General features: G+C 34.9%; 4 protein-coding genes across 8 annotated transcripts in view; 2 read left to right on the top strand and 2 right to left on the bottom strand.

The window, feature by feature from the left end:
• Window positions 1-20306: 20306 nt before the first annotated feature.
• Window positions 20307-25706, bottom strand: LOC125655589 (thyrotropin-releasing hormone receptor-like). Its single transcript, XM_048885915.2, has 2 exons — window positions 25482-25706; window positions 20307-21423 (listed from the first exon to the last, which is right to left on the bottom strand). The coding sequence occupies exon 2, from the start codon at window positions 21408-21410 to the stop codon at window positions 20397-20399; it is 1014 nt and encodes a 337-aa protein (XP_048741872.2). The 5' UTR covers window positions 21411-21423; window positions 25482-25706; the 3' UTR covers window positions 20307-20396.
• Window positions 25707-29161: 3455 nt separating this feature from the next.
• On the bottom strand, window positions 29162-31469 carry LOC125655389 (uncharacterized). Its single transcript, XM_048885658.2, has 3 exons — window positions 30842-31469; window positions 30403-30643; window positions 29162-30237 (listed from the first exon to the last, which is right to left on the bottom strand). The coding sequence occupies exons 1-3, from the start codon at window positions 31406-31408 to the stop codon at window positions 29750-29752; spliced, it is 1296 nt and encodes a 431-aa protein (XP_048741615.2). The 5' UTR covers window positions 31409-31469; the 3' UTR covers window positions 29162-29749.
• Window positions 31470-33679: 2210 nt separating this feature from the next.
• On the top strand, window positions 33680-60577 carry LOC125655578 (uncharacterized). Of its 5 annotated transcripts, XM_048885904.2 has the most exons (8): window positions 41458-41572; window positions 42194-42339; window positions 56364-56555; window positions 56777-56894; window positions 57708-57927; window positions 58224-58341; window positions 58683-58833; window positions 59080-60577. In XM_048885904.2, exons 3-8 carry the CDS (start codon window positions 56368-56370, stop codon window positions 59617-59619), a joined length of 1335 nt encoding a protein of 444 aa, XP_048741861.2. In that variant the 5' UTR covers window positions 41458-41572; window positions 42194-42339; window positions 56364-56367; the 3' UTR covers window positions 59620-60577. The 5 variants fall into 5 exon arrangements, with proteins under 5 accessions (XP_048741866.2, XP_048741862.2, XP_048741861.2 ...); XM_048885909.2 differs by lacking the exons at window positions 41458-41572; window positions 42194-42339 and adding an exon at window positions 33680-33769; XM_048885905.2 differs by lacking the exon at window positions 42194-42339 and having other exon boundaries at window positions 41417-41572.
• A 9669-nt stretch (window positions 60578-70246) lies between these two features.
• Window positions 70247-72089, top strand: part of LOC125655966 (N-fatty-acyl-amino acid synthase/hydrolase PM20D1-like) — an 11121-nt gene continuing 9278 nt past the window's right edge. Inside the window, exons 1-4 of the mRNA XM_048886516.2 lie at window positions 70247-70902; window positions 71405-71637; window positions 71891-71977; window positions 72069-72089. The exon at window positions 72069-72089 is cut by the window's right edge and continues 116 nt beyond it. Coding sequence (XP_048742473.2) covers window positions 70647-70902; window positions 71405-71637; window positions 71891-71977; window positions 72069-72089 — 597 coding nt within the window. The 5' untranslated portion in view covers window positions 70247-70646. The remainder of the gene's footprint in view (window positions 70903-71404; window positions 71638-71890; window positions 71978-72068) is intronic.

The raw sequence follows: 72089 nt of genomic DNA, 5'->3' as shown, positions 1-72089 counted from the left end.
ATTTGACAAATAATGTCTCTTCAGTGATGCTCAACCACAATGTTTGAAATCCGAAATAACGATAAACTTGCTAGAGCTATTTTAGGGAAAAACAGAGTGCCAAAAAGTCTTCTTTAGGTCAACCTCTGTTGCGCTTTCCTTCAGGAGTCCATGTGAATGCTATACTAGCGTGCTTGGTACTGTTCATTCTCAAAACGTGTCCTATCCATTTTCACCTCCTTTTCTTTGCACTGCTACTGATGAGATCCATTCCTGCTCTTTCCCCCACTGTCTCGTTTCGTACCTTATGAGGTCAGTATATCCACATGATACCCCTTAGGCTCCTGTGTAGGACTTGCTCGTTACCCTTTGTGTTTTGTTCAATCATGCATAACATTCTTCAACATAGTCATAATAATTTTCATTTATACCCGTTGAATAGGTTTCACTGAGTCTGATACGTTCTTTTCATCTCTCACTACAGCTACAGATACAGCTAGGCCTTAAGTAAGTTATAATGCAATATCGTCGTGTTTTTTAAGTCTTCCGTTGAAATTGACCAATGAAAGCTTATCAAATGTTCATGAACAAAATTGTACTCCATACACCCCAAAGTGATATATGTGTATTTCAATGTTATGACGATAAAAAAAAATTGTGGTTATGTGCATGATACTACTACTACTACTACACGAAGTGTTGGTGAACAACGAGAAACCGGAAGTAACTCTGCTGAACATCTATGAAGCTGCGTGACTTAACACAATAAAAACTGTGTTCCGGGGGAACTCGAAACACGGCTGATATAGATTAGGATGACGTACACATGTTCATAACAATTTCAGAAAATGTCAGTAAGGATGACCAGACACGGCGATGCCATTTAAGATGATGTTGGTAACAATCGTTTGATCTTAGTTGGTATATAGCTTTTTGAGATGGAAATAGAACACTTTCAGCTAAACGCATGCATAATGATATGATTTTGTCAAGGCATTGTGTCATTTTCTGCAAGTTGAAAATACACTGTACTGTTTGCGTAAAGTGTAGCCCGCTTCGTTAAGTTGTCACTGAACTGCTACATAAGTGCCTGACTTAGAAACGTTTGTTGATTTTTATCCAATAAGATTAATATTAAAGGGGCATGGACACGATTTGAGCTGAGCATTCTCAATTTCTTTTTGCATTTTTAATGTTTTAGAATGCTTAACTAAAGCATTTCTTATAGTCAGCAAAAAAATTGATAGTCAGTTGTCGAGGTACATGGGAGATGCGGAGCTCACAATTCTTTGTTATGTAAACAAGGCTCGTGTCATGTTTTGCTTACATAGGTTAAATATAGTTTCGATTAAAGCAGTCACACACATACTTAAAACCGCGCTAGTGGATATGAATTAGTATATGATATTTTGAGGGATTTCTTCATTTCCATTGATCGTTATATAGATAAGTAACAGTGATCAATCTCATGTATGTCATAAAGGATTCTAAATAAGGACAAGAGCTGATAGATTATTTACAATGTTGAAATTAACCTTTTGTCCTTATCCCTAAGATTTGTTTTGATATTTTGTAATCTTAAGAACAATTTGTAATAGTATTTTAGGGACACTCCTGTCTTAAAGTCGATATTAACAAAAAAAAAAAAAACACACATAAAAGATTAGGGGAAATGGTTTTGAAAATCAAGTGCATATTTAGATATTGGATGCTTAGAATATCTCACTTACACCACTGTCACTGTATGAAGAGGTTCCATTTTGTCATGACTCGAATCAACCTCGCGCAATAATTCTACATCTTTCTGTTAATTTTGCCTTTTTACCACTTTTATATTTTCTATAAAAATGTGTATATTTTCCTTCAATAATCTAGTTTAGATGCATGTTATTTCTTTGTATGCAAGTGAAAGTAAATTCCCTGTACACAAAATCAATCAAGTGGAGCTATATCTGGAGGACTTTGTTTCAAGGACAATGATATCCAGGGATCGTATTTGCCCAGCTATCTATTTTGTATTGCTTATAGGAGTTGTGAGATTGATCACTGTTCGTTATCTTCATCTTTCATTCTCTGTTACTCAACTCAAGTAAATGTGCTACATATAAAAGCAAGTTCAGTTGTGGTAAGGTTTCTAAACTGCACGATTACACAACAGTAGCTACACTCCCCAAGATTTCATCTCATGATTTTAATGAAAGGTGAAGATAGCGAAGAGTGGTCAATTTCATAACTCCTATAAGGAATACAAAATAGAGAGTTAGGCAAACATGGACCCCTGGATATACCAGGGGTGGGATAATGTGCCTAGGAGGAGTAAGCATCCTTTGTTAAACGACACACCAACCGTGAGACCTATATCTTGGTCAGGTAAATGGAGTAATCTGTAGTTAAAATAAGTGTGCCAAGAACGGCCTAACACTCGGTGTTAAACCCGTCATCAGCATTTGACCCAGTCATAGGTTGGATATCATGCATCTGTTACATTTTTTGCTTTTGAAAATAAGAAAAGTAAGCAATTTGGCATAAAAATTAAGACCCGATATTTTTTCTCGTCATTTAAAATGAATGACAATAATTTACACCTGAACTTGTTTTTCTACTATGTTTTATATGAAAATAAAATAAAGCTGCAATGTTGCCTTGTATGTATGGTGAGGTTTCAACTAAAACACTTAAACATCTCTCTTTTCCAAATGACAGTCTATTACATGTATTTGACGACTATATCACCCTGTTCGTACTCCATTTGTTAAGCAACAGATATATTCACAAACGACAAGAAAACTAAGAATCTATCATGAAATAGAAGAAAATTGGCAAATTACCGAAACATAACAAATTAGATATCTTTGATAAAACAAATTCTTAGTGTGTAGAAGATATTTCAATACCTCGTCCTTCCTTAACGATTAACGTAAGTCTAAATGATCTATGGTGTAGTTAAACGATGCCATGATTTTCCCTTAAGCTGCATAGTTAACCTTTTCAGGACACAACAGGTGACTGCACTTACATCGGAACCGTGTTCCATAAATCAAAAACCCACTCAGCTGGCCTTCACTAAACCAAATGGGTTGATAAACCTTTTTAGTGCACTGTCTTTGTTTCCAAGAAAGATTGATATTGTATTTCATCGCGTTTGTGTTTTGCAATATTATTGAGGCTGGGAGAACGTTGTTGTGTAATAATTTAATTCTTATTGTATCCTTGTCTCTGATTGGTCAAATTCCAATTGAGGAACACAGGTTATTTTTGTATAACCTGGTTTGGTATGGGGACACACCCCCTTGACAACCAGAAGCCGGAACTATTTTTTCCCTCTCTAAATTTACATCGCATCACTGTTTTCAGCCTTCTATGGAATAGAAAGTCAACGTGTACAATAAGACACTTCGGATTGATACACATACTGTTTTCTCGTTCTCACTTAACATCTACTTGTACGCTAATCACTGAACATTGTAAATCATCTTTCTCTGTGTGATGATCGAATTATTCTAAAATAGATTAAAACAAAAATATTATATTCGAATTAATGATTTACCAAGTAAGAATTGTCCTGTTCATTTTCAAATACATTTCTCACTGGGAAAAAAAAGGGGGGGGGGTGTTTCATTGCTAATCCGCCTTTCAACAAAGCAACAACAAAAAAAACATACGTCACATTTTACCACATGACGTCAATCACATTGACATGTGGATCGCGATTTGTCACTTGCTTACACATTTTCTTGTGTTGGATTTACTATTAGTGACAACTTTGCATGCAAGGGTATGTTTTCATGTAGTAAAATTTTCCACAGAGTTAAAAGCCGCAAATTATTGCATTTTCTGATATTTGAAGACTTACTTTGGGTAGATCTAGGCCTAAACAATGCGACAGTTTCCCGTATTTTCTCAATCTGTCGGAGATGAGCGACTTCAAAGTCAATCTCTAAAGGGCAGCTAAATACGCATTGCATGCATAGTCTACACATATTTTCTGTCATGACAAACTTCACCTTCGATACAATAATTTAATAAATAGGCTAGGCTCTGTTGAACTAAGAAAAATTGACAACGAGTTAAGATGGCGACCTTCTATAGCTACGTGTAGACACTTCGTCGTTGTTGCTAAGTGAATCATTGCGCGGCTCACTGACTTGTATTTTTCCGAGTTTATGTACATTTTGATAAACGAAGGTTAGTATATTTGTCTCCTGCATTAAATTATAGGGATTGACTTTAATTCTGGGGCAAGTTATACGAGTATAACCTGGTTTGGGTCAGTTTACGCTTTTCTATAATCCGCTTTGCGGATTATAAAGCGTAAACTGACCCAAACCAGGTTATACTCGTATAACTTGCCCCAGAATTAAAGTCATTCCTTAAATACTTTAATATCTAGCATTTCTAGTCAAGAAAGAATTCATATGTCAAAAAATTATCTTGATACTGCTTTCTCTCTAAGCCATTTTTTCTGTGTTTCCCTTTATGATTTGTATTTTTCTCGTCATTTAAAATGAATGATAAGATTTTACACCATAACTTGCTTTTCTCTTGTTTTATATGAAAAAAAAGTTACAATGTTGTCTTGGATTAAGGGTGAGTATTCAATATAAACAGTGATTTGCGAGAACTTTATTTACCAAACTTGTCAGGATGTGGGACCTCGATTAAATGAAGGGATGAGAGTAACCCTTGGTAATCCTGATCCACAATAATCGATTTTTTGCCCCGTGACGGTAAGACAATTTCCCTATACATTGTGCTACAGGGTGTATAATGATAAGGTGAAAATTACGAACAGTGATCAATTTCATTACTCCTATATGGAATATAAAATAGAGAATTGGGCAAACACAGACCCCTGGATATACCTGAGTTGGGATCAGGGGCGTAGGAGGAGTAAGCATCCCCTGTCGACTGGTCACACTAGTCGTGATCAGGTAAACGGAGTTATCCGTAGTCAAAATCAGTGTGCAAAAAATGGCCTAGCAAATAGTATGAAACACGTCAAACAGCATTTTACCCACTAACAGATTGTACTGGCGAACTAGAACGTTATAACGACCATAGAATTTGCGAAATGCTTAATTTAAAGGAGACTGTTGAACCTTCTGTAACATCAACTTGTTTGTCATTAGCCTGCCTCGATTTGTAAATTAATCATACCCAGAACAAACTCATGCTTATCTAATTAATTGAGAGATATAAACAATATACACAGATGACAATGGGATATTTATATATAAATATGGGAGGTTGACGATGGAGAAGCTGAAATCATTCCATATGTCATAAATTTAAGTTGTTAGTTTGCCGTTATTATCTATTTTCAATAAAATATCTAAGTACGAAGCGGATGTGGAGGACTATGTGTTGTCTTTTATTTCGAGTTATATCGAATCGGCATATGTTTTGAACAGATAAAGTGTGAATATATCTAAGTGTCGAGTTGAAGATCACAGCAAGATACTTTCCTTCTCATATAGAAGTTTTAAATAAATGTTACTTAACTCTCTCAATGCAAGGTGATGGAATTTACAGAACAGTCTCTATCATTTAATTTTAACGATAATTAACAGAAATTCCAAAACATGTGCCCATTGTTATGTTAGAAAGCTAAAATATACTTTGCAAAATCTTTCTAATAAAATCGTATTTCGAAGTGACCGACCTTTGCAATAATATTTTTATGTGATGTACATTTGATGTTGTTGTACTTTGCATCGTAAAATATTGTTTAGTTGAGATCGACCCGTCTAGAGGTATTTTCTGAAGTGTTCCACGTGTAATGAATATAGGTAAGTGAAGGCAAATAGTGTGGGTGGGGGTTGGACTTTATATATGTATGATATATCATGACTGTAGTTGTATGGTGTTTTATGGTTGAACCACTAGGTAATCACATGTGGATAATTTGAGATCCATTTCATCTATTTATTATTCATTCAAAATAGTCATATAGAAAGGAAAGCGTCTTTTAGAGCTTCAATAATTCATATCGTCCTGTTTTGTTGATTTGTATATATCTATGTATATATTTACGATATTGTAATAAGCCGAGATGGAATTCTTTAGCCTTTACCGTATTTCACTGTTCACATGGTCGTGACAATCTATGAAGACCGCCATTATTTGGACGAAGATGTTTCGTTGCTGTTTTCGCACGTACGACAATTTATGTCGTTAAGGATGTCACTTCAACTCCCATCGTTTAAGCGAGAGATCTCATTTTCGACAGATCCGAGACAGACGTGTTTTAGCTGTCGGTAAGCTATCCCCCATATAGATTACTCCCAATTTCAGGGAGATGTGCCAATCCATAGTGACTTGTCTACAAATCGTGTTTAGTTTCATTTTCACTTTCGTATTAACCATTTCCGTTTTGGGCTACATAATTCCCCATATTGTCTTACAATAGCACATTGTTTTTCATGGTAAATATAATTTTTATGCTACTGAAATCGTAATGATATTTGATTAAAACTTATCCACCTTGTCTTATTTACTTTTTAAAAATTCACTCGTTACAAGAGTTTTATAACTTGATTCAGTATCAGAGTCTGAGATTTGTTCACCCTGGCGACCCCATTGCACTCGTGTATCAGTGACATCTTCAGAATTGATATAGAGCATCTGTTGATATCTTACAGTTTATGTGCACTTGTACATGTTTTATTTATCAATTTGACTCTATGTTCTTACCGACTCTAAGTAAAGTTTACATAACTAGACTGTGGGTAAAGTGAAAAAGATACACAATCCATGGATTAAAGCACAGGATAATTTCCTTTTCGATTACAGCATGAAATAGCACCTTTATTTTCATCGCTTACTTTTTATGAAATGGTAAGAGAAATTTGCGATATCGAGTTGACGACGAATATTGATTGGAATATCCAGTAAAACGTAAAAATGTTTCGATGTTGCAGTTTATAATAGAATAGCACGATGTGAACACTTGGGTTTCATAAAAGCCTAAATCTATGAACGCTGATAGATGGATTATGTTAGAAATCCTATAAGAATATTCCATGACAAGAATTTGGAATACTATAACATTCCTTTTTTCATAATTAATTGCAGCAACTGGACGATAGCCAGTTGGATCTTCGGTAAGGAAAATGAAGTTAGTTTTTACCGCACATGTACAAAGCAGAATGGCAATCTGATATACTAGCCTCAACTGTCCATCTATTCACCATTACAAAAAAAAAAATTATATTTTGTAATTCACATAACAAAGGACAACAAATGACAAATGATTAAAGATATTAAGTTGGTTATGGAAGTAAAAATATGTATCCTAACGATTTACAATAGATTGAGATAATCCAACCATACCCATAACGTGCCTCAGGTTGTTCGTGACGATTACAGGGTTTTATTTGATATAGAGATTTATCAGATTTGATGGAACACTTTGATCAGAACTCATGTTTGCTAATGTGATGTGTTAAAGATGTAGAACATTATTCAATTTTTTTATAGCTGTAATTAGGAAATTCCGCAACCACTAAACTCTGACCGTGACAACAAATCAACACATAGAACGCACATGTGACCAGGATCCAATTAGTGAATTCGATTTCAACTTTAGACATGCATTCCCAGTCATCGACCTTGGCTTTAAGAATTGGCCTAAAGCATTATGCATCAAACTGGTGAAAATGGTGTGTGGTATCGTCCTTAAGAATTATTGTCAAAATGACTGCATACGGAATTTTTGAAAAAATGTTAAATGCTAAATTACCTACTTGCATATATTGTTATAACCAAAAGTCGAAATACTAGATACAAGCTCAGAGAGTGTAAATCGTCAATGTAAGTAAAACAGTATGTATGAATATAAAATGTTTTATCATCATGGTGTCGTAGAAATATGATTTTGTAAAACAGCCATGATCACTCTTTACTTGACTCTCCGTTACTACCGTGGTACATCAGCATCTCATCAGTCATAAAAGGTCAAATCAAGGGGAGTGAACTGTGAAAACAAGATATAATTGTTTCTCTCTGATTAATAAAGGCACTTAGAGTTACACATGTATTCCTCACATAAACATGGAATAAGGAACCCTTTAAATGCCGTAGAGTTATGTGTCAAGAGTAAGAAGCTAAGTCTTGTTTAGCACATCGACTGATAAGCTATAATGGGGACCCATTTTTTGCTATATGTGGGTACTATTGTACAGATCATTTTTGCCCGTCAAAGTACTATGATGAAATAATTTTCAGGATGAATTATTGTCTGGAATTAGTAGTTTGTCAAAGGAAGTTAACAATACAATTGAACATTATTCCTATGTACATGCAAAAATAAAGATGCAAAAATTAAAAATTAAAAAACCAAAGCAAACCCCCCCCAAAAAAAAAAACAACAAAAAAACCTAACTGAATCACTAGAATTACATCATCTGACTTTGTCGAGAGATATTGAGTTTTCGTAAAATACGTGTCTATCTGATTTCCATGTCACGAAATAAATATGCTTATTAGCATGATTAATGAAATTTCGTCACGATACCCGAAAACCTTCTTTGGAATTATTGCCGGTCTATTTCCGTTTTGAAGGATTGCCAATGCCGCTTCAAATTGATCACGCCAATGACAGACCAAACATCGTTAGAAACCACGTCTGTGGTCTCTGTTTACACTACGTATTGGAGGTAGGGTAGGTGCTTCTGGAGTCAGTGAGAATGCATCCTAGCAATGATGAGGCAAACCCAGCTCAGAGGAATATCGGTACTAATTTGATCTCCTTATGTCAAATGTACTTTTAAACGGTTCCCGAAGTTTAGCGATTTCTTCATATTTGTGAAATATTCTTGACCATATTGTGTATAGAATATGGAATACCTAATAGAGATAATGCGTTTCGTGTGGTGTTCCAATCATTTTCAGAAGATAGTGATAGCATGCACGTGTGTGTGTGTGTAAGTTTCAAACCTTGATAATTCCTATAGATCTACAGAATCAAATATGATAGTATTCTCTCATGTGTCAGGATCTATCATTTCGTATACGTTTTTAAAGCTGAGTTTGTTTTTGTTTGTAATCACACAAGATTTGGAGCATTAAACATAATCAATTACCCAGCAAGTGCTTGATAAAAATCGAAGTTTCACTCAGGTGATCTATTGCTATCTGTTTTGCCCATCGGCCGTAAACTTTTTCAGCTCCTCCGGAACGCCTAGAAAAATGAAAGGTGAAGATAATGAACAGTGATGAATCTCATAACTCCTCAAAGCAATACAAAAGAGAGAGTTGGGTAAACACAGACCACAAAATCATCAAAATTAATGTAATCTTAAACAATCTTTACTCGTGGACATCTTAGAAGTCAAGCTATTTGCATGATTATGACTGAATTTCATGATTCCTGGATATGGGGTCATGCCCCAGGACGGGGCTAAGTTGATAAGATATCAAAAATGTATTATTCTTTAGAACATCTTTTCTTCTGGATATGAAGCGGTCAGATTATTGGCATGATTTATGATCCTTGTAACAAAACTATGAAATTCATACCCCCATGTATTCATTGCGCTAGGGAAGCTAATCATTTATCAAAATGCATCATACCTTAGGAGTTTTTTCTTTTTACTTCTGGACAGCAAGCAGACAAAATGTTTGCTTGATTATAATGAATATTGAGACCTTTACCAAACACTGTGAAAGTCACAACCTCTAGGTTCAGGCCCTAGACAGGAGCTAAATTATTCACATATTAAAAACCCATGCTTTATAAATATTTCTTTACTTATGGACATCATGCAGTCAAACTGTTGACATGATTCTAATGGACAATGGTCTTTTTACCAAAACTGTGAAAAGCATGACACTTCGGTTCAGGTTCATGCCCCAGGGTAGGATTAAATTGGTAATACACTGAAAATTCATTGTATGAAAGGTGTTGGAATTCCCATGGGCACAAATTGTGCTCCTTTGTTAGTTGACCTGTTTTTATATTCATATGAAGAAGAATTTATTCAAAAACTTCTACGTGAGAAGAAAAAATCTCTCGCTGTGACCTTCAATTTGACTTTTAGATATATCGATGACGTTTTTTCCATTAACAATGATAGCTTTCATTCAAATGTCGATTTGATATATCCCTGTGAGCTCGAAATAAAGGACACCACAGAGTCGTCCACTTCTGCTTCATACTTAAATATTTTATTGAAAGTAGACATTATCGGCAAACTGACAACTCAACTGTATGACAAACGGGATGATTTCAGCTTCTCCATCGTCAACTTCCCACATTTATGTAGCAATATTCCATTATCACCTGCATATGGTGTTTATATATCTCAACTGATTCGATATGCAAGAGCTTGTTCTGGGTATAGTCAGTTTATAAATCGAGGTAAGCTACTGACAAACAAGTTGATGGTACAGGGATTTCAACAGTCTCGATTGAAGTCAGCATTTCGCAAATTCTATGGTCATTATAACGATCTAGTTCGTCAATACAACCTCGCATTGGGTCAAATGCTGTCTGACGTGTTTCATACCGATTGTTAAGGCGTTCTTGGCACACTGATTTTGACTGCGGATAACTCCGTTTACCTGATCAGGATATGGGGCTCACGGCGGGTGTGACCGGTCAACAGGGGATGCTTACTCCTCCTAGGCACCTGATCCCACCTCTGGTGTGTCCAGGGGTCCGTGTTTACCCAACTATCTATTTTGTATTGCTTGTAGGAGTTATGAGATTGATCACCGTTCGTTATCTTCACATTATATAAAAAACAGGGATCGATCTAATAACTCATATAAGCAATACAAAATAAATAGTTGGGCAAAAACGAACCCCCTAGACACACCTGAGGTGGGATGAGGTGTTTAGGAGGAGCAACCATCCCTTGTCGACCGGAATATGAATATGAATGAGAATGGAATTTGACATTTATTGAATAAATTAAAGATTACACACCATCAAGGAGAAATCAAAATATTTTACACATTGTCACAAGCTTTGAACATATAACTATCGACTTCCCTAACCTGATACAGAGCACTCTAATTCAACGCACAAGTACTCTGAAGTTGAAATAAAAATAGGCTGGGGTTCCTCATTGAGAATGTTTTCGTGCTCGTTGGTGATCAGGTCTTCCAACAGTCAGTTGGAATCCCCATTAGCACGATTTTTGCTCCTTTGTTATTTGACCTGCTTTTATATTCATATGAAGCAGACTTTATTCAAAAGGCTGTGGCCTTAAATTCTACATTTAGATATACTGACGATGTATTATCTATTAACAATAATATTTGTCATTCATATGTCGATTCAATATATCCCAGTAAACTCGAAATGCAAGACACCACAGAGTCGTCCACTTCTCTTTCATACTTTGATATTTTATTGAAAGTAGATATGATTGATTGATTGATGTTGTCCGCCACACTCGACAATTTTCGGCAAACTAACAACTCAACTTTATGACAAACGGGAGAATTTCAGCTTCTCCATTGTATACTTCCCATATTCATGTACATGTAACAATATTCCATTATCACCAGCATATTGTGTTTATATCTCTCAACTGATTCGATTCGCAATAGTTTGTTCTGCATATGATCAGTTTTTAAATCGCAGCAAGCTACTGACAAACAAGTTGATGCTAGAGAGTTTAAACAGTCTTGTTTAAAGTCAGCATTTCGCAAATTCTATGGACATTATAGTGATCTAGTTTGCCAATACAACTTATCCTTTGGTCAAGTACCGGTACTATCTGAGTGTTTCATACCTATTGTTAGGCCGTTTCCAGCACATCGATTTTGATTACGGATAACTCCATGTAACTGATCAAGATGTAGCGTAAATGGTCGACAGGGAATGCGTACTCCTCCTAGGTATGCGATGCATAAAATTGCTGCTGAAATGATAAAATATGTTTCTAAAAATTATGTTCTAGTTCTTGTAACATAATTAAATGTATTAGAGCTTTGTCGTGTATTTGTTTTTGTTTACCTCATTCACAAGTCTAAAACATTCAAATACTCTAGCGTCATACGATATAACACTTTATGCACAAAAATGATTTTTCTAGGAATGAAATAATTAAACAAAGACATCCATATCAAATTTGATAGTATACAAAAAGTTGACACTGAATGAGGTACATGTACGTTGACATGTGAAATGATCCTTTCTGGTCTCTTAACTACACGGATTTGGAATTTAAAAATAGGTTTCAAAATCTGTTTTCGTAAACGTACAAAATCGATATATGTATAGATAACGATCTTTACTACAGATTTACGATGGGCATTTTGTTTCAAGTTAGATTTGGCTGATATATTGGATAAGTTTCCACCCAGGAATCTATTCTACCACTTATTGACTCTTCCAAAATCGAAGCTTGTGTCCAGCGTTGATCTTAAGAAATACGCCGGTTTCGAGATACACCCGAGTTATTACCCTTTGGAGAACTCTCGTATATAGTGAGGCGCGAAACAATTTGTTTACAGGCGGGAGTGGGACTAATATTCATCACTGCGTATGTGAATGTACTCAGTAATATTCTCATACACTCTTAGATCACCCGAATTCGACTGATACACAAACTAAGTAAGTTATAAGTGTTTAGGGAGTAATTAAATACATTGAATTCGTATCATATCACGTTATTTCGTTGGTCATAAGTACCATATCTAAGACATTACTTGCAAATATGACATTGTTTTTATGTTTCCACTTTAGTAAAACATTTCTTTCGATAGTATATTGTATTTCCCACATTTACATATTAAAAGAGAAGTGCTTTTAATACATTTCGTCATCTTCCTCGCTAACTGTAGGTCCACTCTGTCCCACTTCGTCATTCAAAGTTTCACTAAATGCACCTCCTAAACAGAAGAATTCGTATCTCGAAACTGGCGTATTGATAGCAATGTTTTCACTTAACTTTGGAATGCATCGCAACTAGAGATAATCAGCATATTTACGGGGAGTAAGGTCATTATGCATCATCAAGTAATTTTGAGTAGTGCTTCCAACGGCGAAATATACTATAAATAGTAGGATCACACATCTTACATGCATTAAAGATGTTAAACACAATGCCGAGGCTGAAGATAACAAATGTTCAATGGAGTCAAGTCATCATGATGATGGGGTCATATGCGAAATACGTTTGATCCTTAAAACTATTATTTTCCCAGTCCTGTTTTCTCTTCGAATTCAGATAATTGAAGAAAAAACTCACCGATACAAGAATAAGTGGTCTTTAAATTGAATACAAGTACATTTTCATTCATATATTTATTGGATATACCAGATATTTTAGTGAACTCTAAATAAATGACACCATGGTACATTTTCCATATCTTTTTAATGTTGGAATGGATTAACTAAACACCGAGACCTTGATACCTCGATAACTTATAGGTGGGGGTTAATTAGCAACCGCAAGTTTTATCAGGTTTGAATTGCCTCGGGGAGAATGTGTGAATTAATGAGACCAGATTTGTTCACCGACCATGTAAATTAAATCTTGGGACCTTGAAGATATTTTCACACAAGCGGGGTATTCGAGGTATCACCTCTGGTGTGTCCAGGGGTCCGTGTTTGCCCAACTATCTATTTTGTATTGCTTGTAGGAGTTATGAGATTGATCACTGTTCGTTATCTTCACCTTGCATTAGCAATATAAGGAATAAGGCCATGACTGGCGATCGACTTCAATATATACTGAAAAAATTTAAAAACGCAACAAAGGAATTTTTTGTCTTATTTCTTATTTCATTCAATCAAGATATAGGGCTCACGATATGTGTGACCGGTCGACAGGGGATACTTACTCCTCCTAGGCACCCGATCCTACCGTTGGTGTGTCCAGGGGTCCGTGTTTGCCCAACTCTCTATTTTGTATTGCTTTAGGAGTTGTGATATTGATTACTGTTCGTTATCTTCACCTTTCATTCATTTCACACAGATACAATCTTTGATGAATAAAGTCTTATATCTTCAATTGAAAGCGTTATTGATATTCCCTTAATGGCTATAAATGAGGCCAATGGTGGTAGAGGTGGGCAAAAATTCTGGATTGGTTCGCGAATACCGGGTATGTCTACTATTAGAGTTTATGACGGAGCTTAAGCGTCGTTCCATGGCTGAAAAATGGTCGGAATATTTTGTCACTCTTCCAACAACACCCGTCCTAGTTGTTGTGGATTCTGCGGTGAGACTGGCGATTGTGCACATATTTACCAAGCTCTTCCAAAACATATTGAATTGGATTAAGCTCTGGGAAGTTCGCGGGCCAATCCAGGAAATTGATGGAATTTCCTTGATGAAAACTCAATGTCAATCTCGCAGTGTTGTCTTGCGCGTTTTCCTGCTGAAAAAAAACTTATCTGCAGCCTTGTCCTTGCTGAAAAACGTCGTCTACATACCCCTGAACAATTAAATTTTCATGCAATATGACCAATTGGAGGCAGATATGTGTGTTAATCGCGCCCCAAACCCTGAAGCTACCACCACCAAATCTGTAGATTCCAAGGACGCAGTTGTCTAGGTATTGTTCATGAACACGTCGGTAAGCTTGTACTCTGCTGTCCACAGTACTAAAGTTGAATTTTGATTCGTCGCAAAACAAGACAAATTTTTGCGTCGCTATTACACTCTGTAACGTTCCTAGTTGTAAGTTCTTCCTCAGAGAATCCCACGACGTTTTGATATTCAAGAAACTGTTCTACGGTAAATTCCCCTACCATGGTATCCAATTATTTGCCCCAACGTCGTCGCAGAAGCCGTAAATTTTCTCTGTCGTTTGTACGCCTGTTGAAGTTGTGTTGTCATTAATGGCTGTCCAGACATTAGGCGATCATTTATGGACCTTGTTTGGCTGCTCGTGCAAAGGAACCGCAGCGGTGATGTGGAGGTACAGCGTTCGCCTAACATGCGGAAGGTCAGGGTTCGAATCCCGGTCGCGTCAGACCTACGTCGTTAAAACAGGTAGTGACAGTTCCATCGCCAAATGCTCGGCACCAGATGTGAATATGACGGGTCCATGGAGATGACCTTAAACACGAATGTCCCGTGTCACAATAGGCGTTGCATGCTAAAGAAGCCTGACTGCTTAATGGTTGTAAGTGCCGAGCATAGGCCTAAATTTGAAGCCCATCACTGGTCTTGGTGACGTATACATATGAGTGAAAAGAGAGGGACGTTAAACAAGATACAATCTTGTGCAAGGGTGAACATTAAAACTTCTACGTTTCGTTCATTGTTACTCACACCATGTAAACAATTAGCACGAGTAACACAAGTAGTGGATCTTAAACATCAGCAGGCATGCCTTTGAAGCCGTCTTAGGACTGTAGTATATATAGGAGAGAGGAGAAAATTTGTGGCTGGACCGGGGATTGAACCCATGACCCCTGCATTACTAGTCAGGTGCTCTAACCACTGAACTATCCAGGCCGATATTCACGGTCCGTATAGGCCTAATTACTACATTCCTCCCTCCTTAATTTGTCTTCGCCCTCGAAGACACACACAAACCAGGTTCTCTGCGAATCCAGGGGTGGTCAACGGCACCAAATGTAGTATAGGAGAGAGGAGAAAACTTTGGCTGAACCGGGAATCGAACCCGGAACTCCTACATTACTGGTCAGGTGCTCTAACCACTGAACTATCCAGGCCGATATCCACGGACTGTATAACCCTAATTACTACAGGACTAAGACATATCTTAAGATAAACTTAGGATGTATCTTAGTCCTAAGTGAGGCCACCGAATCCATCCTAACTTAGAATATATCCTAAGATGTCTCCTAAAGTTAATACATCACTAGACCCGTTAAACTTAACATATGTTTTAATTGTGTTTATGTATAAATGTGACTGCCGCTTAACCGTGTGTGCAAGGGAGGAGAATCCGGAGTGACCGCTTCTTAAGAGATTACGACAATCACTTTCATTAGATGTTCTTAGATAACCATGCAGAGCATCGTGAGTAAATACCAACTTACGCAGCCAATGAGCCTTAATATATGTGCTTTGTTTGAAAACAACCTTCACCGGCCAAGAATGAGGTCACATTCTCTAAATAATGGCAGGTCTACGCTTATGTCAGTAGAATATTTCAGGAGATTGTCGCAGACATTTACAATATTTTAAGACAAAGCACAGTAAATGATAATGATGATGTTATAAATTACTTAGTCGGAATTTCCAACAATACATATGTTAATGTTGCAAAATTAAACCAAATAAAGAAAGTTTTTTATGAAATTTCTCATTTCCCAAACATTGTTGGAGCAATAGATTGTACTCATATTAAAATCAAATCCCCAATCACCAATGAACTCATTGTATGGTGTAATGTCTAAGACGGTGGAAATAGGGGTTTCGTTACTCTGTCCTCTCTCCGGTGTGTGTGTAGTCTTATTAAAAATACTTTTATAGATAAATTTTGATAATATTATCTTGTATGATCTATATATAATTTTACAAGTCATTAAAACAGTTCAATGTTTGAGTCACTGATATTATTGTCCAATGGTCTGTATTGTTAATATTCCTAGGAATTTTCCTAAGAATATCTTAAATCTACCCTAGTTAGGATAATCCTAAAAGAACAGCTATGTCCATCTTAAGATATGTCTTAGGACCATCCTTAGAAACATCCTAAGAGATATCTTAAGTCATGTCTTAGGTCTATTCCTAGGAAATCTTCGATAGCAAGCCTGCAGGCCAATAATTGGTGGTGAATTTTGCAATCAGTTTGAAAAAAATCATCAGTTTTTATTATAGAAAATATAAATGTTGAGTTTTTAAAGTTTGTCAGTATATATAAACATGAAAATTACACCAACACGTTTTTTCTTAGGCTAACTATGATGATCAACTTTACGCTTTGGTTATCCGTCATAGCAATGTAACGCAAAACTACTATGAGATAAACACGTCTGAAGAAAACCGATGAATACACACACACACGTGCGTGCGCGCGAGTGTGTATGTGTGTGTATGTGTCCGTCTGTGTGTGTGCGCGTGTGTGTGTATAAACCTCCCTGCACCAATCAGGAAATAAAAGTTCACCAGGACAGCAGGACACTTTGCTGCAAGCAGTCTGTTATCGGATCTCGGCAATAACGATGTTTTATACCACGTTTTATAATTGTAGCAGTCGTGTCAGACATTCATCAATCTGAGTGCGTTTATCTTGTCGGTGATCAGACTGAAGATACAATACCGTGAAATCAAGCTGCCTCCATTTAATGGTCAATCAAAATGATTACTTGAAATAGAGGGAAAAAATAACTAAATTTGAATTCAAAAATGTATACAAAAGCACGATCTGTCTTGACGCTCGATGGGAACAGACTTTTCTATTGCCACATATTACACTCAATAATTCTATTGTGTAGACGTTTTGTTTGTTATCAGCCTTTGTAGTTTAGTTGTAGTTTTGGTTTCCTTTTCGATTTAGTTTTATTTTCTATGCAAATATTCTATCGTCCTGAGGAACGGACAGGTTGTCCTGAAAATTTGACAATTCTCTGTTGTTCGTGTCGTTGGTCATTTTTAGTGCTTTTTATACGACTACATATAAATAATCACAACTAGGTACTGAAAATTTTACCCCAGCCCGGGGTCGAACCATCGACCTACGGCACCCACCGCCTAGCAAGATTGTCAAACCAGTGCGTAAGTCCACTCGGCCACAACGACTTGAAGTCTGGGGTGAAAATTTTCAGTACCTAGTTGTGATTATTTAGTGCTTTATATCTTAATTGATTGATTATCACATGTATCGTTAGATCCTAGGGGTTAATGTAAGGTTGGGTGTTATAATTGTGTGTTTGTGCTTTCTAGAAGTCGATTCCATACAGTTGTAAATAAGTAATGAAAATCAGAGTGACACATTTCATAAAAAAACCCAATAATTTACTGCTAGCGCTTTCTGCATGTCTACATGCTTCATTAGACAGTTCAATTATACAAAAATTGTTTATTTTATTAAATGTTTTAATCCAAGTCTTGATAGAAAATAGTTATTTGAACAAATGAACTACTGTAACAATTTAGCACAATATTTTTACAAAATATGTGGGAATTATCGACAATTACCAAACGCTACCGGTTAACGTTATTATGATCTCAGGACTCGCTTATCTAACGTCATAACAAAGACGTTGCTAAACAATTTTTGTATATTTGAACTGCATGATGAACCATGTAGACATGGAGAAAGCGCTAGCAGTAATTTTTTGTTTTTTATGGAATGTGTTTTTCCGATCTCCATTACTTATGAAAGTTGTAATTAAACAAACAGTGATCAATCTCACAACTCCTATAAGCAATACAAAATAGAGAGTTGGGCAAACACGGAGCCCTGGGCACACCAGAGGGGGATCAGGTGCCTAGGAGGAGTAAGCATCCCCTGTCGACCGGTCACATCGGCTGTAAGCCTATATTCTGATCAGGTAAACGGAGTTTTCCGTAGTTAAACTCAGCGTATCAAGAACGGCCTAACAATCTGTATGAAACACGCCAGACAGCATTTGACCCAATGATAGGTTGTATTGACGAACTAGAGGGTTATAACTACCATACTATTTGCGAAATGCCGACTTTACTCGAGACTGTTGAAACCCCTGTACCTTCAACAGGCTCTTGCGTATCGTATCAGTTGAGAAATATAAATACCATATGCAAGTGATAATGGAATATTGCTATATAAATATGGGAAGTTGACGATGGAGAAGCTGAAATCATCCCGTTTGTCATACAGTTGAGTTGACAGTTTGCCGTTAATGTCTACTTTCAATAAAATATCTAAGTATGAAGCAGAAATGAACGACTCTGTTTTTATTTCGAGCTCACAGATATATATTGAAACGACATCTTGTTTTTCAACTTCAGAGTATGTGTGCGTGGAATCAGAGTGGTGTTTAACAAAGTAAGTTTTTGAATGACTGATCACTAAATATGACGATTTCCTTTTTCCATTTTTGTTCAAGAAGCAACTGTTTATGATGTCAGAAATTCTAGTCTTTAATTTATCGTGAGAAATGGCTGTGTATAGTGTTGAAAAGTCGTAGGTTTTGATGTTATTGATTTGGGAAAAGATTTGCGATTTCAAGTTTACTAAAAGTTCTTTAGAATATATTGAAATACGTATTTGATTAACACCACTTCTGGCATATGTAGTCGCACAGTACGTTTAAAGTTTCTGATATATATATATATATATATATATATATATATATATATATATATATATATATATATACTATTGGACATGTAAGCTTATTGCAATAGATCAGGTATAAATAAACTAAAGTGATATGTTAAGATTGTTCTTTCGTGATCTATTTCAGGCTTAGATGAGCTTACAATCGATACCCCACAATATAAAGATATTTTCGTCGTTCTTTCAATTATATTCATCATCAAAGTTTGTGTTGTGACGTATGGTTATTTAGAAAACTACTTTCACAGTATTTCCCCGGATGTTGGACTTCAATTCTGTACGTCGTCTTTATTGAATTTCGCATGCATGAACTGATATTGCATATCAAAAGTAATGGACAGTTGTGCTTACACCCAGCATATCCAAGTCAATATTTACCTTAATGACGCATTATACACCCTTTTTGATGATAACGCATTTTCATTCCTTTGAACGGTATAGAACACAACAAAATAAATTAATACAGTTGTATATAACTGTAACAAAATACATGTTAATTAATATTTTTTCTGTTGGACGATTGACTTGGTTATGTAACATCACTACAATAAATTGCCTAAAATAAATTTGAACAACATTTTTCTCTACATTTGCTTGCCTACACATATATTTACTGTACATTTTTGAAAGTATATTGGATGCTATTTGTAATATACAATTTAACAATTACCATTTGCTTGAAAATGAGTGTTTGCCGCACTCTTTATTTTGTATTCCTTATAGAAGTTATGAGATTGATCACTGTTCGGTATCGTCGCCTTTATAGAAGTTATGAGATTGATCACTGTTCGGCATCGTCGCCTTTTCATGCAGGTAACATGTAGGAGACATTTCTATGTTTCTATATAAAATGCACATTTCAACCAAGATTATTGAATTTCTGTTAGAAATGCATGGCTATGGTCTATGTCGTATAGTCCTTTCTTAATAGACAACACGTTGTGATATGAAAATTGATCCCGCTTTCATTTATAGTCTAGTTGTAACGCAATTGTGTCTTAAAATATAGATTCAACACCATGATGCATGTGCATACCATCTGGGTTTTTTGTTTGGGGGGATAAACTCATAACAAATATGCCATGCAATCTATAGTTTGAAATCTAAAAGAAAAATAAGTTAAAGTGTGACATTTATTGCACGTATGTACAAAACAATATAGACAGACAATAATATTCTGAACCAAAACTATCACAATACTTTGACGTATTCTTAAAACTTTTGACATCTGGATGATTCTTTGAAACACCTACGAAAACTTTTACTAAATGTACAATACAAAACAAAATTGATGGCAAAATTAATATAATACATAATTTGGAGGCAATGTTGAATCAGGAAGAGGTGGAAATTTTCCTGTCGTCTTTTCAAAAAATCGTTGACGAGTATGAAAAATCTAATGCCATGACTGGGCAGGTTAAGAACAAGAAACACAGATGATACAATTATGAGCATTACCGTTAGTCGGACCTGTGCTTTGGATAGTATATTATACAGTGGAGAAGTGGATGAATACAGTCGTCCGTGGCTCATTTGGAATTGTCTGAAGTAGAATCTACGAATTGCTCGTATTACGGCAATATTGAACACAAATACGGCCGCGATTGGTATGATGAATGTAACGATACTGTCAAAATACGTGATGACTCGAAGAACATGGTAATAGCTCTCTCGAATTCTACATAACTGACGTTCGTTATCGTCGATCTGATCTGTTTTCATGGTAAAGAAACAGTGTGAGTAAAACAGCATGGCGAAGGCCGTTATGATGGACAGTGCTATCAAAACTCTCTGTCTGGAACACATTCGGGGTCCTTTCAGTGGATGACAGACAACGATGTATCTATCCAACATTATCAACACCACGTACCATATGGACAAAAAGCTAGTTACGTAAGTTATGTAAATGGAGATCATACAAAAAACTCTTGACTGTGTGGCGAACCTGTCGATACTACCGACCCAACTGACGAGCAGTGCGGACAGAAACCACGTGTCTGACACGCTGAGCGCCGCCAAATAGACGCTGGAGGGTTGCTTGGCAAAACTCGTGAAAATGAAGACACGGAACGAGAGAACATTTCCGACGATCCCGAACACGCAGAGGAAGGGAATGAAGTACTTGTAGAGGATATGTACAAATTCGTAGAAAGGTTCATTCTGAGCAGAGAATTCTGTAATATTCTCGGTATAGGAATTGTTGAAGGTTTCATTGACGACCACCATGAGTAAAATGATCCTGAAAAATATAATCAGAAATTGGGGTAAATTTTATAGAAAGACGAAGGAAATAACTAATATTTAGAATGAGTATGCATACAACAATAAAACCCATTTCTGCGTAGTACTTGATAATTCTACTCCATCAAACAAAGTCATTCTAAATTGATCAAAGACAATTTATTACCATCAATTTAACAATAAAGTATTGATGTATAAGATATACCGACACATGACCTTGACTTTGATAAATCACTCCATCATGTTCTAACCTTCTCGTTTTCAAAGAACTATTAAGAGAAAAAGGAATTTCTTTCATTCGCTGAAAAAATTTTGATTTTATTAGAACGTCATTGCTGGATATTATATCAAAATCAAGGGAATTCTGATTGAACACAAGCTGGATGACTACCAGTATGCCCCTACAGATTTGATCGTCTCCCTGACGACGATAATAAACCGATTTATAGGTAGATCAAATACAGAACGTCTTGCATTATATTAAGTCTAATTCTAACCACAGTGGGTGTACCAACAATAGCTGTAAATATACAGGTATCATATTGCCGTTACATTCGGTAAGCTAATTAATTTCTCTTACTAATACTTATACATTTCAAATCTTCTTACTATAGACCCCAAAAGTACACAGCTCACCGTGTATATCTACATAAAAGCACTGACAAAGCAATCCCATCTTTAATCTTGAAGAGAAAAAAAAAACCTGTCAATTTTCATGAACATTACAAATCTTCGACTGAAAGTTATTTTGATCAATTGAATGATCTGTATTCAGTTTCATATGATTATAATTATTTCATAGTGACGGTGTATTCGCAATATTGAACGGATAGAGTGGCCTGGAGTCAAGGCAATGTGGATTGATGAGCAATTGGATATTGACAGCTACGTTTGATAAGTAATGGGTAGATAACGAGATTGTGTTAAATAGTTAAGACAAAGTGTTCAAACCGAGAGCCGAAGGCTATAAATCTAATTTTTGATATTTCTTCCGCTAACGTCAATTACCGGTATGTGAAATTGGTCCTTTTGTATGTCAGATAATGTTGTTACAAATCGTACCGTTTTATAAAAAAGGGGGCACATAATTTTGTATTTTAAAATATTACACTTGTTTCATGTGTAAGTCGTACATGATAAATTTTATTTCATGATATGCATCTTTCGTAGCATGGAATGTGAAAAATATTCATTTGTAGGGTCTGTAAGGAAAACAATCACTTGTTTATAGGTCACCCGAGTCAGACAGGTGACATATTGCTCTTCGTCTGCGTCTGTCGTCGTCCGTCGTGCGTTTACAATTGATCATTTTTAACTTCTTGATAACTACCGCTCCAATTAAGGAAAACTAAATGCATAGTTATGCAAAGAGAATTTTCTCTACAAAATGGTCGTTATCATGATCCCTTGAGCTATGGTTCTGCCTCTGGAGCGAAACCATACCTAGTACATAGTGTTTATGTGTAAAACATTTCAATAGGATGTTCTTTAATGCTATTGATACTGACTTGAGACTAAATACACGGTTGATATTAAAAGAAAGCAGATAACACTTTACCAAAATTGTAAATTTCATTATTCCATGGGGTAGGGATTCGGTTCCAAGATGGGACCAAATTATCATAGTGGTTAGTTTCGTTACTTTTTGCAAGACTTATTGTTAATTTTTCTGATATCATATTAAAGAAACCTAAATGCATAGTTAGGAAAAGCAGAGGTTGTGCATTTTGCAACCCCAGGGTTCTGACAATAGGGCGTGTCCAAACAGGTCGTACAGTGGTAATAACATAGCATTTGATGTAAAGTTTTTCATCAGTATGGACATTTTCGGAGGCATTTGTGTTTTAAGAACACATATTGTTTTATACTGCTACAGAATATTACAGTTTAACTTAGATATTCAGAACATGGACACTAATTTAGATTTCACACCCTACAGAATATTACAGTTTAACTTAGATATTCAGAACAGGAACATTAATTCAGATTTCACACCCTACAGAATATTACAGTTTAACTTAGATATTCAGAACAGGAACATTAATTCAGATTTCACACCCTACAGAATATTACAGTTTAACTTAGATATTCAGAACAGGAACATTAATTCAGATTTCACACCCTACAGAATATTACAGTTTAACTTAGATATTCAGAACAGGAACATTAATTCAGATTTCACACCCTACAGAATATTACAGTTTAACTTAGATATTCAAAACAGGAACATTAATTTAGATTTCACACCCTACAGAATATTACAGTTTAACTTAGATATTCAGAACAGGAACATTAATTTAGATTTCACACCCTACAGAATATTACAGTTTAACTTAGATATTCAGAACAGGAACATTAATTTAGATTTCACACCCTACAGCATATTACAGTTTAACTTAGATATTCAGAACAGGAACATTAATTTAGATTTCACACCCCTTTGGGACTAGTGATATCTTTAACAATTACCCGGATGACCGATAGGGTCTGTATGTCTCTCGTGTTATATTATGATATTCTTATTTAGGCGGATTGCTACTGTTTGACAGCATTAACTTACTGGATAAACAATTAGAATGCAAAGAAATTGTGTGCTGTTTGTTTGGTTGCTTAGTTCGTTATTACAGTATGTGGGTTTGTATACACAATTCTAGATTTCACCAGCAATGGTGTCGTCTCCATATGAGTGAAAAATTATCTAGAGGGACGTTAAAAAAGATACAATCAATTGATCTAGGTTCTAAAGTTTCATCATTCTAATTGAAGTTTGGTTGCTCTTGGTTCACCCATTTCCTCTTTAGCTTCAAATCATTAGTAACTTCTTTTCATCAAAGCCTTTTTGTTTATATGGAAGTAAAAGATAAATTTTCAAACTGACAAGTTAACTTCTAGAAAAAATGGGGTAATTATGATCCTTCGGTTATTTACAATCTTTCAGTTATAATAACAATCTGTTAGTTAATTACGACCCTTTAGTTAATTACAACCCTTCAGTTAATTACTGTATTTTGAGATAATTACGACCCTTCAGTTAATTACGGTATTTATAGATAACAACAACCCTCAGTTAATTACGATATTTTTAGATAATTACGACCCTTCAGTTAATTACGGTATTTTTTTTTTAGGTGATTACGACCCTTCAGTTAATTATGATCTTTCGGTTGAGTATGAGAATTGGCTTATTCTAATTACTTTCAATTAATCACGATTCTTCAGCTAATGAAGATTGTTGAGTTAATCACGATCTTTCGGTCATTTAGGATCTCTTTCAGTTAATCATGATCTCTCAGTTAATCAAACTGGGCTTTACACTGACTTGGCATGACTGACCTTAGCTATACAAATCTTGTTAGTGGATTACATTTAGAAAATAAATTTCATTTTTTGAAAATACATGAGGGTATTAACTGCAACGCCTCACTTTATTTCTTAGATTTAAATGCTACTTTCATTTTTGTCGAAAATAGATGTATTATATTTATCAAGATGCATTCGTACATAGTTGACAACTGCAACACATTCTTGAGGAAATGGTTGTCATTGCATTTTGCAAAGTTATATATCAAAGCCAAAACACTGGAAATATGAATACTGTCATAAATCTTTCAATATTTAGCACGTGGTCCGCTCTTGCAAAAGTAGGAAACGGACGAAAATGCATTGTATACAAGTATCATAAGTGATATTAGTATGAGCGGCACCAATGAAGAACATTGTGAGGCAAATCGTTAGAGAGGAATGATCCGTAAAAAATGAGAAATAAAAAAAAATCATTCGGAATGGTACATTTACGCAGACTGTATATATATGTTAAACGTGTTTGTCATCTCTAAGATCTATATCTATTAAAGAACAGCGTCGTTCGTCAATCTCAATTCGCTGTTGAAATGACCATGATTTTTTTCTTATGTAATCATGTAATGATGAAAAGTAATTAAACATCGAAAACAAAAATCAGAAATTTTGTGAAGCATTGCTACACAAGTGAAGAATCTCAACACGTGTAAATTGGCATGTTGGAGGACATTTAACATTTGCTTATACAATACTTACTTGCCAGAGGATGTACCGAGTAAAACTAGCAATTTCTATATAGGTAGTCCAGCATATGATGAAGTACACAAAACTCCAGAATTAGTAGAATAAATCCTTATCACGGGGTTTTAGTATTTTTTATTTTAAGTCGGAACTATTTATAGTGAATAAAACAACATGAGTTCACACACTTTTTGGCCGACTGTATAGCATACAACACAACGTGATGTATATTTTTTCTGATTCGGGTTCCTCTTTCAAAGCAACTGAGAGCAGCTGCCGTGTGTAAGAGATTTTTATAGCGGAGAAGGTGTGGTGTAAAGCGTCGATATCAAGGGCCCGTGCAGTATGTGTATTTAGATCGATTAGCATGATACATAAAGTGGCAAGGACCCAGTCCCAATCTCCCAAAGTCAAGTAAATACGCAGGGAACGTTCTTTAAGGTTACCCGACAAAGGAATATCAACAACAATCAAATGATTAACATTATATATCAAATATGATTGAAGATCTGAAATAAATATACCAGCGTTGATTTTGACTTGGACTTTCATTTTGAGTTTTTAATGACAGGATGCGTTATCTATGACCTTGAGATAAGTTCATTTTGTGGAGTACATTTTGTGAAACATTGAACACAAATCTAAACGGAAATTATTAATGTCATGATGATCACGCTGGGTGAATGTTTTATGTTAGAACCTATGAAACATGATCGATCTTATCAAGGCCAATATAATAACAAACTTCCATTCATATAACTAAGACCGAATGGGTGATATGTTCAACACTGAAAGAAAGCTGAGAATTAATTCTAAAAAAAAAAAAAGAAGATAAGATATCATTACAAAAAGTGTATGATTTTGAATCTAAACGTTTTAAAATGTTTTTTAAAAAATGAATGATTTTTCATCACAAATAAATCTGTGTGCACGTACATGTATGCAAGTACAGTCAGATCCTGTCGCCGCCACAAGGATCATCTCGTTTGACTCTCGGTAAATGAATGAGTTAGCGGCGTGGTGTGTTTCCAGGGCTCTTTATTCACCTTCCACGTGACCTTAACATTGACTTATCTACGGAGACAGTAGTGAACAATGGATCATGGAAATGATGGTGAGCGGTGCTTGACGTTTGAATCTTAATTTGGGCTAGTAATAATGAAATCATGCCAATCAGATTGCGGTCCCAAATGAATTCCAGAATATTTCCAACGTTCCGGGATATTTTTTTAAATAAATTTCAAGAATCTGTTGATTTGTTTTGTGAATTCAACCTATTTATCTAAGAACTAAATTACATTTTTGAAAATATATGAGACTATGAACTGCAATCGATGCTTCACACGCCAGAACACTTCATGAAGCACGCCAGCGGAGAGAATACCAAATCTAAAATCTATTGTGAATATAGGCATCTTATATCAAACAATTACTAGAGGTATATAAGGCTACCCAAAATCTTAGATCTATAAAACAATCAGTCACTCTAGTTGTTCCAAAATGTCGAACCGTAACGTACGGGGATCGGTGTTTCAGAACAATAGCTCCAAAACTGCGGAATGCCCTTCCAGAACATGTAAGGGACTGTAGAACAGTGTGTGCGTTCAAAAAGTCACTGAAAACGCATTTTTTCCATCAAGTTTTCCAGGATTAGTTTCTATCATTTCAGTCATTCGTGTTTGCTGTTTCATCGCATTATCTGTTTTGACTGTGTGTCTTAGTTTTCGAGTACCATTTTGTGATGTTATATTAAAAAAAATTCTGTTTTAATGTATTATACCTGAGACATTATATGCTGTGTGTGCGTGTGTGTATTTCATTATTATTATTATTTTAATTCGCCCTGAAACTGATGTTTATTCTTATCTAGCATATTTATGGTATCTTGTGTTTTCATGTTTTATATGTACAATCAGGATAGTTTACATGTTTACAGCTACAGACTGTTTACATGTGATAACGCCTTTTATATCATTGCTTTTTAGTGTTTTATTTATTTTATATGTATTATGTGTATACCATTCTGTTGTAAGGTATATATGCATTGTAAAGCACCTTTGAGCGTACATAGTGTATGAAAAGGGTGCTATATAAATATGGTATTATTATTATCTACATGACGCTTTTATGACACTCATTGAGCATGTCAGCAACACAACAGCCATGTCGGATTGTAGTCAGATGCACATGGTCAGATCGTAGTCAGATGTCACGTGGTCAGATCGTAGTCAGATGTCACGTGGTCAGGTTGTAGTCAGATGTCACATGGTCAGATTGTAGTCAGATGTCACGTGGTCAGATCGTAGTCAGATGTCACATGGTCAGATGTCACATGGTGTTTATGTTTGTAGTCATAGTTTATTGTGAGATGTAGCTAGATTACAGAAGTACATCTCCGTTCCCAGTCAGGGTAGGGGTCTATACCATACCACCCCTAATAAAATTATATCAAAATTATCAATATTACTCCTTATTAGGGGGTGGTATAATATAGACCCAAACTATTATTAGTGCAGACAAAATTACCAGTTCCTGTGCTCGGCTGCACGAGTGGAGAATGAAAACAAAGCTTTGTTCTCCATTCCCGTCTCAGACAACACAGGTGCCACTCATTCTTCTTTCAGTAATTGTACTTTCAATTTCTTGAAGTACCGACATGGCCAACTAGCACCTATAGTGACGATATTAATGCTGTTTACAATGATGTATATTTGAAAAGATATAAGCTGTTTAAACCCAGTTCAGATTGTACAACTTTGTTAATAATTTGATGTTTGTGATATTCAAGAAAACCAATTCAAGCATTGGACTAATGTATTTTTTCAGCATTGCGCACTCTTTTCTTTACGTTATGACATCAAACTTTTGCTTTCCATGGCCATTCCGTTACTCTCTAGTTACCCTAAGAATTAGGCAGAAGATTTAAGATATAACTGAAAAAATGCACACATCATAAAAGGTTTGAAAATATAAATATAAACAATGAATTATTAGGTTTTTTTAAAGATGTAGTCTCATAACTGCAACGGTGTGTTCATAACACGCGTTATCTAATTTGTATGTACAAAATGTACACACCACTGCATGTATGAGACTACGTCTATTAAAAACAATGATAATTCATTACTTAAATATAAACGACGTATTTTACAGTTAGAAGTGCCCAAAAGACAACAACTGTGATGAATTTAGTTTCTACCAATCTCGCGAGAGGGATTGGACCATCACTCCCCGTCGTATCCCTATGAGGCGCCGTTTTAATATTTTTGAAATCTTTGCTGATATCAAAAAAATCTTTTTTTTATATCAAAAATCTATTTTATATCAGAAAATGGTGTTTTGATATCAGAAATTCAAATTCTTGATATCAAATAATAAAAGTCATTTTCTGATATCAGTAATTTGATTATTTGATATCAAAAATGATTTTCTGATATCAAAAATTCGAATATTTGATAAAAAATCATCTTCTGATATGAAAAAATACATCAAATTTTCTGATATCAAAAAATGATATCAGGAATTCAAACTGATTTCTTAATATCACAAAATATATTTGCTGATATCAGAAAATAGAATAAGAAAATGGCGAAAAATCTTTACATAAATAATGAATGCTCCCTTGACCCGTACAAAATCGCTGAACTACAATCTACAGTGTTCGATTTGCTTTCTAAAAGAACTAGGTACGCTATATGACTTAAATGGCCCAATCTTCAAATTGGACAATATTGTACCCAAATATAGATATAAGTGTATTACTTCATTAAATATAAAGGTTTTGAGGATATCTTCATTATTTCCATTTCTGCAACTGCTCAAATATTGAGTTTTTTTTAATAACTTTTTAATGACGTTGTTTGTAGCATTGTAACGTTATTGCAGTTATTTTCAATTAGTTATGATAAATAATCTAAAATGGTAACCCAATATTCTACTTCTCCATAAATGATTAGTCAGGACTGTACTGAATTTAACTGGAGTAACTTAAATCTGTATTAATTATCCACGTGTCATTATTACAAAGATCTCCACCCCTCCCCCAATAAAAACAGCAATAACATCGGTCTGTAAAACACAATTTCAGCATGAAATGTGTTTTATGAAATAATGTGAAAGTTACGATGCACTCTACATTACTTTACATAATTAGATGAAATGTGGATTTAAAATGTAATATTTCAAAATTTTTACTACATGTACAATTACTAACTGATAAAAATCATTTTGGGCGTGATTAACTAAATATCGTCAATTAACGTTAAACAAAAGTATGGTTTGCACTACTCTTCTTGTCCATCATAATCGACAGTATCCTCATCCTCGGAGCTGTCGATGGATCTCGCCGCATCATCCACTTCCTCTGTCCAGTCACGAATACCGCAAGACTCGTTCTGATATCTAGCAAAGGCTAAATACCAGATAATACAGGATATGTGACCGCACATTCCAACAACCCGGGATCCATTTTTACAGGTACAATACCAGGACAAGATGGTGATATCGTATTTTATCCATAAGGAATACTTTTTAGATGAAGTGTGGCGGCTTTGAATTTTGGCACTGACAATATTGGGTATATCATCGCTCACAAAAATTTCAAATAATCCATCATCTGTAAGATGTTCTGCCGCATATGATTTTGCCGTCTTTAGCTGATAGACACCAATTGTGAGGTTTCTGATATCTCCCTCAGTAAGCCTGGGAAAATCGGTGATGGTGTTGCTGTCAGCGTCGATGGAAGTCCATTTCATGGATCTTTTACCAAGCCCTGCAAAAGTATAATGACTCAATATATGAACTCAAGTTTGAAATTACACATGGTTTATAGGAGTTATGAGATTGGTCACTGTTCGTTATATTCAACTTTCATGTAATAGAATATATGTACAATTACCATTATGTAAAACAAATATGTCATCAATCATTAACATACCATTTTCAAGAACAAACTGTTGAAGTTCGTTTGTCTTTTTGGCCAACATTGTCATTGTTGATGCAATGGTGATATCGTCATCAAATGTTCCAGAGTTGATAGGAGGCCGGTACTTGTTACAAAGACTACAGACAATCCTAACATAATCTCCAATACACGGGATCTGGCTGTTTGGAAGTGTTTTACCAAGATATCTCCATGTCTTTATTCTTCCATTTACGGATTCAACAACCCATCTGACCTAAAATGAACAATAAACATACTTGACAACATTACTTGACATCACAACTTTCAGTAGAATTAAAGTTTTCAATCAATTGCATATTTTAAATCTTAGATATACCAGTGCACAAGCATGAAATAGCTAAGGTAAACATTCATTGTTCAAACTGCAGATTCATTTTATTCAGAAAGATACTAGTAACAGGCTTAGCTATACCTTTGTTACAAGTCTAGAACTGTTAGCTTCCTCTGTAGACAATTGCTTCTGGCCCCTCGGGATAAACGCAGGCATCTCCATACGTATACCCAGGTCATTCAAAAGTGATTCTGAATCCCGGAAACCTCTATCAACAACAAATATATCGTCCTCTCTGACCCAGGTCTTTATTTCATCTGTGTTTGAATGAATCGAATGGTTGAGAATAGAGGAGTCATTGTTCTTTGGATCTGCCAGATAAGGTCCAAGGACACTGACGATATATTCTGTTGTGGAGACGATCATCATGGGTTTTAAAAGGGGTCTTCGCTTGTGCATACTGAAAGATCGTCTGGAGAAGGTGTAGTTTCCACTTTTTTGAATATAGATATGAGTTCCGTCCAACACTAATATTGCAGGTGCAGATGTTACATTGGACAGAATTTGTTGTGCAAGTGGCCTTGTATGGGTCTGAATGATCTCTTCCCTTGTGATGTGGGAAAATCCGAGGTTCCTTGGGACAAATTCTGCCATCAGAGCCTTCCTTGCAGATTGGACTGCCCTGCGAATCTGCAATAATATTATCATTCAATAAAATCTATAATTTTAATATTCATATATTATGTGCACAAATCATTACCTTCAAAGTTAACCTAACAATTTTATTTACCTGGAATTTTTTCATATTGAAGATTGTTCCAAGCATTTGGTTGTCCATTCCAGAACGTAGCTTAGTCAAAAGGATGGCTACACAGAAACGGATTGACCTGGTCTGTGTTGGTCTTATGGTGTTAACATTTGTCATAATGTCATCAAACTGCTTTCTAGTGAGTCCGGTTAAATTATAATAGTCTGAGTCACTTAAACCCGTAGGTTCATCGAAGTCAAGTCTTGTACCCTCGTTTTTAAGGACCTCCTCTCTAGCTTGCTGTAAAAGCTCCAGTATTGCGGATCTGTTGAGGTGGCAGAAATCCTTAGAAGCCTTGACCTTGTCTATGGCGTCTTTTGAGAGAATTCCATTTTCAATGTGACTTGGACAGCATCGTGATCCTGATTGCACAAATATTTCACTTTGAATATAAATTCTGTATCTAGCATAGGTTGGAGTGACAATTAATTTTGGTCCGGGCTTCTTGCACACAAAGCAGTATGAATGACTGATACTGGTGCTAGGGATCGCTAAAGTGACAGACGGCGGACTTTTGTCTGGATGCTGTAGGCTTGGTATCTTCAAGGGCGGATAATATTCATCTGAAACCGAATTCTGGCTTTGAATGGTAGTATTTTTGGTCTTTTTCTTTTTGTAGCAGAGGTGAGAACATCTATTGCAAATCACTGCTGAAGTTGATATATTAAATACGGCAAAATGTTTCTCCAAGATCTTTCTTGTGTCACCATAAACTTTTCTCCTCTCTCTTTGAGAATGGCGTCTTTTGCACAGTACACAATTATAATGTTTGGATCCATTCAATTCTGAAATAATTTAATGTTTAGATTAATAACGTATGCACAACTGTATTTTAAAAAAAATGAATATTTATTAAAACCTTTTGAAATGTAATTTTTTCTAAAGTGTCTAAAATAAAAAAAACCAACCCCCCCCCCAAAAAAAAAACCCAACTCAATTGTTACTATGGTTATATTGTAATATCTTAGAACATTTACATTAAATAGTACAGAATCGGGTATGAGAATAACAGACTGCATTGAATTGGTATTTAGAAACAAATAATTTGGATTTTATTACTTTTTGCATTTTCAATTGTACTTTTTTTGCGGATTTTTCTTATTTGATACACCCCCCCCCCCCCAAGATAAAAAAGAATCGAAGAAAATATCCGTTATTATAGTGTGTTATTTTTATTATTATTATTATTCTTTTCGTTGGAAAACTATTCATTCTGAAGTATTTGCGATTAATTTCAAGAAGTATCAGCTTAACTCAAAATCAAAAGAATACACATTCACACTACATGGAAGATTATGCTAAAAATATTAAACCTATAAAAAAAAACATTAATTTTATAACTTCACAATTACACATGATTTATCATTTGATGGTTGTTTTTATTTTCCTTTGCAATTATAGCTACATAAACACAAATATACCACAAAACTATTGACCAAAATTGAAAATTTTGTTACTTAAAAATATATTCGCTTGCATTCTAACATATAATACTAGTATATTTTCTATCTGATTGAATAAATCCGAATTTAAAAGTGAAGATGTAAAATAATTATTTCACATTATTTTAATTATTTATTACACTTCTGGTCCGCCTTATCCGACAGATGTGACGTCAAGCTACCAAACTTTTTTAGCACATGGTTTTGAAAAAGTCCAGTCTATGCGAAAGACATCGGACCGTCGGACCTGACCGATGTGCAGTGCCTAAGGTCCGATGCGTCATTTTTTACACCGGACCGGTATGTCCGATGTCTCACTGTCCGGTTTTGAGCTTTACTATTTTGACACGGAGTCATTTAAATGTTTGTTATAAGTAAAAACTATCACACAAATCCAAATACGTAAATGAATATGATTAAAACCGCATGGACCGTCTAAAGTATTATGCGGGAAGGATCCCTGGTATAGTATTACTGGTATAATAAATAAGATTTCCTTGGTTTTGCATTTTCACGTGTTTCACTTTTATACATTAGGTTTTTCGGTCTGACAAAATTTGGTTCGGTCCGGTGTGTTCATTGATTACACAGGACCGAATGTCCTGTGTTGTCAAAAAATCTTTCGCATAGACTGAAAAACCAGTGAATCAGTTTTCCTGAGTGGATGTATACTTATTTGTACATTTCTGTGATGGGATATTTAATTGCATACATATGTTTTGCTTCCGTGCTGTGTAACATTCAAATAGATAATTGTTGACAATGTGCGCAGTGCATTGCTCGTGGAATATTCGTGTGTTTTGTTGTCGTTAGCCACAGGTAAGTGAGACAAAGTTATTTTGTTGTGATCTTTCCTGAACTATATATATTGGTGCATGTGAATGAAAAATCAAAATAGCAAGGATTTCATTTCTTTTACATTCCCTGCAAACGCCACTCATTGATCACGATCAAAGCGTGGCGGGGGCGGGAGCCAGACTATTTTTCACTAATACGATAAGGAACCAGCCAAGTATTCGTAAACAAACACACACGGCATATATATACTAGCCTACTATGTCAAGAGTTTAGTCATAATAAGTTTTATTAAATTTGTTTAATCATGTTTACGAAAAAAAATTTCAATAACATTTATAGAATTATGCAAGTTGGCCACACATATATATACACGTAAACATCAGCGCCGATCATGATTTTCTGCCGTCTGCAGACCTGTCTGAATGAATCTTAAGGCCTAGTCCGATAGATCTATTCATACAAATTTTTTAAATACTGATAAGGCCTATATTAATGAAGTAAGGCATTTTTTGTTTCAAATGTCATCGTCTATAGCTAAATAATTTATATAAATATATTTTACTAGACATGTACTGAATCGGCAAGCTCTTGCTGCTAACGATAGGTAGTGGAGGTGGGGGTGGAAATCACGAACGTTTCATGTCATGATGTGATGTGTGTATTGATTACAGCCTCAAATTCTTGTTAAACATGATGAAATATCTAATTATATGACGTGTTGAAATTTGCTGAAGGTGTATTTTTCTTACCTGGTCGGCCTAATGATTACAAGGTGAATACAGCTGCATCGTCTGATACGTCCCTATGAATCCGCCACCAGAAATCGTCACAAAACGGAAAAAATGTACTACCAGCGCAGGTCTCGAGCAAATAAATTTGTGCTTGCGTTGATTTCTTGTTGAAGATACTTTAATTAAAGTCAAGTTTCGTTTTGCTCGAGGGCTGCGGCCTGCATATATTTTTTATTTTTATGGTAAAATTTGCCCCCAAATTGTGAATTTCCGGTAAATATGGTGGAAATATCTATTACGTAAGTTGCTTAGCAACGCTTTTCAAGGTTCTGTTTATGGATTTATTGTTCACACTTGGCATCTAGTTTGTAATTGTGCTAGTATTTATTTCAAGTAAACAACTTGAAACATATAGAAAATTTAGGCGTTATTACCATTGCAACCGTACCTAGTTCTTTGTTGATGTTTCAGATTCTTTGAAGAGTCTTTTAAAGATAAAAAGAATTTTATAAGGGTTCTTGATAATTCTGGACATATTTAAATTCGGGTTATTTTCTGCATCCGGAGTTTTGGCGGTATCGAATACCGGCCTGCCTAATTGAATAGAGTTTTTTCCTATTTTGCTCTCCTCGTTTGTACAATCAAGTAAAGAGTCCATATAATGGATTAGATTAACCATTTATTCCCCACATCTACAGGTTCGCAACAAATTTGAACGGGAAGCTGAAGGTTGCATCAGAGGGAGCATTCATTAAGTCGATCGTAGTTTTATAAGAGTCTTTTTTCTGATATAAAAAAAATCGATTTCCCGATATCAGAAAATACAAATCATTTTTTGATATCAAAAAAATCATTTTCTGATATCAATAAATCTAATTCCTGATATCAAAAAATCATTTAATTCTTATTGTAAATTCCAATTGAGGAACACAGGTTATTTTTGTATAACCTGGTTTGGTCAGCTGGTTTGGTATGGGGACTCATCCCCTTGACAACCAGATGTCGGAACTATTTTTTCTCTCTCTCTCTCTAAACTTCTATGGAATAGAAAGTCAACGTGCACAATAAAATACTTCGGTTTGATACACATGTTGTTTTCTCGTTGTCAATATTAGCATCTAGGCCTACTTGTACGCAAATCACTTTTGTTAAACATCTTTCTCTGTATGTATTGTCGAATAATACTATTGATAGATTAAAACAAATATATTATATTCGAATTAATGATTTTCCAAGTAAGCATTACCCTGTTCATTTTGAAATACATTTCTCACTGGGGAAAAGAAGGGGGTGCGTTGTTTTATTCCTTGATCCGTCTTTCAACAAAGCAAGCAAAAATTCATACGTCACATTTTATCACATGACGTCAGACACATTGACATGTGGATGCTATTTGTTACTTGCTTACATATTTTCTTGTGTCGGATTTACTATTAGCGATAACATTGCATACAGGGGTACGTTTTCATTTAGTAGAAGTTTTCACAGAGTTGAAAGCCGTAAATTATTGCATTTTTTGATATTTGAAGATTTATTTTGGGTAGGCCTAAACAATGCAATTTCCCGTATTTTCTCAATCTGTCGGAGATGAGCGACTTCAAAGTCGATCTCTATCTCTAAATGGCAGCGAAATACTCATTACATGGATAGTCTACACATATTTTCTATCATGATAAACTTTACTTTCGATACAATATTTTGATAAATGGCTAGGCTCCGTAGAACTAAGATTAAAGATGGCGACCTTTGGCTTCGCAGCTAGATCTGGACGCTTCGTGTCGCTGTTGCTAAGTAAATCATTGCGCGGCTTGGTTGACTTGTATTTTTCCGAGGTTATGTACATTTTGATAAACGAAGGTTATCATCTTTGTCTCTTGCATTAAATTATAAGGAATGACTTTAATTCTGGGGCAAGTTATACGAGTATAACCTGGTTTGGGTCAGTTTACGCTTTTTTTATAATATAGTCTTTGATTTATCGTGATTACATGTAGTGTCATGTGATGCTGGTAATTTGGGTTAAGTTTTGTGATTTCAAATATTCTAAATGTTCTTTGGACTGTTTTGCATCAACATTTTATTTTTTACCACTACTAGCACAACATATCTGAAGTTTCTCCTTCAAATCAGTTACTATTTTTGTAAGGAGTAAAGATAGGGACTTGGTAGTCGAGAACATTTGCTGTATCTCTCTTTGGCTCCTGCAATGTAACTCTTTGTAAGAGTTTTTGTGTAGTTTTGGGATCCAGTGCATATATGGTAATTCATATATGCTCGTTCTATTGACTTCAATACTAGATCCATTTAAAACTGAATCATGATTTTTGAAACATTTTGTATTTGGAAAGGAAGTATAAGTTGGATTACCAATTGTGAAATTAAAACCAGGTTCGTTGGAAATACAATTTTGATAATATGCCTTTAATACGAACAAATACAATGTCGTTACAAGTACCAAAACATATTCCTCATGTAACCTTTCTACTTTTTCATTACGTCTGGTTCACAAAACACAGAAGTTTAAATCTTGTTTTAATGTGTCCAAGACAATACTTCAATATTCCTCCTATATATTTTATCCATTCTGACAAAATGTCAATTTTGTTTACTTCATATTTAGTCCATATTAGTGTAGCATAATCTTCGACATAATTCATGATAGAAATGAAGTTCTGTCAATAATTTGAAGACTGAGGATCATTGAATTTTGGACCTTTTGAATTAAGTGACTTGAGATCGTCTATTTCAACTATTGGGTATATTGACGTCACCAGTAATGATAATGTCAAGTTGGGCTATAATTAAAAGAAAAATTACATTCCTTTTAGGAGTTATGAGATTCTGCTTCATACTTAGATATTTTATTCAAAGTATATATTAACGGCAGACTAACAACTCAACTGTATGGCAAAAGGGATTATTTCAACTTCTTCATCGTCAACTTCCCATATTTATGTAGCAATATTCCTTTATCACCTGCATATTGTGTTTACATCGCTCAACTGATTCCATACGCAAGAGTTTGTTCTGCGTATTGTTAGTTTTTAAATCGAGACAGGCTACTGACAAATAAGTTGATGGTACAGGGGTCCCAATAATCTCGTTTAAAATAACCATTTCGCAAATTATATGGTCGTTATAACGTTTGCTAATACAACCTATATTTGGGTCAAACGCTATCTGATGCGTTTCATGTCGAGTGTTAGGCCGTTCTTGGCACACTTATTTTGACTACGGATAACTCTGTTTACCTGATCAGGATATAGGACTCACGACAGGGGATGCTTATTACTCCTAGGCACCCGATCCCTCCTCTGGTATATCCAGGAGTCCGAGATTGCCCAACTCTCTATTTTGTATTGTTTATAGGAGTTATGAGATTGATCGATGTTCGTTATCTTCACCTTTAATGAGAAGAACATGTACACATATAAGTAGATGGATGTTGTATGGTCTATATATAGGTAATGTAAATATTGTGATTATAAAGTTGGATGCAATAGAAGAAGTACATTTGTAGGAAATACAGGGTGTAGACTTGAGCTTGAAACATGATGGAATACAAAATTAAACTTTCTTATGACGAAAAATATTGCTTATGCTTATAGCATCTATTCCTGTGTTAATAAATCTAAGTTTAAGGAACAGGAAGCGTGGGTTTTTTTTTTGGGGGGGGGGGTGATCATGTGTAACCAGTGTTGGTTGAAAAACGCCTGTGATGAGAAAATTTCATGATTACATAATTCAGTCGTGTGAGGAAATACATGTTTGCTGTGTGATAAATGGTACCGATTAAAACCAAACATGTTGACAATCCGAGCATGTGTTGATTTTTGTCTAGTATGATTAATTACTAAGTCAGTAATCTTAAAACATATGTTCTTATACATAAAAAGTATCTAAATATGTTGTTTGTAAAGTTCTTGAATCGAGTGCATATACTAGAGGGTGTGTGTGTGTGTGGGGGGGGGGGGGGTTCTAGGATTGCTGGACAACCATATCGAGAATTTTTCATTAAGAGGCCGGCATTGTCATACATGGTATCCCTGATCGATAATGGTAGCGGTACTTTGCAGCAGTTGGAGTTCTTTTGTAGTAATTACATTTAGAAATTTTCCGATATGCCTCATCATCAGGGTTAATGTTTATCTCTACTGAAAGTAAAGCTTTTCGCTCATTAACAACCCCGTCTCACAACTTCTATATTGGTTTCAGATGTACCACGATACAATGTGAAGTTATTGGAAAATTTAGAGATGTAGGGACTGAGGAATTGAAAACTTAATATCGCTGCACAATATAGCAAACACCAAAGCAAAACTTATTTAAAATGGTTGCTTTGAAGTACAAAAGCTAAAGGCCATTAATCTGATATCAGTAGGAATATTATGTTGGACGCAAGTAATTTCGCTCCATATCCATAAAAGAAACACAAGAATCATTTTTGCAAGTCATCGCCTGTTCAATAGGTTCAGTATGTTCAACGAAAATTCCCAACCTAATCATCAAAGTCCACATCAGGCAATTATGTCAATAGACAAATCAGTATCACCATCTTATATATAATTTATCTGTGTTTTATGTCAAAACTGTATAAAGTGCCCAGCGTAAATTCCCCTCTTTTCACTCATTAAATACTAGTACATTGTAAATGAAAGAACCCAACTTGTACGAATCCACCCCAGATTTGTAACCTTTCAGTGCCAATTATATGAGATATTCAAAGTGAGATCATTAGTAACGGTAAAAATGAGAAGAAATCTTGAAAATATACAGAGTCTATTTGACTGACAGAAACAATGTAATGTTACATTGTTAGTTATTTAGCCTGCTCAAGGGAAGCGCATGAACAGGTAGATGTCTGACTTGTTAAAACAGTTTAAGCTTTCTTTTCTTTTTTCAAAATGTGTCAAGAGCCTGTAAAGCCCTTTATATATCATAGCAAATGGTTAAACGACGATAAAGACAAAATGATATCGTGAATCAAGAGATGCTATCATCTTAGATCATCTAATCATACGGAAAAGATAGCAGATCACTTTCCATTATGACACTGGAAGCTTTTAAATGTTGCATTACCTGTTGTCACATTCGGTATTCAATTTTCTGTTTCGTTAGAAGAATAAGAAATTACACCACGAAGAAGGATAACTCCGCCTAACTTATCGTATGCTCGCGCTCCACAATATTTTTGATAAATTTTATTTCTAAATTTGATTGTTTGAAAAAAGTGTGACCTGAGTAGTAGGTGTGTGCCCATTGATTATGACGTAATAACAGTTAAAGTTGTGCATCATTGAAACAAACTTAAAAATAAAAAAGGACTTTACATGGAGCACCTGTTGCAGGAATCATATCTGATATTCTATTGATAATGTTGCTTACAGGAAGCACCTGTTGCAGGAATCATATCTGATATTCTATTGATAATGTTGCTTGCGATATTCTGTATAGTGCATGAAACTAGTATCTCGCTTTGAATTTAATCTGATTTCCATCTAATCCTCTTCGACGTCACTCAGTCTGTCTAATCAATATATTCAACGACAGCTACACTGTTGTATAGATATGTTATACATGATATCAGTTACTTATATCATCACTTAATGAGTCTAAAAAAAGGAGGGGGGTCGAAACCCTGGTCAAGTGTCCCACAATATATTCACGTTCTGTGAAATCTATACTTCTGGGCCGGATTTCACAAAAGTATCTTAAGATTTTTCACAAGACAGATCGTATGATTATCACAAGACCTGACTTATGACAATCATAAAGTATGTCACTGCTGTTTCACAAAACTGTCTTAAGATATAAAAGTCTTAAGCAAATATTTCCATGCGTAATAAATTATTCTGGAATATTTTAATAAGTGCTAAATTGTGATAACTTAATTTCGGAAACTAAAAACTGGATCATCTACAGGTTTTATTTAAAAGAGGTCGAGGAAATAAGAGAACTCTTACAATCATTAGTATCCTTTCAGATTATGACGAAATTGTATTCCTCCTTTGTTATTTATAATAGCTTAAAAGATCAATTGTTCAATACCAAGAATATGCTGTCATAAAAAACTTAACCATGATAGTTGTTTTAAACCAGATAATTTGACAACAAGTCTTAGATATTTACATGTGAGGACATCAAAACAAGAAAGTAAACCATCTCACAGGAGATATATGTAATGAGATTAGCAGCAGGGAGTTCTTTATTGGTCTGTGAAATGTTCATAGATAAATTCATTTTAAAAACAACAACAAGCCCCAATAATAATTATATAATGAACTTTTAACGTCAAATTCACAAAATATAAATAATGATGAAGTTCCGCGCGTCACAACAGCACATACAATCAAGGAAAGTAGCAATACATTTGGTTTACCTTCCGTAAGATACGCAATTGTATAAACAAGTGTAAATTAATAAAGTTAGAATCGTATAAGAATGTGACTTAGATAAAAAGTAAATGTCAGGTACTTCTCGCTCATTTTTTTTTCTATATCAAAGTCCATGTGCATTGCGGTTTTCTTTAGCATGCCTGGCATATGGTTCAATAATGTGCAATATAATATATTAATAAAAACAACCACCCTACTTTTTTTCCTTATCACTGGATAAATAAATGCATACGTTAAGTTAGGAAACTATAAATGGGCATTTTATTGAAATCACGATGTTGAGGGGACGATTACACGATCGGAGTTGGAGAACAGGGGCGGAGGTAAGCCACGCTACATTAACTCTCTTTATAGACGGCGTTGTTTACACTCATGTCAAAGAACATTATGTTCACGAAGTGTACAGAGAGATACACCCCGTGCTAGTTACCTGATATTCCAGTTAAAGTCTTTTCTATACTTTGAATAAAATGTTATTGGATATTTCAACCAAACCTTTTCATATTGCAAAGTTTATGTACATTTCTCGTCTATCAATCAGCTGTTTTTAGCGATGATATTTCACTCGATGTTAACAAACTCGTGCACTTCTTGAACCATCAGTAGATACGTGTGCATGTACTCGATATTATCGACGAAATTAAGAATTGAAAAGAAAAGCTATAAATATAGTGGATAAAAACTGCTCCATATCTACGGTAAGTGAAATATATGGAAAATGATGATATACATGTACGTTTTCATTGGACGTTTGTGTATTTTTGACATGTATTTCATTCAGGAATAATAGTTAAATAAACAGGACAACATAACAGCAGACAATGGGTCTCAGACCTGATCGAATTAATTACAAAATAAAAATTTCAAATGGATACAGGGCCGTAAATTACATGGAGGCGGAGGAGGCAGCTGCCTCCTCCAACTTTTGAGCCAAAACAAATTAAAATTTAAAGTTCATTAGAATTTATGTTGTTTCCAATAACTAAGAACATGATACCTCCCTTAAAAAGCATTCCAAATCTTTCTTTTAGAATGAGTTAGTCAAGTAACATCTTAGAAGGCCCTAGAATCAAGGATTTTGCACGAAACGTGTTCAGTGTGCACAAAATGTGCTCAGCGTCTGGGGGCCTGGGTGGCCCCCAGACCCCCGCCTAATTTCCTGCCTCCTCCAAATTGAAGGTTAATTTACGGCCCTGGGATACATGTGTTACAAAAATATACAGCACGTAATTAAAATAGCATGGGGTGTATGCATTATGTAAGACTTATTGTGATATCGTAAAGGTCGAGAGACTGATAATTATCTCTTGTTTCCAAAGTCAATGTTTCGTCGAGCGGGTTTTGAACATTTAAACGGGTAGACGTTCAGGCGTGATGCATACCGAATACAAAAAGCACACGAGGGATTATATTGACATGAATAGGTTGGGAGTGTGAACTAGGAACACATCGTCATACCAAACAGGTGACTCTTTACATTAAGTCTTTTATAGTAATTTGTGATTTTTATTTATTTCAGTCAGTTTTTCTATCTTTAAGGATATTTCATTCTTCAAAATGGCTTACAGACAGAATTCATTTTTAAAAAAACCACAGTATGAGAAGTGTAATCATTATGCAATAATGTACCGGTAAAGTTTATTTACAGTAAGGAACTTATAATGAATGGATATTGCGAGCGTTTTAAAGTAAAATTTGCAAATTTCGAAATATAGCTAGTATGATATCAGCTCTACGATAACGAATTGCGCTCTATCGATAAGATAAGGCAAAATGAGCTCCCCCCAACATTTAAAAAAAACCTGATATACGTTCATCTGTCCCGTCGTCAACATTTTTGTAGAATCTCGCAAATCAATTTACAAGGATTGAGTGATCAAAGTACAGCACAGTTATTGTTAAATTCAAACACATGTCGGAATTTTACTATTTTCATGTGAAAACAATGGAGACAGTATATTGTCTCACAAAACAATACGGGAACCCAGACATTCAACCATTGCTGACCCGCCTACTCTACGATCGATAAAAGTACAGTGTAAATGTAGAATATATATTTGCGGACAGATCTGTACAAATATTTTTCAATATTTAGTGTGTTAAAACCATATGAGCATTGGTTTAAAAATGTGTATGTGGAACGGCATGTTCGCGAAGGTAATGTCGTTCAGCAGTGCAACTATTGACTTTTAGGCAGTGTTTATCTTATGAATTACGTGCCTTTGGTATTAGCTTTTCAATTTCGCATCTAATGTTCTAATTTGTGTTCAAAGTCATCTGATTAAGACATCATTACTTGACTATTGATGTTGAAGCTGGCACTGACCACCGCTGGTGGTCAAACTGATTTTTCTGAAAATAAATTTCTTTATTTGTATGGTAGTTATAAATACACTAGAAAAAACCCAATTAACTTATAATGTTAACATTGCCTTCACTGTACAGCGACCCATTGATAAATTCAGAGAAACATGAAATAGATGGAACTTCTGATAAGTCATGGGATAATTTCCTTCGCTGGGAATATCAATTAATGTGAGAACTGTAAACAGAATCTGCTATACTATAAACAGTCTTTGAAATGAAAATCCCAAGTAAATTCATGGGTTCAATTATAAGATGTTTAAAAGATACATAGAACCGTAGCTATCGACTATTGTAAATTAACTATAGAACTTGAAATTTAAAGGAAGAAAAATTACACCGCTAACATTAATGTTGTCGGGTAGGATGCAAAAGGAAGTGGCACTCCATCCTGTGGTCAGTTACCCATGCCAGGGCTTTCCACACCAATGAAAATCGTGTGTAACCTTTAGACGATTGTTTTAAGAACGTCATTTATGTGATTAACATGCAAGGGGAACTCTGTATCACGCACGTTTTAAGTCCACGTCTTTGTAAAAAAAAAATTCTGATTGATTGATTGATTAAATATTGTTTAACTTCCCTTTTGAGAATCTTTCACTCATATGGAGACGTCACCACTACCCTAGAAAGGTTGCAATATTTTGACCTATGCTCGGCGCTCATGGCCCCCGAGCAGGGAGATATCTTTATCGTGTCACACCTGCTGTGACACGGGACCTCGGTTTTTGTGTCCCATTTAGTCGCCTCTTACGACAAGCAAGGAGTACTGTGGATCTATTCTAATTCGGGTCCCCACGGGACTTCTCTGATTGAAGAACTATAACCAACCAATACGTATTGATATTCACAGACTATGATATAATTGTTATGGCTCTTTGAGATAAATGAAATTACTATGGAAGAATATCATAATGCTAGTAATCCACGCATTGTTAATAAACTACTTCGATCATAAAATAAAACAAATATATCATATTTTAGTAACACATTTTGATGTTATGTAAATTGCATCCTTTGAATTTTAACCTGGCTCGTGAAACGAAATCCACACCTCAAAACATTAAAATTGTACGAGCTATCCACACCTAGATATTTCGAAACAATGTTGGCATAACGAAAGGAGTCATCTTTGAAAACCGTCTGCTGTATTGATATCAAAATACTTTTATGCACAAACTACTTGAAATAATTTATTTTGTGCACATTATGCATCATAGTTTCCTATATAAGTTCCACTTCAATACTTCCTCAAGAATCACCAATATATACTAGTTTATTATTACAGACAATTAGGAGATATGCAAATAAATTCAATGAATTGAAGATTAGAATTGCGCATTTTATATATAAAGATATTTGATAGCTAATTTGCGTATTTCATAAGGGGAATATTTTATTTGCGTATTTTATAGAGGGAAATATTTTACAAGGACTCTTCGTGCGAGGTGTATTTGAGAAATAAGAATATCAAAAAATGGCAACTAGTTACATTTTATTATTTATGTGAACTGATGACCCTTGACGTCTCGGCTTATAAATGGTAGAGGTTATCGTGTGGTAATACAGTCTTGGTAAGTTTTTAAACCTTTGATATATTTCAATGTTTATAATTGTTGATATAATGTATGGAAAAAATATAGTTTATTACGTTTAACTATGCTGAAATTTCAAATACGAAAATGGACACATATACCAATGTTTTAAAAGGAAACCATGAATTTCGTATTGATATCCCATTTCAATAAAAAAATAAACAGAGATAGAACACCAAGAAAGATTTTCAAGGTCAATCGTATCCAAGGGACAATATCGCGATAGCACAAAAGTATTAGACTAGTTGTTTTTTATATAGTTTGTGGATATTATGTGCATTTACCATTTAAGTTTTGCTAAACAATTTAACGAACTCTGATATGTTCTAGATATACACTACAAGTTTACAAAAAAGTTTCTATATGTAGGGGTTTCAACAGTTTCAATTGAAATGAGCATCTCGCAAATTATATGGTCGTTATAAAAATCCAGTTCGTCAATACAACCTACCATTGGGTCAAATTTTGTTTGACATGTTTCATACCGATTGTTAGGTCGTTCTTGGCACACTGAGTTTGACTACGGATAACTTCGTTTACCTAATCAGGATATAGGGCTCACGGCGGGTGTGACTGGTCGACAGGGGAATGCTTACTCCTCCTAGGCACCTGATCCCACCTCTGGTGTATCCAGGGGTCCGTGTTTGCCCAACTATCTATTTTGTATTGCTTATAGGAGTTATGGGATTGATCACTATTCGTTATCTTCACTTTTCACATATATGTACAAACATTTTATGAAAAATGAGCTTTTTTAACTTTAGTATATGTGTCCACTTCTAACACCGGCTTTCCTCGACATTGACTTACAGAATAACTTTTTGTTCAACAAAATAAATCACAATGCCATTATCATTTCCCTATTCATATATGACTTGCATAAACTATTCATGAATAATTTAAATGATTCATTCTAAAAGGCCAGTATTACATGCAATAGCGATGTTGAACTGTTAAAATTCCGTTATATATAATGTTCAGTCCTTGCATATTTTCCATGTATCAATGTCCACCAACTATTACACCGCCTAAGCAAGATATAAAATAAGAGACGCTTTATGCTTAAATCAAATCTTAAAATTAGGTGCAGTGGAAAAAAGAGTGAAAGTGGTAGATTTTGTAATGAGAGTACAGTTTTTTTTTTAAATCTCCGGGTTTTGATCGTTTCACTATTAATTTTTGTGTATTTTTTTAAAGGAATATTTATGCCATTAAATGAGGTAATGCTGTTGTGGAAGATGTCTCAGTTCCAATTTCGGGATAGAAAACGATTCTAATTTCGTATTTATTTTGCTTTAGTAGAACCTATTATGGTATGACAACCTATTATTTTTTTTTCAGTTTTGAATGTAGTTGTAAACAGGGAGACCCCGGGTACAATGCATCTTTATTTTAATTTTGGAAATATAAATAATCTCATTTAAGAAAAACGTGGATATAAATGACAGAACCACTGGAGGGGAGGGAATACAGATGATGTCTTTTCAATGTTAGATAAAAGTGCAACTCTCTGACAATTATTGGTAAATTTGGTTTAGCCTCAGATTTGAGGACAATTTTTTTTTCAAAATTTCGGATCGATATTGTAGATAAATCTCGACTAAACTATGTGTGCGGGACTGGAATAGTTGGGTACATAACGGATGTAAGCCTCTTCGAATGATTTTAATAACAAATATTTTAAAATATCATGCAACATTCACATGCAATTATCAGTCCAATATTAATTCCATTAAACTTTATAGCACCTTTGGTGAAAAGAGATATTTATCTCCTATCCAAATTCATGAAACAAAGCGACCTAAACAGTCACGTGGAAAATAGAAGATAACAAACGGTGATCAATCTCATAAACCCTACAAATAATACAATATTAAGAGTAGGGCAATCATGGACTCCTGAAGAGAGAGAGAGAGAGAGAGAGAGAGAGAGAGAGAAGGTCCTTTGGAGGAGTAAACATCCCCTGTTTATCACTCGCATCCACCGAAAGCTCTATTTATCATGCTCAGCCAAATGGGGCAATCTTAGTCGAAATCAGTATCCCGAGTAACATGCAAAGACTTGACAACGGACAACTGGATTAAAATCGTGTGCATTTTTATTCAAATGCACGAAAATTGTCCTTGGCTTTCTAGATTAAGCTTTATTTTAATGACCCAAGAGTAAAAGAGCACTTTAAAAGAATGTACTATGTCTTTGTGCTATGTCGTTTTGATTGATACATTTTGAGGTCTGAAGTCAATAATTCCACCATCATACATATGGTATTTTATCGCAATGTACTGAAGTAATTACATCATGTGATCGCTTGTTGACCTGTTTAGTTATGCTCTAGAAACTAAACCTCTGACACAGGGGTAGAGCATTTCACAATTTGAGTAAAAGGCTACATGCTCTTTATAACCATACATCAAGTATTTATCAACATCACATAGAATTGAAGGTACAATATGTAAAGAAGACAATTGTTAAAGATTTAATGCATTTTCACTAGATACCCATTGGGGCCCGCCCCAAGGTCATAACTCCTGGTCCAAGGGTAGGGAATTTTTCAAAACAGCAGCATGTCTTTCATAGAAATAACGATTGTTTAAGATTAAATGCATGTTCCACTATAAACCTCTTTGGGTCCAGACTGCGCCCTGGCCAAGGGATAGGGAATTTCACAAATTTTATAGACAACTAAATGCTTTAAATAATCATGTACAAAATATTTCTTCACAATGCACAAAAGTGAAAAAAACCTCACCCAGATTTTAAAGGATTAAATGCACTGTCCCTATATACGCATTTTGGACCCCGCCCTAAAGCCAGAACTCCTGCCCAAGGATAGGAACTTCACCAATTTCGGTAGAAAGCTACATCATTTCAATAACTATATACACATTTTGTCTTCTACTGAGGATGTTAGTGATTTTACAAGTTAATATGACATGTACTTTCTTTATAAATCGGGCACCTGATCCCATCTCCGGTGCGTATATAATTCTCGATATAATTTATAACGTCTCTGGTACGTCCGTGGGTCCGTGTGCTCCATTCTTAAATTTGTCTTCCTTATAGGAGTTATGCGATCGATCACTGTTCGTTATCTTCACCTCTTCATGAGCCATGGCGTTTCAGTCTAGCACCGGAGCCCCTGACCCCAAGGGCAATGAATTTTACAATTTTGGTAAAGAAATGATCTCTTCTTATTATTACTATGTCCCAGTTACATTATTTGATGCCAAGGAGTGACGAAGTATGTTTGTAAAAAAAATAAAGCCTTTTGTTTCACCACACGAGCCATGAAATCCTGCCCAGACACAAGAAACCCAACCAGGGGTCATGTATTTCACAATTTTGGTAGCGACATCCTTGTTCATTACAATGTATACCTGTATAAATATGCTTGCTGTCTCTGAGCAAGGAGAGCTTTTCTTAAAGATTGCATTAGATTTCTATGCTTTAGATATAAATAAACCATTTTAGAGTGTTAAGTTAATGAAGTATGTTCTTTGCACCTTTTTGATATGCTACCATGCCATTTGTTTTGTTCATCCCAATCCCAATGCTGGTAATCATAGTTTAATTATGTTTGTAATGATTAAAGTAAATTTTCGTAAGAAATACTAATTCCTTATTTAAAATGCAGACTGCTTCTTCGATGTCGTCGCGATTCGGTGAAAAAGGTTATCTTTTTGATTCCTTCCTATTGACAGATATAATGAAATTTTTATTAGATATTCTCTGTCAGAAAATCCACATAACTTAACGCTTGTCGCTTCATATTCTACTTTCCCCAAGAGGAGGCGACATGATGTCTCCAACGTTTTGTATACTGCTGTGTTCCTTGATAGTTCCCATAATGCAACTGTGTACACACACACACACACACACACACACACACACATATATATATATATATATATATATATATATATATGTATATATATATATATATATATATATATATATATATATATATATATACATAATAATGTTTAATGCCTTCGATCATCAATAACTGCATACACTTTAAACTGTATAAAACTGGTTTTGAAAAGTTGGAACATAATACACGTACATGCCAATTCTTCGACGTATCCTATTCAAAACAAACTTCTCTCAAAATAGATTATTATCAGGTAATGACTACATGTACTAAAATGCAGTTAATTATATATGTATTCATGGAACTTTGTTTAGCAATATCATTTTGCTATAGCTGGTTTCATTGATAATTTTATCCGTCAGTTGCTTAAAAATGTATACATGTTTAATTTATCTTTACATGTAACTTACATTGGTCTATCTAACTTAAACTGTATTGTGTGCATCATATTAATAGAGTTGACATTAAGTCACCCCATATTCATTGAAATGATTTCAAATTACAGTTGCTTCCTCCTTTTAGCTTGCTTGAACTGAAAGCTTCAGCGAACTTTTCTTATTACATTTTGTCTGGTGTCCGACTGTCTCTCCGTCAGTAGATTGTTCACAGTTTCGACTTTTTTTCTGAAGAACCGCTGGGCTAATTTCAGCAAAAACATGCCACATAATATGTTTGGGTAAAGAAGATGCAAGTTTGTTCACACCCCTTTTTAAGGGAAGATAATAAAAAATTGGGAAAATTTTGTGGCATCCTTTAAGAATCTTCTTTTCAATCAATGCTTTATTCTCATAAATGTACAGTCATACATTACAGAGAGGAGGCTGGAAAATACAGAACACTGCATATACAACATGTACAGGAATAAATATTTCTATATAACTATGTATAAAGTGAAGAAACATTGATTCAACAAATGAGAATTACTACGAGACCAAGTTATATCCTAATGAAATCATTAAAGCTACGTAAGGTCCATATTTTCCTTTACAACAAATAGAAATTTACATACACTTTTTAGCAGTGCAAGATTTGTTGATGTAAATAGTTCGTGGAATTTTATAATATTTGGATTCTTTGTTAGATTTTCAGACAATAAAGCTTTTTTTGACATTTGTTAAATCATGCTGTGTATACTCAAAAATGTAATGATATTCATCTCCTACTCTGTTTCGATTACATAAATAACAGAAACGTTGACTACTAGGAGTTTTATTCCATCTTCCATACTCAATGGGTAGTTTACAATTTACATAAAATTATTGCGTATTTTCTAGGTAGAATAGTGAGATAATTCTCGAATATCAGAGAATCTTTGAAAAGTCTGTAATTTAAACATTTAGGAGAACGATAAATATTACTCCTCCATTTTTGAATAAATTTGTCTATTGATATTCTTTTAACTTCCTGTTTTACCCAAATTGAATTATATAGAGATTATGTTGTTCACAAATATGAGTCCACACTCGTTCAATATATTTTGTTATAAATTTTAACCATTTGATGTCTCTTTTATAAACTAATTGATCTATTTTAATGGACAATTTATCAGTGTTACTAGGGAAATGAAGTTTCGCCCAAAACACTATCAGTTATATATTGGCTATTACTAGAAGACGGTATATCCCAATTCCCCATATGCCATTCCATTTGTTGTCTTGGTATTCAAACTCAAGAACCACTGGACCACTTTCAATCAAACTTAGCACGATTCATCCTTGTATAAGGAGGATTCATATTTGTTCAAATGAAGGATCATAATCCCTTATCAGTGAGATAATAAAAAAGGAAACCATAGCGTAGGGTCATTTAGAAATATTCTCAAGAATCACATTGCCAGAAAAAAAAAAGAGAAATTCACTTGAAAACTTTCTGACATAAAGTAGATTCAAGTTTATTTCAAATCATGCTACTAGGGGTTGGGTATGGTGACAATAGGGACTCAAAGTTTAACATATGGATACATAGCAAAAGTCTTTTTCTAAACAACATGGCCATATGATTAGTCATATTAATGTTCAAGTATACACCGGCAGTGCAGATTGAAGTTAATTCAAATTGTGGCTCCTGGAAGTAGGGACACAAGTTTTACTTTGAGATATATGGGATAAAATCTTCTCTTGATCAGAAGGATCAGTACCAGTCATTTTAATAATTAAGCATCCTTAGGTTGTGCACATTCAAATGTTTTCAGACTGTAATCCCCGAAAGTAGGGCTTGGTCATGATAGGAGATCAACATTTTTATATGGGTGTATTATACATGTAGAAACAGCAGAGCCTTGATTATCTAAATTAGATATGCGAACATCTCCAGGTATTGCAGATTATGGTTAAGTCAAATAATGATCCCCAGGAGTAAGTTGGGTCCATAATAGGGGATCAAAGTTTTTCTTAATAATGTATACGAAGCATCTTTGAAATTATCCATTCATACGAATTGTGCTCCTTTGTTAGCTGACCTGTTTTTATATTCATATGAAGCAGAATTTATTCAAAAACTTCTACGTGAGAAGAAAAAATATCTTGCTGTGACCTTCAATTCGACTTTTAGATATATCGATGACGTTTTGTCTATTAACAATGATAGCTTTCATTCATATGTCGATTTGATATATCCCTGTGAGCTGGAAATAAAGGACACCAAAGAGTCGTCCACTTCTGCTTCATACTTAGATATTTTATTGAAAGTAGACATTAACGGCAAACTAACAACTCAACTGTATGACAAACGGGATGATTTCAGCTTCTCCATCGTCAACTTCCCCCATTTATGTAGCAATATTCCATTATCACCAGCATATGGTGTTTATATATCTCAACTGATTCGATATGCAAGAACTTGTTCTGGGTATAGTCAGTTTTTAAATCGAGGTAAGCTACTGACAAACAAGATGATGGTACAGGGATTTCAACAGTCTCGATTGAAGTCAGCATTTCGCAAATTCTATGGTCGTTATAACGATCTAGTTCGTCAATACAACCTCGCATTGGGTCAAATGCTGTCTGACGTGTTTCATACCGATTGTTAAGCCGTTCTTGGCACACTGATTTTGACTGCGGATAACTCCGTTTACCTGATCAGGATATGGGGCTCACGGCGGGTGTGACCGGTCAACAGGGGATGCTAACTCCTCCTAGGCACCCGATCCCACCTCTGGTGTGTCCAGGGGTCCGTGTTTGCCCAACTATCTATTTTGTATTGCTTGTGGGAGTTATGAGATTGATCATTGTTCGTTATCTTCACCTTGCATTAGAGACCAAATATGCCATATACCACTCTTGATTTACCACATCACTTGTAGTTCTACATCATATTTGCACAAAACTTTGCTCTGTTCCATTGAGAATTGTGAATACGTTATATGAAGAAGCAAGCGAAGCTAGTCCATGCTTGGATTTTTCAACAACAGAACATAAACTGAATTCTATGAATGTTTCCCATCACATGATCTTTAAACCGCTGTGGTCTATGGATATTTCTTCCGAATCATACCGCCAGATCCGTATACTTAAATCTACTAACAAAGAAATAGATGCCGTCAACATACCCAACATTCCTCATCACCTCATCATAAAACGTTCCAGTCTTGTATTTCAACAAATTTCAAGTTGAAGTCGTTATTATGTATTTCCTACAAATAGACTTCTACTATTGCATCCAAACTTCTTAATTATAAACACACTTTACAGAACCTAAATATAGATAATCTTATACATAATCCACCTTCGTGTTTTTGCTCTTCGCTTTCTTTCAACTGAAGTCCAGCTGGACACCTAATTATGTACCATAGGTGGGTACAGGTGCCTAGGATGAATAAACATCCCTTGTCCAACGGTCACACCCGTCCCAAGTACTATAGTCTAATCAGGTAAACTGAACAAACCGTAATCAGAATGAGTGTGTAAAGACCGATATAAAAATTGGTATGAAACGCGTTAGACAGAATTTGACCCACTAATAGGCTGTATTGGCAAACTATATTAGTATAACGACTATAGAACGTGCGAAAGGTGACTTTAAACTTAACTATTCAAATCCCTGCCTTGATCTAACAATTGCTTATATGCAGAGCAAACTCTTGTATATTAAACCAGTGTAGAGAGACATGAATGAAAAACTTTTTTTCGACAAATAATGTCTCTTCAGTGATGCTCAAGTCGACATTTTGGAAATCCGAAATAACAATAAACCTGTAAAAACTAAAAGGAAAAACAGAGTGCCAACGACTGGAGCCAAATTCGTCTATGGATCAGGGCTATGTATGAGGGAGATAATCCTTACCTTTTAAATGAATTTCTAAATTTTAGCACAGCAATTAAAAATGCATCTGTATTTTCAAGCTAGTAACAAAGTACTTAGCTACTGACCATTTGCAGGTGATAATGGAATATTGCTACATAGATATAGATAGTTGACGATGGGCGATCTGAAGTTAACCTGTTTATCATAAAGTTGAGTTGTTAGTGTGTTGTGAACATTTACGTTCAATAAATATCTAAGTACAAAGCAGTTGTCGAAGACTTCATGGTGTCTTTTATACCGAGTCCACTGGAAAGAAAGTTAAGAATAATGAACATTGATCAATCGAATATTGAATCGACATATGACTGAAGATAAGTATTGTTAGTAGACAAACGTCATCGACATTTCTTTTGGAAAGACTTTCATAGCATGATCTTTGACCTCGTGTTCTTCACTTTCCCAGAACAGCAACATCATATTGTTGAGACCGTTCTTGGGGCACTGATGTTGACTCCGGATAACTCTATTTACTTGATCAGGATATAGGACTCATGGCGCATGTGACCGGTCGATAGGGGATACTTACTCCTCTTAGGCACCTGACCCCACCTCTGGTGTTTCCAGGGGTCAGTTATTGCCCAATTATCTATTTTGTATTGCTTATAGGATTTATGAGATTGATCACTGTTCGTTATCTTCACCATTCATTAGTAACACGGGCAATGGAGCATTCTAATGTGATGTGAATTCAAGTTAAGTTCTATCGTGACCCTTTGGGGCTAGATTGGGATCACAATATGTGGTATACATTTTTCAGGGAAGAAAGATTGAAAACATTTTCAACATCACAACAGTAAGACCAAGGATACCTTGGTGAGCGATGTGGCTCATGGGTCTCTTAAAACGTCTCCATATCGGTGAGAAATTATTGAGAGCTACGTTAAACAATATACAGTCAATGCCATTTCATTGCTTATATGTATTTGTTAATTTATATTAAATGCATTTTAGAACATTATCAAAGTAACATAAGCAGCAATAGGTGACAATATTTAAATGAATTTTGCAATTTAATATTCTACATTGTATGTTTATTGGAAGAGGTCACCGAATGCACATTGCGATATCTAACGGCGCATATAACTAACGCAAACGTAAACAACCCCGTGATGTCCGTTTGTGTGAACTCACAATCTCGCTGAAAATCGCTAATTATCTTTACGGCAGATGTTACGAATACAACCGATCGTCAAGACAATACTTTAAATAGATTGGTACACGTATTATAGATTTATAGAATTAGAGCAAATATCCGTTTCTTATATTCTAAATATATGAAATGCATAAAATGATTTTAAACCATATATAGTTTGCAGGGCAAGGTTTTCCTCAACAATATTGAATGTATCATTCATGAACAAAACAAAATCATGACTATGTACCTGTCTAGCGAGTCGTGGCCAAGATTTATCAAATAAGGCAATCTAAATACTGTACCGACATGAATCTTAGATTGATTTAATAGTCAAAGACAATACAGACTGCGTTTTCTAGACGTTGCATTAGTATCAACAACTATTTGTTTTTCATAAGTAAGTACAACTTCATCTTCAGATGGTTGACATAAGGGCATTTGTATAACACGTGAATGGCATGGAAATACTATTTGACAAGACAAAATTATTTCATTTCTACAAAATGATGTTGCAGGGACTGAAACTGTTTTACAATTTCGTTATCTTTGTTATTTTTATGCCTAAAAGGATGTAGACTTAAAATTACAAATATTGCCGACGATTCCATTACCACCATATTGGTTAAATTTGTAGGGTACGGAAATTTTTCTGTTTTCAAATCTAATAAGGAATTCATGAAAAAGCTTCCACACAAGAAACATTTAGATAGATCGACGACGTCTTATCTATTAACTATTTATTTATCAAAAATGTTCATCTACATTCATTTGTTGATTCGATATTTACCAGTGAACTCGAAATGAAAGACACCACACAATCTTCCATATTTGCTTCAGATTTGGATATATTATTGAAAGTAGATATTTCTATTAAATGGACTTATTCCCGATTTTTCCCCAATTTTTTTTTTCACTTTTGATGATCAAAATCTACTGTCTAATGTGTTTAAAGGATTTCACATGAAAATTAAGACAAGGAAGCTCATTTCAAAGAGTTTGTGATTTGTTTTGTAGACAAAGATTGTGGTATGTTATCGTTAACGAAATTTTCAAAAGAAATGGATATCGATCTTAGTTTATTATGTCTTTCATATTTCAAGCATTTTTGGGGCGTGTCATCTAAAAGTTAACATCTGTGACTATGCAGATTTAAGATGGTTTATATTACAAATTCAATATTTCACTTGTTTATTTGAATGCATAAAAAGACTCGAGTCTTTGCTTATATAACACAGATTTAAGGCTAACATATTTCTTTTATTCTTGCATTTAGAAGGTCAAAAATTGGAAGTCAACATTAAATGAGTTATATTTTTAATGTTTAACACCAAATATGAATTTTTGTTTATTTTTATCAAAAATTGTGAACCAGTTCTGTTAAAGGCAAACTGAAAACTGGACTTTATGATAAATTGAATGACTTCATTTTCTCCATTGTCATTTGTTCACATCTATGTAACAATATTCCATTACCACCTGCACATTGTGTTTTAATATCTCAGCTGATTCTATATGTATATATGATGTAATGTTTAAATCAAGGTTAGCTACAAACAAATAAGTCAATGTTACTGTTTGAAGCTTTCCACATATTATATGGTCATATAATGATCTTATTTGCTAATATAACCTGTCATTAGGATATATGTTGTCAGAAGTGTTTCATACCAATTGTTAGACCGTTCTTTACAAACTGATTTTAACTACATATTACTTCGTTGACTTGATCGAGGGATAGGGTTCACGGTGGATGTGAACGGTCAACAGGGGATGCTTACTTCTGCTAGACACCTTAACCCACATCTGCTATGTCCAGGGGTCCGTGTTTGCTCTATTCTGAATTTTGTATTCATTTTGGGATTAATGAGATCGTTATCATCACTTTCCATCCATGTGATAATATAAAACTTATACGGTACCACTTTTGATGCACCAGATGAGCATTTCGACAAATAATGTCTCTTCGGTGATACTCAACCGAAATGCAAAATATATCGGGACAGATCACGTTGTTTTATCAACCACTTTGTCTCGTAGTTTATAATGTGTCAACTGCCACAACGTGTATCATATAAAACACTTCAATAAGATAAGTAGAAATTGCTTTTATTCATTCAATTTGTTTCGTGAATGTTCACAATGAAATGTGAAAGCGTTTGTTTCTACTATAAACAATCAGAACGTAGGAAAGATAACCAACAACTCTTTTCTTTTTATAGGAACATGATACATCGATTTCCCGTGCATCTCCTGTTCGTGTGGATGTGTTTTACTATTGTGTTATCAAATAATACCCAAGAAGTACAAGATACCATCACCAATAATCCCGAGGAGGATGAAACACAACCCAACAAAGTTTCAAGTGTGAATAATGGAGGACAGCAAGTCAGCGTGGATCACATTAACAAAGTGTAAGAGGTTTTTTTAAAGGAATTATACGGCTCTACATATATATATGTTTGTTTAAATTCATTTATTTTACACGATGAAAACTCATGCATTTTTCATCTCATACAGAATCACCACATAATCTAAAGTATTCTGTATTGTTTGAGAACACAGTCAATATCCTGTTATCAAAATACGTGGAAAGTACTGAAGAACGCAACAAGGATTTTCTTTTACTCAACAGGTTACAGACGCTAGGTGAGAGCTTGCTAGGACAGAGCTTTGGATTGGACTGTATAGATCAATACATTCAAGGGTATCATGATGTTTTCAATGGCGATTGTCATGTCGAAATGGTAGAGGCTAGTATCCTTTTTAACACTGCTTCTCTATAACGTTAACGGCAATTTTCTATAAACCCAGAAAAGAACTTGAATGAAAATCTTATAATTTAAGGTATACTAGCATGCAAAAGTGAAGAGAACGAACAGTGATCAATCTCATAACTCCAAAGGGTACTGAAGACCTATTCTAACCCAGATCTCCACGGGATTTCAGAGTTATGAGATTGATCAAGATGACCAACAGTGATCAATCTCATAACTCCGAAATCTAGTGGGGATCCGGGTTAGAATAGGTCCTCAGTACCCCTTGCTTGTCGTAGAAGGCGACTAAATGGGGCGGCCCTTCGGATGAGACCGTAAATACCGAGGTCCCGTGTCACGGCAGGTGTGGCACGTTAAAGATCCCTCCCTGCTCAAAGGCCATAAGAGCCGATCATAGGCCTAAATGTTGCAGCCCTTCACCGGCGGTGGTGACGTCTCCATATAGGCCAAATATTCTCGAGATATATTCAATGAATCAATCAATCATAACTCGGAAAAGGAAAACAAAATTAAGAGCTGGGCAAACACAGACATATGGACACAGCAGAGGTGGGATCAGGTGCCTAGGGGTAAGTTTCCCCTGTCAACCGCTCACACCCGCCGTGAGCAATGAGCCCTATATCTTGATCAGGTAAACGGAGTAGTGCTTAGACAAAATCAGTGTATAAAGGTCTTCCTAACAATAGGTATGAAAAACGTTAGACAGTATCTAAGTTTTATTTGGCATTAACATAACACTTTTATATCGTGAATGTACATGTAAATAGAATATGATTGTTATATATTCAGGCCTTGAACAACACTGTCCAGAAATTGTGTAAGAAATGTACTGTTTCCTGGGAAATGTATACCACAGCCTCAGCTTTAATCTGTTTAAGTACAAATGGACTGAAAGAAATTTGTCATGAAAGTTATTTTGGTGTCAGCTGTGTTGCTCCAATTCGTGTCATTCTGAATTGCTCTGATGAACACACTCCAATCTTTATTCGTCCTACCCCCCTTTGTTCAGGTATTACTAATTACCTAATATTCTATTGAAGACTCAAATAATCTAAGGGTTAGTCCTTTTCCATTAAATCTGATTTCGTAACAAAATCGAATGCGAATGAAAACTTCCATTTAACTGTATCTAAAAAAATGCACTATTCTAAACATTATTACCTTTACGCAGAGAACCGATACAAATCAATTTCATAATGTCAATATCTACACTGTACAAATATATAATTTGCAACGTTTATAGGAATTTTGTAAAATGAAAACAAACTATTAATCAAATATTCTATTATCTTTCCCCCATAATAGATGAAGATTCAATTGCTGGAATAGTCATAGGATCAATCATCGGCGGTGTCGTAATTGGATTTATCCTTCCTCCTGTCATTTGTCTATATATCTATTTGCGGAAAGAAAAATGCATCCTGTAAGTTACACAATGCATATGGCATACATGCGATGTGTAAACACACATTCTGTAATACAACACATGAAAAAGTTATAAATTACATTTTCCAGAAGTGTTCAACGAATGATTCTGTGTTAGATTAAGCATCACACTACATTTGTATAAAGAAATACAGATATTTAAAACTGATTAGTTATTTGATTTTTAATAATAATTTTATGCATACACATATGTAGATATGTATACACACATATATGCTTAGACATAGATTTATTTTATGAAAAAAATATAGAGAACAACAAAAAAATATCATATATTTCAACTTTATTCATAATAACCCTTGCGTTTTCATTTTACAGATGTTATTTTAAGTTCTGTTGCATGAAACCTGAAAATGGTTCTTATCAAGTCCGTTTAAGTGAAATTGGTAATGAGGCAGCCCCACAATCTGATGACAACGAACCTGATAAATATACAACAATTCAAGACGCACAACAAATGCGACCAACCGTAAGTGAAAGGAAAAGACATTTCAATATAAAAAATACCATTTTTCTAGTTACAGATGTATTTCATCTATTTCACAACTAAATGCTTCAAAACTAGTTTGTTGTCGGTTATCAATAGTATTGCATGGTAGTTGCCATATTTACATTATGATAAATGCATTTAATGGATTTAATTCCTACGCGACTATATACATGTCAAAAGCATTGAATATATACTATATTATTCATAAGTGTTTTATCACCACAGGAAAATGTATATAGAGATACTATACACGACACAGTCCTCGAACCACATAAAACACCCCAGACGGGTGAAAGTATTTCAAATGGACATATCCCAAACATCGACAGTGATGCTCCTTATAGTGATGGAGCTTTCCAAACCAGCAGTGAACATAATGACGAATACAGGGACCCTTGTTCAGTGGAAAGAAATGTAAGAAGATTCAGTGACGATTATACTATGCCGAATCAATTTCAACGTGCCGCATCCATCACTAGCAAAGAAATCACAGACGACAATCCGTCTTACGTGACAGTTATTGGTGAAGTGGACTACACAAATTTCGAAGTGTTTCACAAGTGCTCATCTTGCAACAAAAAGAGTTTATTTAAAATCAAAAAGATCGAAAAAGAAACTGAAGAGGTGCAACAGACTAGTGAGGAGATAATCGAGGATGATACAGAATCTTCTCCAAACAGTGTCTATTTTATGTCGGAACAATCGCAAGATCCAGACATTCATCAGTACAAAACTATGAATGATGAAACAGTTTCAGAACTGTAATAGTCAAGTACTAGTGGTCAAGTACTAGTAGTCAAGTACTAGTAGTTAAATACTAGTAGTCAAGTGTTAGTATAAATTCATTTCAGGAATATATTTGGAATTTATTGCTTGGTAAAGTGATTCTATCTACCTATGTCTCACAGAACAATACCGGAAGGGTTTCCATTACATCTGTAAAACGATCATCAGTGGATAATCTTATTCAATCTCAAACGCAGCCGTTCAATCAGTTCAATGTGGTGGAATTATTTATGTAACTTCTTTGTTTCTGTGAAATGCAATTTATGTAAATATCAGCGAACGTATGGAAACCAAGCATATCCCATCGTCCTAGTAAAAGAATTATTATATTCCCTAATGATATCAAAGGTATAATGTATTGAAACATTTTTGGATCAATATGCATCTATATCGAATATTTCGATTGTTTACTTTTAAACGTGTCTTGTTAGAATTATGCAGTTGGACGAATCTCCTTATTTCTATCGAATCATTCTCATGGTACGCCTAGAATTATATGAAGGATCATTGCTAATACTGGTTGTTTATTTCTAAAACTAAAATGAACGGTCACATTACATATCACCATGCTTAAAAAATCAATATTTTGACTGGATGAAAGAGAAGCATGTCAATCATAATTGCACAATGACACGATAACCACTTTACAGAATGTGACACATATCTGTAGGAGACATCAGGGTTGGCTTTTTTCTACAAAAGAAGCGACTGTCAGTTTTACTACTTTGTTATTATATAATCATGTAGATAAGAATTAATTTACCAATAAAATTGTGTCACGTTCACAAGTTTAAAAAGCTTTTCCAAACAGGAAGTTACACATTTAAGACACGGCAGGAAATTTTTACTACCCCTGTTATTTGTATTTATTTTGTTATGCCATTATTAGTTATCTTTACCTTTTCATCTACATATTAAACCCATTTAAGAATTTAAATGTGTTCCTTATAATTGTGGTAGATTATGAAATCTTTTGCCTTTTATGTGTTTTCCTCTTGTGAGAAAACTCAGCACAAAGAACGTCTTTGAACAGGTGTCAACATTTTTCTGTTGTGCATCACTGCTCTGCAAGAACGCTGTAATTACTGTGCAAATGATAAACCTGGCCTCTTACAGAGTTGGCACTCATTCTGAATACATTTATTGACTTCAATAAGTATGTGTTTAATCATTTTGTCTAGTGTACTTTTAAAATCATGTAGTGTTTACAATCTGTAATTAGAAACGAGTAAATTACATTTCGATTGGTTTTTTACCAAAAGAAGCAAAATGAAAGGCCTTAATATCACTCGACATAATTTCCAAAAGAAATACAAAATAGAACCGTGTTAACTTAAAAGATGATGGAAATTCCATATGCATATAATGTTAAAGATTGAATGAATCCGAACTACAGGTATTGATAAAAATATCCATCATTTATTTGTTTTACATCCACATCCCTTTGAACGTTTTCCACTCATTTCGAGGTCACTAGCTGTAGACGAAAGTGTCATAAATTAAATGTTTCCACGGTGCTTAGGGTGGTAGCAGTGGGGTTATTTGTGGTATATGTATCAAAGCTTGCTGTGGCACGCGTCCTCAGTTTCACAAAGCTTTGGTTTCATCCCAAAGACCCGCGATTCTTCATTCTAATTGCCATTTGTTGGCGGAGGAGCAATCATTACCCATATTTGCATCTTATGTTTGACACGGGAAAGGTATATCATATACGAGCACTTCTCTAACATACGAACTACTGATCGCAAAGTTCTAACCACTAAGCCGTTGTGATCTGTCAGTATCATGGAGTTGCAATTTCGGAAATGGAGAATACCACTCAAAAATAAGATTTTCACGATTGCAAGTCGCCTTTGATTGCCATGAACTGGTCATGCATAAGAAAATATAGGAAGAAACTATTATTTCCCAAAATATCATGTTACTTTACTCATTAACGATCTACCCGTATGACTTTTCAACACTTCACATGATCAATTCCAACGAAAGATTAAAAACAATAAATCAATAAGCACTGTGAAAATAAATATCCATATCTCGTGAGCAGTTGTTAAAAAAATTACATTGTTAAACACTACACTGATTCTACCCACAAACAATCTGAAATTGACATTAAAAAGAGGCTGTGGTTCCTTAATGACAACATTGTCGCAGTCTTTGGAGATCAGGTCTTCTAGCAGTCTGTTAGAATTTCCATGATCACGAATTGTGCTTCTTTATTAGCTGACCTATTTTGATATTCTTACATGGCAGAATTCATTCAAAAGCTTCTATCCGAGAAGAAAAAACATCTCTTGCTGTGACCTTCAACTCAACATTCAGATATTTCAAGAATCCTTTAATCTATTAACAATAATCAGTTTCATCCATATCTTGATTCGATATATCCCAGAAAAAAAGACACTGCTGAGTCTTCAACATCTGCTTCATACTTAGATATTTTATTGACCATGGATGCTAACGGAAAACTAACAACTCAACTTTATGACAAACGGGATGATATAAGATTCTCCATCGCCGACTTACCATACATATATTCCTCAACTGATTCGATACACTGGAGCTTGTTTTGCTTAAGGTCAATTTTTTAATTTAAAGGTAGGCTACTGGCACATAAGTTGATATTGCAGGAGTTTCAACGGTTTCGTTTAAAATATAGGGCTCACGACGGGTGTGACCGGTCAACAGGGGTCCTTACTGTACTTAGGCACCAGATCCCACCTCTGATATGTCCACTGGTCCGAGTTTGTCTTACTATTAATTTTGTATTCTTTAAAGGAGTTATGAGATTGATTATCTTCAACTTTCAATGTAGAGAGGATAAAACCCGAGAAGAATTAGCTCATGAAAAATAAACAATGTGTTGAAAATCAGCCTAGATTCATGAATAATTTAGGACGCCCCGGCATCTTCACTTATATAAAAATAGTATATGTCTGTAAAATCAATTTAAGAAATGATAATGAATAAATATAAAACATTACCAACAATAAATTATTCATTACATAACCAAAATATTGATACTTTTCTCAAAGCATAACCTGGGTATTATTTCATTCTGTTGGAAAAGAAATGACCAAGGACCAATGAGCTAGAATCGACAATATATTCCTTCGATTCGGATTTCAATGTGAATAAGATTTGTTGGGGTTTGTAAGGGTGGAATCATTGTATATTTTTCTGATCTCGTATATACAGTATACGGGAGATAACCCAGTAATTGAGAAGATGGTAGTATGCACATTCATTAAAATAAAAAAAAGTCTTTGAAGTTACCACCATTTTGATGTGTTGAGAGGAATTTCTTAATATTCATAATGCAATAATGATGGAAACAATTTCAGTCATAGATGTAGAATTCAGTCATAGGTAGTAATCATGTCCCCTCAAATATCTAGCATTTCTAAAAATCATTTGATATTTTCCATGCGGAATCAACTATCTGTGGTTGACTGCTTCCTATCATAAAATTAAACTTACAAAAGATGCATAGTCACAAACCGACCACTGGCTCGCCAGAATAGTTGGTGTGTAGTGAAGTACATTGCCTATCCTGCGGGAACAATAACATTACAATTAATTATCTACTCTTCTCTTTGCATATTCTTTTACACCCATGCGATAATTTTCCACACAGATAGAGACGTCACCAACGTTAGATGAAATGCCACAAATTCTGACCTATACGAAGTAAAAACCTCGCAGGGCGGTACTTTGTAGCAGTGAGGGTGTTTTATTGTACCAAGGACACGGGAGAGGCACATTTTAATATCCCGTGACTTTCACGTTTAATGTTAGGCATTTGGATAAGGAACAGTCACTACATATGTTAAACGTCTTATATTTCATGTGGCACCAGGAACACAATTCGGGATCAACCCGAGCCTCGAGCTCCCGGTTGCGACGCAACCGCCCTAGCCACTATGCTATGGTGACCGAAATTCAATAATCAATACTGTAGAGATAGTTCGCCGTTGGGGAATCTTCATGTTGAATAAAAATCTATTTTATTTGTAATGGAAAAATTTAAGTGAAATGTTTTAATATAGTGAGAGGACATGGACATATAGATAAAACAGACCAATGTGTACAAAATCCAGTAGCTTTTGTTGAAAAGTTAAATAAAAGGTGAAGATAACGAACAGTGATCAATTTTGATAACTCCTATAAGCAATACAAAATAGATCGTTGGGTTAACACGGACCCCTCCAACCACTAGAGGTAGGACCAGGTGCCTAGAAGGGGTAGCATCCCCTGTCGACCGGTCACACCCGCCGTGAGCCCTATATCCTGATCAGGTAAACGGAGTTATCCGTAGTCAAAATCAGAGTAAATTCCAATGAAATAAGAAGACAAGTGTCATAAGTCAATCCATATTAACCTGACAATATTTTAGCATTTAGGTAATTCTTAGAAGTGTGTTAGTTACATCATGTACATATATCTACCACAAACAGCTTACAATCATATAGTCATAATATGAATATGACTTTGATAAAACTTATGAGGAAAAGTCTTCCTTGAAAACCAAACATAATTTGGAGATATTTTTTAATGTGCAGTTGATCAGTGAATCATCATAAGCAAATGATCAATCACCTTGTGCCCTTCGACATTACAAAATGTATGGTCTATACATTGATCCACTAGAGTGTATATGAAATATCGATAATTGGATGCAAGCATGTAATTGGAATAAACACAACCATTTTTATGGATATAATGGATCAATATTTCGATTCAAAGTCAGGAATTCTGGGGCTAGGTCGTCATATTTCTATCAGCTATTACTAGTCATTCAGGCTATACATGATACTTTGTGTGTATGACTTTACATAATATCAATGAGAACTTTGTGTATCGAGTACGTGAGCGAATCTAGCATCTAATTTTAATTAGATTGGCTTTCTATGTACTTTACATTTATGCTACACTAAAACATCGTTTCAATAGATGTGTTTGAGGGTTATGCAGGGGGTGGACAATAAAAACTGAAACACTGTATTATCACAAAGGAATCACGAGGATCTGGTCATGCATTTTGCACCATCACCTATTTGTAAACAATGGAGGAAAATCGACCCACAAGTAAATATTTCTCTACGGCCTCCTTTTATATTTTGTCTTGTTTCAGGAAGGTTAACGTAGTTCCACCCTCCTGTGACGTCATAAGATATCGCAAAGTCAATGATTTAATAAGATTTATACTGATTCGATACAAAAGAATTTGTTCTGTGTATGATCAGTTTTTAAATCGAGAGAAGTCACTGACAAACCAGTTGATGGTATAGGGATTTCAACAGCCTCGATTATAGTCAGCATTTCGCAAATCCTATGGTCGTTATAACGACACAGTTCATCAATACAACCTATCATTGGGTCAAATGCTGTCTGACGTGTTTCATATCGATTGTTGGACCGTTCTTGGCGCATTGATTTTAACTACCGATTACTCCGTTTATCTGATCAGGATATAGGGCTCACAGCGGGTGTGATCGGTCGACAGGGGGTGCTTACTCCTCCTAGACACCTGATCTCGCCTCTGGTGTGGCCAGGGGTCCGTATTTGCGAAACTATCTATTGTGTATTGCTTATAGGAGCTATGAGATTTATTAAAGTTCGTTATCTTCACCATTCATGTATGACAGGAACATAAATTTTGTTGGAGTCTTTTTCAATAGTTATTGTAAAAAATCTTGTTCATCATCAAATATTTCAAAAGTCTAAGTTCTATATGAATAATCAATTATATGTTTAAAAATATTGAATCCAAGGGTGATAACTGTGTTTTCATTCAATTATTTATCAAATCCATTATTCGATAGATTTCTTTTATTTTTCACAAACATTTTGTATATTTTTTTTTAAAGAAACAGTTTCATGAAATTGCTATGAATACTATTATATCGTTGAAACTAGTGTTTGTGAAATTTTAATAATGCTGTTAAAGGAAAATTACAATTTTGCTGACATTGATAACAGGTATATGTTATATGGTGTGTCCAGGGTTCCGTGTTTGCCCAACTATCTATTTTGTATTGCTTGTAGGAGTTATGAGATTGATCACTGTTCGTTATCTTCACCTTTCATGTAGTAACTTTTTAAGCAGTTTATTAGCCTTTTCTTGCATATATGTCAATTAAAATTGGCACAACTTATCCTTGGGTGCATGAAAAGACAAAAATCGATTGGGGCCCTTTTGTGGTTGTCATCCCCCATTTCCTGGGGGGTGGGGTGCTACAAAATTAGGTTCCATTCCAATTTTTGGATCCTTCCTCTAGTTTATGTGTACATCCCTTTCATTACAAAAAAAAAAAAAAAAAAAACAAAAAACAACCGTACAGTTGATCAATAGCAAATGGTGGTGGAATAGGTTGCATATTTGAAATTTTACACTTTATCATGTTTGCATGAATTTCCAAATGTATACAATTTTTTATAAATTAAAACTATTTTTGTAAATTAAAACTATTTTGTGTTTAAAAGGTGTATAATCAAGCATGATGTTGATCACGTGTCTCCTTCTTCAGGAAATGTTATTACATAGATAGTATTGCCTCTTTATTAAGAAAGAATGTTATATATTAACAATTTTGCTCCCAGTGCAAAAATGTCAATTGTGAGGACATATGTACAGATTTTTCTTGATTTGATCGTGGAAACATTCTACTGAATGTTCAGAGAGAGAAATACTGCTAATATATACAATGTATATAGTTATTTAATCTATTATATCATAAGTAGTTTATTTAGTGGTTGAACCTCTTAAAATTGCTTTGGAGGTGGAAGGGGGTATGAGTAAAAAATCGACCTAGTTTCAAATTTAACCTCATTTGATATATTTTTTTAATTCAGTATTTTAGTTATCACTTGACTAAATGTAAAAGTGAAATAAAATTAGAAATTTTGTGAGGAGAATTGTTTTGGTCAGGAAATTTATATCCGATGGTATCTGAAATAAGCCACATTTAGGATAAAATTAGCCAATTTCAGGGTCAAGTCATCCTTGTGTTCTCTTAAGATGTATTTTGAATTTCTAATTGATGTTTTTTTTTAACTGTGTGAGTTTATGTAATATAACTATATATGACAAACAATATTTCTGGCATCAATACAAATTTTATTACCCTTTGTGTTATTTTGCTCAATTTTAACATGTTTTGCCTTTGGAGGCTGCCATAGAAAAGATTGCAATCTCACTTTCCTCCAAAATTAACCTGATTACTTATGTTGATTTTTTTTTTATAAGTTTTAGGATAAAGTCCAATTATTATAATATATTAAATTAAGAAAAATGCAATGAACGGTTTTTAGGAGATAGCTATCAATAGCTACCTTAAGTACGTGTGTCATTATTACATAATACTATTTTATCAACGTTTTAAAAAGGATCATATCCCATTGATTCATAATATATAACTATATATACATGTGCATGTACATAAATTATGAATCGGTGAGATAAGGTAGCTTCCTGAAACATGACAAAATGTAAAACGAGACATCGTAGATCATAAGAGGTATGTGTATCTATTCAGGGTTCGAATTTCCTCCGTTTTCTCTAAATGGGTTATTATATTGATTTATCCTTGAACCAGGTACCTATGAAAGAGACCAACGATATCATGGATTTTGGTCCAAACCGTGCCCATTTCAAATGACACCAGTGCAACATACCAGAAGAAATTGCATATTTTTTAGGTTAATGAATGCATGTTTCTTGTCATTATAGAATGTTAATGAGACAAATGGATATGAGTTACCACGCCTATACTGGATTCCCCCTCTTTACAAAAGCCTTAAAAAGATACATTGCTGGATCCAGTAAATGGTCTACAAAGCTCCTATCTTTGCTTTGAACGCAAATATTAACAGCTGTCAAAGAGAAACGTTAAACGTAGTGTGCCACAACAGATCTCAGACGTGGCGTAAATCAAAAGTACATTGTAAAAAAAAATCTAAAGTAGATTTAGTTAACTTGAAACCACAAAATGTTTCCCAGATCAACATCATCAAAATGTTTAACTCTTCAACACATTACAAGACGATTACCCGCGATAAATAAATGAATAGACTTTTTAGCATCATAATGAGTTCCGTCTTCAACAAAATGTTAAAATCTAGTGGTCAGTCATTCAAAATATTGCCTTCTTAAACACCACACTGATTATACGCACAAGTACTCTGAATTTGATATTGAAAAATTGCCGTAGTTCCCCATTGACAATATCTTCGTAGTCTTTGGTGATCAGGTCTTCTAACAGTCTGTTGGAATTCCAATGAGTACGGATTGTGCTCCTTTGTTAGCTGACCTGTTTTTGTATTCTTATGACGCAAAATTTATTCAAAAGCTTCTACGTGATCAGAAAAAAATCTTGCTGTGGCCGTCAATTCGACATTTAGATATATCGACGACGTATTATCTACTAACAATAATAATTTTCAATCATACGTGTATGTGGAGTCGATATATCCCAGTGACTCGAAACAAGAGACACAATTGATACTTTCATATGAAAGGTGAAAATAACGAACAGTGATAAATCTCATAACTGTTTAGTATGTAGATATTATATTGAACATAGATAAACTACACTTTTAACAACTCAACTTTATGACAAATGCGATGTTTTCAGCTTCTCCATCGTGAACTTCCCATATTATGTAGCAATAGTCCATTATTAGTTGCACATGGTGTTTATATCTCTCAATTGATTCGATACGCAAGAGCTTGTTCTGCATATGATCAGTTTTAAAATCGAGGTAGGCTACTGCCAAATAAGTTGATGGTGTTGGGGTTTCACCGGTCTCATTTAAAGTCAGCGTTTCACAAATTCTATGGTCGTTATAACAATCTAGTTTGCCAATACAACCTATCATTGGGTCAAATGTTATCTAACCTGTTATATATCGATTGTTAGACCGTTATTGGCACACTGATTTTGACTATGAATAACTGCGTTTATCTGATCAAGGTATAGGGCTCACGGCGGGTGTGACCGGTCGACAGGGGATGCTTACTCCTCCCAGGCACTTGACCTCACCTCTGGTATATCCAGGGGTCCGTGTTTGCCCAACTCTCTATTTCGTATTCCTTATACGAGTTACGAGATTGATCACTGTTCGTTATCTTCACCTTTCCTGGCGTTATATGTCTCTCAACTGATTTGATAATCAAGAACTTGTTTCGCTTATGGTCAGTTTTCAATTTGAGACTGGCTACTGATAAACAAGTTGATGTTACAGGGTTTCAAAAGTCTCGTTAAAACTCAGAATTTCGCTAATTTCATAGTATTTATAACGGTGTAATTTGCCTATTCAACCTGGCATGGGTCAAATGCTGCCTGAAGTGTTTCATACCAATTGTAAAGCCGTTCTTTACACACTAAATATGACTACGGATTACTCCCTTTGCCTGATCTAACCATAAGGCTCGTGGCGGGTGTCACCGGTCGACAGTGGATTCTTACTCCTCCTGGGCACCACATCCCACCTTTAATATATTCACGGGTGCGTGTTTGCTCAACTCTTAAATTTGTATTCCTTATAGGAGTTATGAGATTGATCACTGTTCGTTATCTTCACCTTTTCATTGAAAGGATTTAATGCATAAAGACAAGAGATTGAACAATTTTGAATGATTTAAATCAAAATGTATATATTGTTCTTAATTTCAGAAAATGTTTAAAGTGAATTAAACCAAATTCATATGACTGAGAAATAATTAGAAGCCAATCTTTTTGCACTCGAGACTTTTTTGGGGGAAAAGTTATATGCTCTTGGTATACATTTCTAAAATAAAAACATTTGTGGTAAATGATTGATTTTATTTCATATGGTCATAAAAAGAAAGCGCTTTGTATGAAAATATAATTACTTTTTGAGATATTCAAATAAAACATGCTATTTCCATTGCCTTCAATGCAAACATCTAAGTGAAATAACTCAATCAATAATTTAATTTTCAAATGGTGGATTAATACTGACTTTAATCGTGTTTGTCCTACTATTAATTTTGTATTCTTTACAGGAGTTATGAAATTGATAAGTGTAATTGTTCGTTATCTTCACCTTTCATGTACATGTATTTACTGACCATTCATAAGAAATCAATAATTATAAGAAAAAGAAATATTAAAAGTCAACAGTAAAGTTTAATTATAATTATTTTGATAGAGCGCCGACGATTCCGTATTTTTCACGAGACATACTATGTTTAAAGTGTTTTGTATAGTTTCTAATATGATACATGAACGCGGGAATAAACTGTAGTGACAATCGGAAGTAAATTTACAGGGTGCCTTGATGATTGTTTGCAGACTTGTTGTACAAGTAATTATGCCATACACCTTTAATGCATTTATGTGCACCCCCCCCCCCCCCGATTGATGAATAATATAACTACTACGACATAATAAAGAGATAAGGAATTTACATTTAAGCTTTCACTGTTCTAACAAACACACACACAAAGAAAGTCTACTCGAAAATTCAAAATGGGGTATTTCAAGTTTAATCATTGTTAAGTTTTCCGAAGTCTGTGCCTGTTGATTCATATATCGGTCTGAGACAAGCATGCGCGACGTTTTCATATTTGAATCAGCGCTACCGTTTAGTTTTAGATTGAATGCAATCGTTAAAGTGAAAATGTCCCTCGGGCGGCCCGGCCTGTCCCAAGACACAGTTAGATTATTTTGACTACTGCTTAGTATGTATAACCCTAAATTCGGACGTTTTAAATAACAAGTGAGATGGGATTGAATACATTGAGAGCAATGTCAAATTTATAAATCGATACAGAATTATCTAAATGTAAATATTAAGTATCTCTAATTCTATATAGTGAAGTCCGGTCCTCACACAAAAAATATGCATTACTTGATTTTGACGGTTAGCGCTCACCGTAGTAGCATGTAACATCCTCTCACTCGTGTCCGGATTATGCGTCCATTTCTTTTGATTTTTCCGACGTTTTTGTCTTGATCATACGTAAATATTCAAATACCATGTTTCGGTCGCTGTGTAGATATTTTGGATTCATTCTACTGGTCGTTGTTATCATTATTGCCATCAGAACAGTCACTTTCTCCGTGCGCACTGACCCCGTTAGAAGCTGTCGTCTGACTGACAAAGATTACATCCGGGCAACTGATGAAGTGATTGATAGATTTCGGAAGTCTTTGCAGTTTCAGACCATTTCTAAAAACCCACATCAGTATGATATTGTGGAACTGCAGAAGATGGTGGACTTTGTCCACGCAGGTAACGAGGTGTTTGTTTGTGTTACTACTATGGCGCGCTGTTGGGACTAAAACTATTCGTTTACGGAGGGATAGATTAAAAATAGGAGATGAGGAGAAGGGGTAGTAAGGTATGTGAAGGGGAAAAGGCAAGAGAGGGGGATAGGAAGTGATGAAGCGAGGGAGGAAAATTTTGATAAATGAAGGGAGAAGTCTGGGATGGCAAGGGGAGGAAAGAGGGGCGCGAGAAAGAAGTACGTTGGACGCCTGTCCACTCCATATTCTATTCGAATGGAATTTTACATATATCACTTATGATTAAAGTCTATGCATACCATAATTAGCATTGATCAATTATTTAATTTCTACTCACTGAGATGAAAAGTTTGTAATTGAATGAAGGGTCCGAGTTGTACATGTACGGGTATTTCGGTCAATCACGGGCATTTCGGTAATTCGAGGTACCGTAATATTGACCAATGTTGCTAAAAATGTAAAAGTGAAATTGTAATTTCGTTTTATAGCATTTCCTGTAGTACATTCCTCGAAACTTGTAACCCACGACGTCGTTAACAACTACAGCCTGCTGTACAAGGTGCAGGGTTCGAACCCTGAACTACGTCCGTATATGTTGTGTGCGCATTTAGACGTAGTGCCTGTGGACAGAAATGCATGGGAGGAGGAACCCTTTGGAGCAAATATAAAGGATGGATTCATTTATGCACGTGGAACAATAGATGCCAAACACATTTTAATGGTATACTCTCTCTCTCTCTCTCTCTCTCTCTCTCTCTCTCTCTCTCTCTCTCTCTCTCTCTCTCAGAGTAATAGCAACATTTAAAAAAAACACCTCAATGTCTTTTTCACGCCGAAAATATCAACGAAAAACTACAACAGTTCATGCACGCAATAATGCAAACTTGTGTTTATACAGTTACGTCTATCCCTATAACAGCTTCCGGTCGACGATTCGTGTAACCTACTCTGAAACAACCTTTTATTTCATGCAGGGTGTACTCGAGGCAACAGAGTTCCTACTTAAATCAAACCATAAACCTCAAAGGACGTTTTATATTGCATTCGGGCATGATGAGGAGGTAAATTTCAGTTCTAGATTTGATTATTTACTTTTCGCTATTTTCTGGAGTTTTTTTTTCTTCACAATAACAGCTTCCAAAATATTTCTAGGTTACAGGCTTTGATGGTGCT

This window comes from Ostrea edulis, chromosome 7 (assembly GCF_947568905.1).
Source record: "Ostrea edulis chromosome 7, xbOstEdul1.1, whole genome shotgun sequence".
NCBI classification, from domain to species: Eukaryota; Metazoa; Mollusca; class Bivalvia; order Ostreida; family Ostreidae; genus Ostrea; species Ostrea edulis.
The sequence above is the reverse complement of the archived record's forward strand: the minus strand, read 5'-3'. Positions and strand labels throughout refer to the sequence as shown.

Bases quoted from the DNA above. Each gene is read 5' to 3' on its own strand.
- LOC125655389 (XM_048885658.2), bottom strand. From the start codon at position 31,408: ATGATAATATTATTGCAGATTCGCAGGGCAGTCCAATCTGCAAGGAAG. The intron at 30,644-30,841 runs GTATAGCTAAGC...TGTTCATTTTAG, and splicing joins GTTCTAGACTTGTAACAAAG to GTCAGATGGGTTGTTGAATC. The intron at 30,238-30,402 runs GTATGTTAATGA...ATACTTTTGCAG, and splicing joins ACAGTTTGTTCTTGAAAATG to GGCTTGGTAAAAGATCCATG.
- LOC125655589 (XM_048885915.2), bottom strand. From the start codon at position 21,410: ATGGTGGTCGTCAATGAAACCTTCAACAATTCCTATACCGAGAATATT.
- LOC125655578 (XM_048885909.2), top strand. From the start codon at position 56,368: ATGATACATCGATTTCCCGTGCATCTCCTGTTCGTGTGGATGTGTTTT. The intron at 56,895-57,707 runs GCTAGTATCCTT...TTATATATTCAG, and splicing joins GTCATGTCGAAATGGTAGAG to GCCTTGAACAACACTGTCCA. The intron at 58,834-59,079 runs GTAAGTGAAAGG...TTATCACCACAG, and splicing joins CACAACAAATGCGACCAACC to GAAAATGTATATAGAGATAC.